Consider the following 71,482-nt stretch of genomic DNA (forward strand, 5'->3'; position numbering starts at 1 on the left):
GCTGGTACAGGCAGAGAAGAGAAGGGGGTCTTCACGTCTTCAGCACGGACTGGCCAGGAGATGGACTGCAGGGACAGACTGCAGGGTCAGGCTGGGGACCTACAGGTCCTGAGGCCGCTTCTTCCCCAGGCTGCTTCAGGGACCAGTTTTTACTACTCACCTGCTTGTGTAAGTTGCCTAACAACCAGTCCTTGTCCGGACACTGTTGGCTGAGGATTGTGGGCCCAGAAACAGTTTTACACTGAAGGGAGTCCCGCCAGGGGAGGCGGGTGAGGACAGCGGGGAGGGCTCAGCAGAGCAGCATGGGCCCTGCAGAGTGAAGGCGGCCTTGCTGCTCCCTCCGCAGCCCAGAGGGCATCAGCGTGAATTCCAAGGCCTCTCACAGGGTCTTGGAATTCACAGACTCAGGCCGAATCCTCAAAAGGGCAGGAATCCTGGCCAGGGCAAGCCTCGCAGGGCAGCAGCCATGTCTTCCTCTGCATGCCCCTTCCTGCTGCGCTGCCTGACCCATGTCAGCTGAGCACAGCTCTGCACCAGGAGCTGGCTTAGACATGGAATGGAGCCCTCCTCTTCTGTCCAGGCTGTGGGCCACACATTAGGCACAGTGGCCACCCGGCCTGTCCTCCAGAGTTGGGGTGCCAAGGGCAGGCTCCTGCACTCACAGAAAGCCTCCTCCCTCCCTCCCCCCGCTCCAGCCACCATGACCATGCCCAACACAGGGGTTGTCAGGCCTGCTCGGCACCTCTGTTCTTGGTGGCCCCTGCTGGGCACCCCTCAAGGGCCTGGGTGTTGACCTTGCCATTAGAACGTCTTCAGGGCCTCACTGTGTCTGGCACGTAGGCCTGTGCTCATCAGACACAGAATCTGCCAGGCCTTGATCTTAGACTTCTCAATTTCTAGAACTGTGACAAATAAATTACTGTTGTTTCTAAGCTGCCCAATCTATGGCGTTTTGTCATAGCAGTCTGAACAGACTAAGACATAACTTAACATTTCTTTTATTTATTTCCCAATTTTGTAAATAAATATAGCTGGATTTTTAATGTTATAAAAGCAGCATCTTCTGTAATATTTTCACGTTGGAACATATTAATGCTACAGAATTTATATTTTTATTATCACATCGTAATTTTTTTTTAAATGAAAGGCACAAAGTTTGGTGGTTGTGTTAGAAAGAAGAGTGATAATTAGAGGAACAAGAAAAGAGCTCCAGGAAGCTGTCTATTTTTAACATGAAGATCTCATGAGAGGATTATTTCTCATGGTGGATTGGAGGGAAGAGTATCTCTCCCACCTCTGTTGCATGAGACCCAAGACCACTAGCTCCTCCCACGGACCAGGTATGTGCAGCTCTAACTTTTCATCCCAAAGTCCTAGAGGTGTCTTCTTTCCTCTGCGTCAGTGTCACTGTTCGGGGACCAGTCAGCTGAAAGTTGCTGTGCCAGATACCCAGGTTAAACCACCTCTGAATGCTGACAGCCTACCCCTCAGCACTGTGAAGACAACAGGCCCCAGTGCCCTGTGGCTCTGACCCCTGGGTGTCAGGACCCAAGGCCTGAGGGCCCTTCCGGGCTCCACTTGATCACCGGGAGAGCCCCTCCTCCAACCACGGTTGTGCCTCCCCAGTGACTCCAGCACCTGGGTTGGTGTTACAGATTCTGAGACTGACCCTTCCAAGGCTGTGACCATGACGGGGACTGGGAGGCTGCAGGATGAGCCTCAGAGGAGCAGAAGCTGCCCACCATTGGGTGGCTCCAATTAAACACTTGGTGGAAGAATAGCAGCCATCACACATGGCTCCTCCCTGAATGCCCCTCCCACATCAGCTAATTTAGTGCCAGTTATTTAGTTTCTGAATGGTATAGATTTAGAATTACTTTTGGTGATTTTTTTTTTTTTTACATTTAATGTTGGAAGTTTTTATATGAAACAACATTACCAGTTGTTTAAAAAACGTTTTTACATGAAATAAAGCACATATGTAGAAAAGCGTTCAAAACAAAGATAGCTCTTCATAAATTATTATACAGCAATCACCTTCATGATCACCACCAAGGCCACCCCCACTCCCAGAACCCTCATTTACTCTTAGTTGAACAAAGTAAGTGGAAATTTAGTATTTACCACTGGGCTTTATGACAACGTCTTTCAGGACATTTCATCGTTGTAAGTTTGGTTAACCCTCTCTAAGGGATCATGGAAACAACAGCACTTGAGGTCTTGAATGTCAGTACTTTTTATATCTGTTAAGTCAGTTTTGCTGGGTATAAAATCCATGGCTCAGTGTCTTTCCTTGAGTTTCTTAAGTATGTTACTTCATTTTCTTCTGTCACAAAATATTGCTCTCAAAAATGTTGATGAGGCTCTAAACTTTTTTTCTAGATAGCCAAAGGATTTTTTAAATTTTCTTTAAAAGCCTAATAATTTTACTAGAATACATCTTGCAATTAGTCATTCTGAGTCAGTGTTCAGTGTGCTTGGTTAATACATGGTTTGAAAGCATATTTTATCTCCAGAAAACTTTTTTGCATCTCATATTTTAATTTCCAGAAAACTTTTCATATTTGTTTTTTGTCTTTTTCTCTTTCAGGCATTCCAGTCTTCTATGCTTATTTTCAAATGTTAACGATTTTCTCTCAAATTCATATAGTGCCTTGTTAAATTTCTTTTTTAGTATTTTCCTCTTTTTTCACCTTCCATTTCTCACAAGTCACTATTTGTCACTTTATTTCCTTTATTTTTTACTTAATTTACGTAGCAATTTTTCCATTTTTTTTCTTATTTTTTCCAGAGTTCTCTCACTTCATTTCTGGGTTTTTCTAATTCCAATTTACAATGTTCTTTAATATCTTATATCCTTTTCTTAATATCTTTTATCTCATTTTTTTTTTTTTTTTTTGAGATAGAGTCTCACTGTGTTGCCCGGGCTAGAGTGCCGTGGTGTCAGCCTAGCTCACAGCAACGTCAAATTCCTGGGTTGAAGTGATCCTCCTGCCTCAGCCTTCCGAGTAGCTGGGACTACAGGCATGTGCCACCATGCCCGGCTAATTTTTTCTATATATATTTTTTTAGTCGCCCAGATTATTTCTTTCTCTTTTTAGTAGAGACGGGGTCTCGCTCTAGCTCAGGCTGGTCTCGAACTCCTGACCTTGAGCGATCCACCCGCCTCAGCCTCCCAGAGTGCTAGGATTACAGGCGTGAGCCACCACGCCCGGCCCCGAATTTTTGAAAAGCATATTACAGTACATGAAGTACATTAAAAAGAAATGCTTTCACTTTTTGTAGTGGTGTTATTCCATAACTATTTCCTTTTTTCCCCTATAGTACCATTGTTTGGGATTCAATGTCAATATTTTTGTCACTACATTTTATATAAAATTTGTTTTCTTGAGTTTGTAGAAAGCAGTATGATTTAAATAGCTTTTTCAATCTTACAAAATGTGCTCTCTGTCTGTTTCTATGAAATGCTCAAAAATATGGCAGTTTGCCTGTGCAGATTTCTGTTCTTCTTCCCTTCTCTCCGAGGGGTCTTCACACTCACTCCCTTCACTGTAGCTGTGCTGCTCTGTTTTCACGCCGGTCCTCAATACCGGGAAACTTACAACAGCTTAGAGGGAACCACAGCTGCCATCTTCCCAAAATCTGCAGTTACTCCTTTTTAAATGGCATATATTTCCAGATTCATTTAATTTTAAAGGTACTTTCAATTATATAGGTATTTTTAAATTATTTCATTTTGGAGCTACTTTATTTTTATTTATTTTTAAGTATTTGATTCTTATAATCATTGATTTTTGATTTCTTACTGTTTATTTTTATCATGGATTATCTTTGTTTTTTATTATAGTCAGTCATTTGATTTTAGAGTTGTTAATTTTTATTTACTGATTTTTAGATTTATCTATTTTCAGAGGGATTTGATTTTAATTATGGCAGTTTAGTTTTCATTTTTAAGTGATTGTCTTTTATTTCTAGTTCTTTAGATTCCAGTCATGTCACGTCGTTGTCACGTCTAACTGGGCCTACAGCTCTACAGTAAGTGGCTTTTGCTCTTAGCAGACACAGACATTAGTCTCACCCACATGGCTTTGCACATGTCAAAGGGCCCCCAGGTATTGTTCTTAAATATTTGTCTGTGCTGCATGCAAAAGCAATGTTTTGGGAATAATTATAAAATAAAAGAACTCTTTTAATTTTCTTCATTTAAAAAAATATTTAAGTTCACAAAAACACAGTTGAGCTGGGTACAGTGGCTCATGCCTATAATCCCAGTGCTTTGGGGGGCCAAGGCAGGAGGACCACTTGAGCCCAGAAGTTTGGGGTTGCAGCAAGGTGTGATCATGGCACTGCACTCTGCACTCCTGCCTGGGTGACAGAGCAAGACCCTGCCTCTTAAGAAAAAAGAAACAAAGAAACTTTCACGTCTATTACTGAACATCTTGAAAACATACACCTAAACTAAGGATTATGTGGCTCAAAAACAATTGAATGTTGATTCCTGCAAATGAATGGGCTCACTTCAGGATTTCAGAAATGCACTCCAGTTTCCTGCCCCCGGCCTGTGGATTGCCAGTGCCGGAAGTTGTTGAACCAGATTCACAGCTGAATCTGAAACACCCTCCCTGGCGTCTCTCATACCAGAAGACAGGAACTACATCATGCAAGGCCCCTAAAGCCTCTGACTCCACAGGTTGCTTGTCCTGGCATCTTTCAGTAAAGGTGACTTATTGGTGGGTAACCAAGTGTGTGGTATTGCAGACAGGCATGGGGCCAGGAGTCCAGCTTCTCATCCAGCTCTGTCCCTGGCACAGGAGGACTCTGAACAGACTCTTCTCATCCCTGGGCCTGCACGGAACTCACTGATAAAGGCCCTGGCCTAAGTCACTTATGGACTGACCAAGTGCTGACTTCCACCTCAGGGCCCAGCAATCCCACCACGGAGCTCCATAACTGAGCTTACCATCAGGGGAGGGAATACTTTCTTCTCATTCCCAGACACTGCTGAGCTCATGAGGCCGGATGCCATGCCAGGCACAGGCATCTGGCTCAATGGCTCCTGCTTGGGAAGAAGGAAGGACAGGCCCTGTTTTGGAAAGGAAACCTGTACATTGGCATCAGAGGGCTTCAAGCCCTTGAGATTCTGCTGACTGTGCACGTGAGACTTCACTTGTTCCCACATGCTGGTGAGGGCCTGGGCTGTTTGAGTGACAACAGGATTAGAAAGAATTTGCACAGAACATCTGGATGGTACTTGGTGCACAGTGGTCCCACAATGACTGGGGGCTGCTTCCTTATTACCAAGAGTTCAGATTGCGGGATGGGCAGCTGTGGTGCAAGGTCCTTTGAGAGTCCCACTGACTAGTTAGGATACAAACCTGACCCAGACAGGTTTGCAGGGAATAGCTGAGATTCTGACTTATGGGCTCAGTACTCAGCCAGCAAGTCCCAGGTCAGCCAAGCCTCAACCACCCCAGGCTGGAGCAGCCCGCAGGGCTGAGGGCCAGGCCTCTGCAGGCAGGGAGAGGGCAGGGCTGTGGATACAGGGCCGGAGGCTGAGTGCTGACCCAAGCCCTCGGCCCTCAGCCTGGTGGTCAGGGCACCTCACAATCTACTTGCAACCTCTCACAGACAGCCCCTGGGGCCTGTGGGCCTGGGAGGCTTTTCTTCATCCCTGACCTGGTGTGACTCACCCAGCTCCAGGAGGACACGGGGTCTCCTCCATGTGGCGAGGCCTGGGCCCCACGTTTCCAGATGAGTGCATGCCCTCGAGGGCAGCAGTGGGGCCTGGGTCTGTGGAGCCCAGTTGCCTGAGGAGAGTGACTAAGTGCCCACACGACCTCCCTGGCCCCAGGAGCTGGAGTGCAGCGGGGCGTGGGGGTTGCGCGGACAGTCAGAGACAGGGGAAAGATGCTTCTTCGGTTGTTTTTATTTTGTCAGGCTTGGGCAGGGGCAGCCTCAGAGGGACAGGAGAGCCCAGAGGTGGAAACATGTCACAGGTTCCTGAGGAAACCCAGCAGCAGGAGCAAGGTCTGCGAAGACACCAGGGCTGTGCAGGTGCCGGGCCTGTGGACGGTGCCCCGAGAAGACGGGCTGCCCAGGACTGGGGGAGTCTCCTCAGGAGGAGCCGAGGCAAGGTCGGGCTCTGATGCACCCGCCTTCTTCTCTTGGATCCAGCTGGCGAAGTAGGTGAGCCTGGTGAAGACGCTGGGGCTGATGGGCGCGCGGCAGTCCAGGCTCCAGCTGGACAGCCCCACCAGGACCCAGGTGCTGTTCAGCCAGCAGACGAGGGGGCCCCCGGAATCTCCCTGCGGACAGAGAGACCACGCATTGTTCAGGGCATGGGAGGGAACCTTGTCCTTCTTCAGGACGGGGTGTGGGGAGCAAAGTGTGCGCCGGTGCCTGTGCTGCCTGAACAGGCAGACTCTCATCAGAGTCACCTGGGAGATTTTGAAGGTCCAGACAGCGGGGCTCCTCCTGGATCAAAATCTCAAGGATGGGGCCAGGAGCTCCACCCCATGAAGCTTCCTGGGGACCTCGCGCAGCCCTGTGGGCTGGCAGCCACAGACCCACAGGAACACACAGGGAACTCCAGGAGCTGCGCATCCACTCTCTGCCCTCTGAACCCCGGGGGGGTGAAGGCACCGCCTGCGGTCCCAGGGGTGGCGAGGTGCGGCCGAATCATCAGCCCAGCATGACACCCCCTGGCACCTTTGCTCTTGACTTATTAGGCTCTCTAGTGTCCCCTCCATTTCTTGGTTGAGCTTCTTTAGAAAAGGCCAACCTGTGGGATATGCTGAGGGGAAAACAGGCACTGCTTGTGCTGTGCCTGGCGGCGGTGGCGGGGGTGACCTAGGAGAGCCCTGGGGATTAAGAGTGTGGCAGGGCTCCAGGACGAGGAGGTGCTTGCCATCAGGGGCAGAACACCTGCCTTCCATAGGCTGAAAAGGAGGCCCCTCCTGCCATCTGTCGAATAAACATGACCAAGCACCTTCTGTGTACAGGCAGTACCCAGGCAGAAGATGTCAAGGTGACACGTCCACTTGAACACATCCACAGATATGGCATGTGGAGCAGGGACACGCAGCGGGTGGGAAGGGCCCTGGAAGGGATGCTCTCACTGGGCCACTGGAGAACAACTCTGAGCCAAAACTGGAGGGAGAAGCAAGGCCTGACTGTGGTCAGCCCACAGCCCTGTCAGCCTCAGGAGGGTGCATGGCAGGTGCCCAGCAGGCCAGCGAGGGCCCCGGTGCAGATTCTGACAGGATGGTTCTGGGACTGTGGGGGCAGGGCCAGTGGCAGGGCATGGAGACAGCCAGGACACGACTGCAGGGGAAGGGGTGGCAAAGGCCAGCAGGAAGTGGTCAGCACACAGGACCTGCCGCACCTGCCCCTTTCTCTCCATCTACACAAAAAATGGAGCAAGGCAAGAGAAGCAGGCTGAGTAGCCAGTGGTGAGCTCTTAGTGTGGGGTGGCAAGGAGGCCCCTAGAGGCAGAGAGCAGGAGATACCGGGATGCCGCACCATGGCCTGCCTGAGCAGTGGAGCAAGGACAGGGTCCTGGAGGCAAGGAGAGGGCACGTGCAGACACCTGGGGACAGCCCTGCTGGGAGGGGAGCCGGGAATCAGGGCGGGTGGGAGGCTGTGGGGAGCAGTGAGCGTGCCTTCCGGGCATTCTGCGATGGGAACTGGAGCAGAAGGTTTTGAGCTGTGGGGGATGGCCAAGGAGGAGAAACAGCAGGAGGGAAGGTACAAGAGTGGGAGAGAAGGCCATAGGAGGCCGCCAGGGGCTCAGCTGAGGAGGGCAGAGCCTCTCCACACTCCACTGTGGCCCTCTGGGCTGTCCATTTCCCCTCTGGGCCCCAGTGTTCCCACTGTGCACGGAAAGAGTACACAGAGTGAGAGAAAACATTCATGATAACATATATACATCCAATAATGGACTCACATCCACAATATATAAAGAGCTCCTATGATTCAATGTGAAAGGCAGAAAACTTCATAATTGGGTAAAAACTTGCATAGACACTTTACAAAAAAGGCAATAAACATGAAAAAGTGCTTATGAAGATAAGATTAGTCACCAGAGAGATGCAAATTAAAAATCACATGCAATGGTTAAAGTGAAAATGCCAGACAATTTGAAGGACGGGCGTGGAGCACGCTGAGCTCTCACCCGCTGCCAGGAGGAGTGTAAGTCGGCACAGCCAGGTTGGAGAGCTGCTCGGAGTACCCACGAGAGACAAACGTGCACACCTCGTGGCGAGGCGATTCCGCTGCCAGGGCAACCCCGACTAAAGTGTTCTCTAAACATGCGCACCAGGAGGTTCACAGCAACGCACAGCAATGGCCTCAACAGAAACTGCCGGATGCCACCAACACGAGAACGGTGAGTAAAGTTCATGTGCCCACGCAGTGGATACCAGACAGCAGTTAGAATGAACAAGACAAACTACAAACCAGATGGATAAATCTCACAAACATAATATTGACTGAAGAGATGAGGCAAAACCCTACATTCCATGTGATTCCATTCAGATAAAGTCCCCACAAGAAGTCACGGTAGAAGCCAGTTGGGGGAGCTGCAGTCAGGAAGGGAGTGTGGTGGGACCCTTTGGGTGCTGGACACATGAGTGTGTTGATCTTTAAAAACCCATCAAACAGTACGTTTATAAAGTATGCCCTTTTCTGTGTATGCTGGGCTTCTTTTTAAAAGACACGAAGCAAATGGGCGAGATGGACCCGTGCTCTCCAGGGGCCTCTGTCCTTTCGGTTCTGAAGCATCAGGCTAGGCTGGGCTCAGGAAGGGGGAGACACTGAGGGAGGACAGGGACAGCACAGGAGAAGAGAGGCAGCCAGCGAGGGAGGGACGGAGTGCACTTACGCGGCAGATGGACTTGCCGTTAATGAGGTCTGTAGCACACAGCATATCGTCTTGGACACTAAAGGCACGGCCGGGGTGGTCACTGGGGTCTGGAGGTTGAAAATAGTTTCCACAGAACTCGCTTCCTATGAGGCCAACCTCTGCTTCCTGCAGCTGCAAGGGCGCAGGCAGGGGGTCTGCGGGAAGAGGGGTCAGATGTGGGCTCAGCCTGGAGAGAAGCCTGCTCCCTCCCTAGCGCGCCATGGGAGGCGGCAAAGAGGAAGGGAAAGGCGTTCCAGAGCTCAAGGGTGAAGGGCCTGGGGAGGAGGGAGGGGTGGTATGGGAGCAAGGAAGGGAAGAACAGTTACCTCAGGGCCTAGAACAGGTGGGCCCCAGAGCCAGGGCCCGGTGTTGGGCTTTGTTTCGTAAACAAGCTCTCTGGGTTTGCTTTGGAGGCAGAGCAGAGGCAGGGAGGGTGGAAGCTGGGAGTGCTGGCCTGGGGGTGGGGAACAGCGGCGGCGCATACCTAGCAGGGCCTGGGTGGGTTTGGGCAGGATGACGAATCAGACATGGCCCTGCCTCAAGGAGCAACTGTGGACACCTAGGTTGTTTCCAGAGTTCACTCGCAGGTCTGGCCTGGGGTTCCCACTAGGAGTCGCGTTTGGATGATGGCTCACTCCTGCCCTGTAGGGCCCTCACATGTCTGCAGGGGCTGCTAGTGTAGGGCAGACCGCAGCCTGGGGCCAGGCCCAAGAGCTGTGGTCAGGTGAGGGCTCAGAGAGGGAAGGACGACTGGAGGCTGAGTCTCTCAGTGGTGTCTGTGGCTCTTGCTCTGTGGCTGGTGCTCCAGCCAGTGATGTTCCTCCAGGCTCCAGCGCCCCGCCTGCCACTGGTCCTGGAGAAGCCTCCTTGCCCAGGTTCTTAGAGAGTGACTGGGCATGCCAGGAGGCTGTCTTCAGAGGGCCAGCTATTCTAATAACTAGGGTCTTGTGACATTCAGTGGCCAGGAGCAGGGGGCTGGCTCTGGCCTGCAAGTGGAAGAAAGTCCTGTCCCCAGTGCCGCTGCTGAGGCACCTGCCACATCATGACTCTGCAAGTCAGGCCAAATCTCCATGCTACGTTTTTCCCCACTCACTGTTACATTTTCCTAAATCAGAAGTATTCATCCTCATGCAAAAATCTTTGCCCAACATTTCTCCTCTCTGAGTCTACAAACAGATAAGCCCAGCAAGCTGGCAGAATGGGCAAGTCTGAGTTAAGCGGTGAGAGCAAGGCTCCCAGAGGAAGACGTTCTCCAGCCATAAATACGCGTTGGAGTCGGGGTGGAATCAGTGCCGCTCAGGACCGAAGAGTGGCTCAGTGTCAGAGAGCCCACGCTCCTGATCCCAAAGTTGCAGATGCTCAGGCCTCTGAGCCACGACAGAAGGCAGTGTGAAGCTTGGGAGGGACTGGGGGGTAGCGCCTGCCCACTTGCCCTGTGCCGCTCACCGTCCTCGGTGATCATGCCCCAGCCAGTTATCCAGCAGGACGTCTGCTGGGGTATATCCATGTTGGACTCTGGGAGGCAGACAGGGCGGATGTGGGAGGAAAAATCCACCGACCGATGTAGCTGCAGCAGGGTGATGTCATCTGACATACGGTGGCGCTTGTCAAAGTCCGGGTGGATGAAGAGCTTGCTCACGGTCATCTGCCGGCTGTGGTCCGTGGGATGGCTTAGCTGGTTGTACCCCAGCAGGATCCGGTAGTCAGATGGGTTAGGGGACCTGTCAGGGAGGCTGCTCTGAGCTGGCTGAGCGCCGCCCCCACCGCCCGGCAGGCAACCAGACCCCACCTTCATTCCAGGGATCTCTCTCCTCCCTTCCCAGTACTGGTTAGCCTATCTCTTGAGATGGGCTTGACTGCTGCCCACACCTCATGACACTTGTCCTCAGAAGGTTTCCAATGGCTTTCCAGCATGCTCCAGTATCAAAGGAGCAGAGAATCTTCATGCTGGAAAGAAACACCAGGGACGTGTCAAACTGCACATCTTTGTTTTAGAGGAGAGGAGACTTGGCTCTTTCCCAGCTCTCACCAGAACACTCCTAACGCCCCGCAGCCTGCAGTGATTCTCAAAGACTCCATCTCTCGGTGCAGCTTGACCCATCTCCTCCTCCCTGGCCCTCACATGTGCGCTCCAAGGGCTGCCCTCCAACCGGCAACAGGTGCGCCACAGGGAATGGTGGAGCACATGGAGGAGCACCTGGAATTGAACTCCTTATTTCCAGAACATGAGTGACTTTCCAACCTACATCTCCTGCTTGTGCAGTCTCTCTCCCCAGAGCCCACATACCTGAATCTGTGTCCCCCAAGCCCCTCCAGCTCCAAGCCCCGCTCCAGTGAGCTCCATGGCAACTCCCTGACATGGTTTCAGGGTTTGCGATGGAAGTTGGGCTAGGGTCTCACTTTCCTGACAGGATGAAAAGCTTCCGGGTGGGTCTTGCATCTCTATGTCCCCCACAGTGGGCCTCATATGGGGCCTGGCACCCAGGGGTGCTGAATAAATGGATGGAACCCACAAGGGAGTCTCAAAGTCACAGCTCTGGTTGCCTGGCTTAGAGCATCATGTCCTCCCCACTCCCTCTGGGCACAGCAACCCAATCTTCTGCCCATCTGCAGGATGGCCCCAGGACAGAGGCCATTTGCTTCAACCCTCACTGTGGGTGCAGGGACAGTGGTGCCCACGGCTCTTCCTAGGCACATAATTCTCTAGAAAAGCTGATTAGACACAGAGTTCCAGGGCATCTCCAGAGAAGAACATACCAGAGTGTGTAGGAGCCAGGACCCAGGGGAGCCTCCAGCAAGCGCTCCCTGGGTGGCCTATGGAGAGCCCTTGCTGGAGGGGCAGGAAGCCTGTCCACACAGGTTCTGACCACTGCTCCCCTGGCCCTGGGAAACCTGCATTGAGTGTGTGGCCAGGGACACGACACGCTCACTACCATTTACACAAGGGGAAACTGAGGCCCACTGAGATTCCATGGGACCAGAGCTGGGGAAGATGCAGAAAGCAAAGCCCACCCTGTGTGGGAATAGGAATTTGATTCCTAAGGTTTATGGCAGATGACGAGTGGACTGGAGGTGGTCACTTTGGAACTAAAGTCTGTTTTTCTGTATTTATTAATAACCACAGCTAGAATGAATTAATTTCCATTCAGCTGTTGAAAAGTACATGCATGTAACTCAGACAACCACATCGAATGGGGGTGGAGGGGGGGACGGGGCATCCCAGAGTGAAGCGGGAGGTACAAGTGCTCTGCCTGGGAGGTGCGACTCGGTGTGGTCAGCAGAGTGGCACGCCACGAGCAGGGGCATCCAAGGTGGGGGCAGCAGCTATCCCAGAGCACAGAGCCCACAGAGAAAAGGCTGGGTACCCTCACCCCCTTCTCTCCTGCCCACCTTCACAGAGACTGGGGGCCCCCAGGGAGGGAAGACGCACTTTTGGAAGCAGTGGGCCGCAGAGGCGACCCAGTTGCTGTCGATGAGGGCGGCTCCACAGATGTGCATGCCTTTGTAGAGCAGACTGGCCTGCCATGGCCACCGTTCAGGCTCTGCCTTCTGGCCACCAAAGATCTTCCCCATGGATCCCCCGGTGGCTGCGCTCCTCCCGCATTCTGTGGAGACAACCCCAGCCCTTGGTGCTCCCAACTGTCAGCATCGACAGGACCCAGGGGCCACCTCCTCTCACTTCACAGCTGGGAATCTCCAAGGCCCGGTGACAAAGCCCCACTGGATGACAGGGAGAGAGCACACCACCCCGCAGCGCCTCCAGGGGGGATGGCTGAGGGGGCAGAGGGTCAGGCTCTTCCCAGCCTTATTTCACTTAAGGAGCACAGGCCTGTGTGAATACGCAGAGCCGGAAGGTTTCCAGAAGCCACGGGACAGCCCAGGACCACTGATGGTTTGTGCCCTCCCTCCTCAGCCCATCTCTCTGCCCAGCGCTCCGGGCGTGTGGGATCCGAGCAGGACAGGCCCCCGGGGAGAGGGACGCCGGGTCCCCTCCAGCCTCGGCCCTCCCAGCCCCCATGCCCACTGCCCTCAGGCCCTCAGGCCGGGCTTCCCACACCCCTCCCAGGGCCCCAGGAGAGGGCCTGGCTCCACGGAGGTCCTCTGGGCGGGCGGTGTCAGGGCAGGTGGGGGAGGACCCGAGAGAGGCGGGCGATCCCTCACCGGACGACGGGGAGGAGCCGGACTGGGCGTGCAGCGGCAGGAAGCGCAGCCAGACCAGGGCGGCCGCCAGCGCACCGGCCCCCCGCCAGCCTCGGCCTGAGCGCCCCGCCCAGCCGCGCCCCATCCTCCCGGGCGTAGCGGACAGCGCTGCGCGCGGCCCCTCGCGGCCGCCGGGAAACCGCCTCCATCCCGGGCGCCAGACAGCGGGCGGGGAGCCTCCACGCGGGAGCCCAGGTCTGCGGGGGCAGCCTCCGCGGGAGCCCCAGAGCCCCTCCCGCCAGGCCCCCGGGTTGATGTGGGAGACATTAGGGCGGCCAAGGAGTATGCCGGGAAACAGACAGTGATGGTCAGAGGGCAGGTGCTTAAGGAATGTCATCGAATATTTCCAGCTCGCTTTCCGGAGTCAATGCACTCATCTGCAACCCTGCCAGCTCACGTGCTTAGGTCAGGCCCGCCAAGGACTATATCGTATTTCTTTCTTAAACTCCAGCGTGCCACACAGCATGATGTAATCATGGGAGGATAGCTCATCGTATTCACAGGTCCCCCCACACTGGACAGGAGGGAATTATAATATATAAGGGCCTGGTGCCAGGAGTTCTGCCTACCACAGCCCAACCTTGGCCTCCAACAGCTCATGTCCTTCCCAAATGCAAAATGCATTCACTGCACCTAAGGTTTGCAAGAGTCTAATCCCATTACAGTATAGACTCAAACTTCAAAATCTCATCACCTAAATCTAAATATCTTTATCCCATCAGCTCAAAATCCACAATCTCATCATCTAAATCTTCTGCATCTGGTGTGCATGAGATTCCTAGCTGTAATCCATCAAGCACAGCTCTGACGCACACCGCTCCCCACCTGTGGACCCATGAAATGAACGACAGCTCCTATGGGGTAGGCACAGGATAACAGTTGTAGACATTCCTGTCCAAAAGAGGGTTGTGGGGAGGAGTGGCAGTAACAAGGAGCTCCTTGTCCTTGGCAGTTTTTATATCCTACTGGGCAAACTCCACTAGGTTTCAAGGCCTGGGGAAAAAATTCTCCGTGGCTCTCAGCTCTGTCCCTTGGAAATTCTTAACTATCCTTCCTTTTCTATGGCAAGTAGCACATGTTGGCGTCTGCGTAGGTCTGTCAGCTTGCTTTCTGCAAGTAGAATTTTGAAGGCCCGCTTTCCTTATGTACTTTCTACGTTCCTGTTAGTATGAGCTGGGAGTGTTTCTACTGACATGAACATCTCAAGAACCTCGTGGTCCTTGTGAGTGGGCCTCGCCAGGTTTCAATTCATTAGACAAAGCCACATGCACAGGTCTGAGGTAATCCCTCCTCTACCTTGGCCTCCTGCTGTGATGACAGCCTCCTAGCAGCCCTTTGTTGTGACTGAGGAGACCTGGGAGAAATACTCAATCTCTTTGGCTATTCTGATCTCTTGTTCTTTCTGGGGCCTTAGCAGAAAGCTGTAGTCTCAGCCTTTTCTCTGTGCCATGATTTCAGCAACGCTCTCTGACTTCTAGCATCTTCTGATATCTGGAGAGGCTGAGAATTTTCAAAACCATCCAATCCTGGTTCCTTTTTGTTTATCAGTTCTCCCCTCAATTTTTCTCTCTGGTCTCAAACTTTGCTATAAGCAGCAAGAAGAAACAAGGTAGCACCTCAAAAGCTTTGCCTAGAAATCTCCTTAGCCATATGTGCATGTATCCACTGACAGCTTGCTCTCCACACAGCAAAGGTACACAATTTCTGCCATGACATCCTTAGGACCTCACTCGCCTCCATTTCCAAAAACCTGCTCCTCACTTCCTTCTGGTCCCTCATCGACAGCACCCTAAAAGTCCAAATTTCTACTCATAGTCTGTCCAAGCAAATGTAGGCTTTCTCTAAGGCAATTTAAGTTTTCCTTATGACGTTCCTCAAAATTCTTCCAGCTTCCACTCACTGCCCAGTTCCAAAGCCATTGACACTTTTTTTGTTGTTGTTTTTGAGACACAGTCCCACTCTGTCACCCTGGCTAGAATACAGTGGCATCATTGTAGCTCACAGCAACCTCAAACTCCTGGGCTCAGCCTCCTAAGTAGCTGGGACTACAAGCACATACCACGAAGCCCAGCTAATTTTTCTATTTTTAGTAGAGATGGAGTCTTGCATTTGCTCAGGCTGATCTTAAACTCCTGAGCTCAAGAGATCCTCCTGCCTTGGCCTCCCAGAGTGCTAGGATTACAGGCGTGAGCCACTGCGCCTGGTCCATTGACGCATTTTTTTAGTGTTTCTTATGGCAGCACCCCATTCCTGGAAGCAAAATTCCTATTAGCTTTCTATTGCTGTGCAAGAAATTAGCACATATCTAGTGGCTTAAAACAACACAAATGCATTATCACAGTTTCCACTGTGAGGAGTGTGGCACAGCTCAGCTTGCTTCTCTGTTCAGGGTCTCACGCTCAAGGTGTTGACTGGCTGTATGTTTGCTGGAGGCTCTGGAAGAATCTGCTTTCAAGTTCATTTAGGTTGTTGGCCAAATTCACCTCCTTGCAGTTGAATGACTGACATGCCCATTTGCTTGTTGGGAGCCACTTTTAACTCCTGGAGGTCACTCACAGCTTCTTCCCACAGGCCTTCTTCCTCCCAGGGCTGGCAGCAGGATCCTATGTATCAAATCCTCCCTGGACTTTGAATCTCTGGCTTCTCTAGTCTGTGACTTCTGGAACCAGACATAAAGGAATCCAATGATTTGGTGGAGCCTACCAAGGACAATCATCCTTCCATGAACAATAATCTTCCTTTCTCAAAGTGCAGTATAACTAACTAACGTAATCATGAGAGTGACAGCCCGTCATATTCACAATCCCTCCCCATCCAGGGAGGAGTTAAACAGGACATGGGTCACTGAGGGCTGTCTTAGAATTCTACCTGCCACAGTTTCCCGGAAACAGATTCTGCTGATGCAGCATAACACTTTCATTCGAAAAGCTCAATTTCTAGCAGAAGAAGCAGAAAAGTAAATTAGCAATGTTAAAGTACTTTGAAAAGAACTAGAATAAACATAGGCACAAGACCCTCAAGGTCACACACATGGGACAATGCTTGTGTCTGTAAGTTATCTATTTTTACCTACCCTTCTAAAAATACTTGATCCTTTTATACTCTCTGAACTGTTTTTTGGTTTGTTTGCTTTTCTTTCCTTCCTTCCTTCTTTCCTCACTTTTTCTCACTCTTTAATGTTTTCTTAACCTTGACAGGAAATCTTCAAAATCCATAAAAGAACATTTATAGTGCTTCACAGACATATATGAAAGAAGTTCTAAATTTTTCTGTGAAGGTCATTTACTCCTAAATTAATTGATAATTATTATGAATTATAGCTGCAATCACAATTGCTATATTTTAGAGAAGAATTTAAAAACATTGTTCTGAATTCATCTGAAATAATGGAGACTTTCTATAAAAATATTGAAAAGAAATAATTATGCACACTTATCCTTACAAAATTTAAGCTTAAGACCACACAAAATTTGTGTGAAACTGGCTAAGCTATTGTCTCCTTTTCATGAATAGCAGAGAGAGACCAAAACGTGATCAAGGCAAATACAATCAATCCACACACAGTCATCTGAGCATCAGCAGCTGGTAGGGAGGCAGGTGCATCTGCCTGGCAGTGGGACAGCCCTCGGTCACTGACACCTCTGCTCGTGAGGCCAGGGCCGCGTCCTGGGTGTCCTCCATCCTTGGTTCTAATTCCCTTGCTCCATTGCATAGACACTCGTTAATTCAAATTTGCTTATATAACTCTTTTTGTCCATGTTCTCTGTTTTGCTTCTTATTTACTCACCAATATTGTTTTGGGAAGTCTACAGATGTTGCAATAATAATTAGATGCCTACTTCAATTAATTCTATGTTCTGCAGTTTATTGCCTATGCCCCTCTGTGTGGAATGTCTTTGTACATTTCTACCTGTGTTGCTACAGGAGAGGCTCTCTGGAGTGTATTTCCAGTAATGTGCTGATTTCACCATATATGTCTAACTTGTCTTCCAGATTCAGGGTGCCCATTTATCATCTGACTAGCACTGCCAGCCTGCTGGCTCCTCACCTCCTCATTAGTGTCTAATCTTACAGGACTGTTTATTTTTTGCCAATCAGGGGTATCATATGGTATCTCACTGTCATTTTCATATGCAATTTTTGATTACTAATGAAGCTAAGCATTTATTCTGGGTTTCTCACTCAGATTGCAGGATCACCCCTTCTGCAAATCACCTATCCCAATTTGTTTATTTTCCTTTGGGGCTTCCCATCCTTTTTTAAAAAATGAATATGTGAAAACTCCTTATATATCCTAGATTAGAAACATTCTCAGCTCTAAATAGAGTAGCAATTTCCTCTCAGTCTGACATTTTTAATGGCGTAACAGAATTTATATGGGGAGTGGATACATATTTCTCTACATGAAATCTTTACCTCACACCATATGCCAATCAAGAAGAAATAGAGATAAATGTAACTAAATAAGCCATAAACAATTTAAAAGGAATACAGTTGACTCTTGAACATTGAGAGGATTAGAGATGCTGGCCCTAGTATAGTCCAAAATCTGCGTATAACTTTGGCCTAAAACTTAATTATTAATACTAATAGCCTACTGTTGACTGGAAGCCTTGCCAATAACATAAACAGCCAATTAACATATTTTCTATGTAATATGTATTATATACTGCATCTTACAATAAAGTAAGCTAGAGAAAAGAAAATATTATTAAGAAAATCATAAGGAAGAGAAAATATATTTACTATTCATTGAGTGGAAATGGATTATCATAAAGGTCTTCCTCCTGATCATCTTCATGTTGAGTAGGCTGAGGAGGAGGAGGAAGAGGAGGGGTTGGTCTTGCTATTTCAGGGGTGGCAGAGGCAGAAAAAAATCCACATGAGTGGACCCCAACCCATGTCGTTCAAGTATCAACTGTATTTCTCAATCTTCATTACAATGAGGAAATTTCTTCCTTTCAAATAAGTTGTAGAAGTGCCAAAGGATAAAAGTATTTAGCTACAGTAAATTATAATCAGCAGTAAGTTACAAAAAGAATATGAACAAAGTCAATAGCAAAACACAAAGAGACTAAAAACAGTGGATAAGGGAACTCCAACTCTCTAATCCCTCCACTAAAACAGTGATTAACTGGCAAAATCTGTCAGAATCTACTTTTCTGGTACTTTGGAATCTAATAAAAAATTTGCAACAACCAGGGGAATAATTAATGAAGAAGGAAGCTGCTAAATTTTGGTTCTCATATGCTGTGGTCTGACATTCCCACCTGCCATCCCCATGCCCCAGCATGGTGCTGGCCATGGGACAGCAGCCTGCATTCTTGGTGCAGCTTGCTGGTGTCAGAATACGCACCTTGCTCTCAAAGAATTCCTTCGTGCTTGTGTGTTTTGACCTGTCTGGTTGCCCCTTGAGGGATCAGCTCAGATCTCTGTGTTACCCACTTTGAAACATTCTCAGGGCTAGAGTGGCCTCCTGGGTGGCAATTGTCAAAAGTACTAAAAGACAAATATACTAGCAGTAGCTGCCTACAGCAAGGGAAAAAAGATGAGGCAAGGAACAGACAGACCAAAAGGCCTCGGAAGGAAGAGGCTGGGGAAGAAAATATGCTATGATCTGAATATTTGTGTTCCCCCAAAATTCATACATTGAAACCTAATCACCAATGTGATGGTATTAGGAAGTGGGGCCTTTGGGAGGTGGTTAAATCATAAGAGTATAAAACAAACTATGCATAATTGGAGTTCTAGAAAGAGAGGAGAAAGTGCAGAAAGAATACTTGAAATAATGGTTGAAAACATTCCAAATTTGATAATAGAATCTACACAGACAAGAAACCCAACTTCAAGCAAGAGAAACTCGAGGTTCATACTGAGAAACATTATAATCAAACTGTCAAAGGATGAAGACAAACAGAGAATTTTGAAAGCAGCAAGAAAAAAGCAACTCATCATGTACAAAAGATCTGTAATAAGATTAACAATTTCTCATCAGAAACCGTGGAGGCCAAAAGGCAGTAGGATGACATATTTAAACTGTTGTAAGTAAAGAAATTTCTTGTCTACCAAGATTTCTATATCTGGAAAAACTATCCTTCAAAAATGAAGGAGAAAGTAAGACATTCCCAGACAAACAAAGGTTTTGAGAGTTCATCACAAACAGACATTCCCTACAAGAAATGCTAACGGGAGTCTTTCAGGTTGAAATGAAAAGACACGAGACAGAAACTCGAAGCCATACAAAGAAAGAAGGAACATGAGCAAAGGTTACTACATAAGTAAACTAAAAAGTCAGCATATGTATTTTTGGTTTGTATTTCTGCTCTTTTTTCCATATGAATTAAAAGACAAATGCATAAAGCAATAATGATAAATCGATTTTAATGGCACACAATATAAAAAGATATATGACAATAATACAATAATATAAAAGAAGAGAGCAGAGCTGTCTAGGAACAGAGTGTTGTATACTGTTGAAGGCACATTGGTATTAATCCAAACTGTATTGTATAACTTTAAGATGTCAATTGCAATCCTCAAGGTAACTACTAAGAAAATAAGCCTGGGCAACATAACAAGGCCCTGTCTCTACAAAAAATTTAAAACTTAACTGAGCATGATTGCTCATGCCTGTCGTCCTAGCTACTCAGAAGGCTGAGGCAGGAGGATCGCTTGAGCCCAGGAGTTCAAGGCTGCAGTGAGCTATGATGGTGCCAGTGCACTCTAGCCTGGAGGACAGAGTGAGACTTCATCTCTTTAAAAAAATGGCAATAACTAAAACATATACATAAGGAAATGAGAAGGGAATCAAAGTGGTATGATACAAAAAGTCAATTATGCATAAAAGAAGTCAGTAATAAAAAAATTGAGAAATAAAAAGGATATAGAAATAAAATAAATATAACAAAATGTCAGAAGTAAGTTCTTTCTTATCAGTAATTACTTTATATGTAAATGGATTAAATTTCTCAATTAAAAGGTAGAGATTGGCAGAATGGATAAGAAAAGATCTATCTATATGCTGCCTATAAGCGACTCACTTTAGACTGAGTCTCATCAATGACACAATGATGTTGAAAGTAAAAGGTTAGAAAAAGCTATGTCATGTAAATAGTAACCAAAAGAGAGTTCAGTGGCTATTCTAATATCAGAAAAACATAGACTTTGAGTCACAAATTGTTACAGAGACAAAGAAGACATTATATATTGATAAAAGTGTCAATTCATCACAAAGATATAACAATTATAAACATATGTGCATATAATAAGGGAGCCCCAAAATATATGAAGTAAAATGGACAGAATTGAAGTGACAAATAGAGACTTCATGTCCCCCTTTTAATAATGGATAGAACATCCACAAAGAGATCTGTGAAGAAACAGAGGACGTGAACAACAATATAAGCCAACTATACCTTACAGACACATACAAAGCATTGTACCCATCATCAATAGCAGAATAAACATTTTTTTCAAGTGCACATGGAACATTCTCTAGGATAGATATATGTTAGTTTATAAAACAAGTCTCAATAAATTTTTAAAAGATTGAAATAATACAAAGTATTCTGTCTGATCACAATTGAATAAAACTGGAAATCAATAACAGAAGTACTAGAAAATCCACAAATATGTGGAAATTAACATACTTTTAAATGATCAATGAATCAAAGAAGAAATCACAGGGAAATTCAAATTATCTTGACACAAAGGGAAATTACAATACAATATATCAAAACTTAATCAAGGAGGTGAAAAACATGTACATTGAAAATGATAAGACATTGTTGAAAGAACTTAAACAACACAGAAATAAATGGAAAGACATCCCATGTTTATGGATTGAAAGACAATATTGTTAAGATGTTAATACCACCTAAAGTGATGTAAAAATTAATGCAATCCTTATCAAAATCCTCACGGCATTTCTTGCAGAAATAGAAAAGTCAATCCTAAAATTCATATAGTATCTTAAGGGAGCCTGAATAGCCAAAACAATCTTGAAAAAAGAAAAACGAATTTAGAGATTTCACATTTCCAAATTTCAAAACTTACCACAAAGCTATAGTAATCAAAACAGTGTGGCAAAAACATATAAAGACAAACATATAGACCAATGGAATAGAAAAGAGAACCCAGAAATAAACCCTCACACATATGTTCAATGATTTTTGACACGAGTGTCAACAGTATTCAGTGGGGAAAGTACAGGCTTTCAACAAATGGTGTTGTGATATACACATGCAAAAGAATAAATTGGACCCTTACCTTACCCGATACACAGAAATTAACTCAAAATGGAATAAATACATAAATGTAAGATCTAAATCTATAAAACTCTTAGAAGAGAACGGAGAGAGAAAGCTTCATGACATTGGATTTGGCAATGATTTTCTTCATATGACACCAAAACTGCAGGCAACAAAATAAATAGAAAACAGATAAATTGGACTTCATAAAATTAAAAACTTTTGCATCAAAGGATACTATCAAGAGAGTGAAAAAGAAACCCACAGAATGGGAGAAAATAGTTGTAAACCATACATCTGATAAGGATGTATTTTTTAAAACTTCTACAACTGAACAACAAGAATCAAACAACTCAATTCAAAAATGAGCAAAGGACATAAATAGATATATCTCCAAAGAAGATATACAAATGGCCAATAAGCACATGAAAAGATGCTCAACATCACTAATCATTAAGGAAATGCAAATAAATATCACAATGAGATTCCACTTCACACTCATTGGGATGGCTACCATCATGAAACCAGAAAGTAACAATGGTTGGTGAGGATGGGGAGAAATTGGAATCCGGTGTTCTGTTGTTGAGAATCTAAAATGGTGTAGCTGCTGTGAATGGCAGTTCCTCAAAAAATTAAACATAGAGTTCAATAATTAGACATAAAATTTGCTCGATGCAGTGGCTCACGCCTGTAATTCCAGCACTTTGTGAGGCCTAGGCAGGAAGATCACTTGAGGCTAAGGTTCAAGACCAGCCTGGGCAATATAGTGAGACCCTGTCTCTACAGAAAGAAAGAAAGAAAGAAAGAAAGAAAGAAAGAAAGAAAGAAAGAAAGAAAGAAAGAAAGAAAGAAAGAAAGAAAGAAAGAAAAAGAAGAAAAATTAGCCGGGTGAAGTGTCATGCACCTATAGTCTTAGCTACTTGGGGGTCTGAGGCAGGAGAAATACTTGATCCCAGGAGTTTGAGGTTATAGTGAGCTATGATCAGGCCACTGCACTCAAGCCTGGGTGAGACCCTGTCTCTAAAAAAAAAAAAAATTAATTAAAAAAAACACAATTTAATTCAAAAATTAAACATAGAATTATGACAGTTCCTTAAAAAAGTGGCAACTCCTCAAAAAATTAACCATAGAATTACCACATGATCCAGCAATTCCACTTCTAGGTATATACCCAAAATAACTGAAAAGAGGGACATGAACAAATATTTGTATACTCATGTTCATAGCAGCATTATTCGTAACAATCAAGAGGTGGAAGCACCCCAAGCATGCATCAATTGATGAACGGCTACACAAAAGGTGGTATACACATATAATGAGGTATTATTCACTCTTGAATGGAATTCTGACACATGGTACGACATGGATTAACTAAGTAAAACAAGGCAGCCACAAAAGGACAAATACTGTATGACTCGACTTATATGAGGTCCTTTAGAGCAGTCAGATTCCTAGAGACAAAAAGTAGAATGGTGGTTGCCGGGGCTGGGGGAGGGGAATGGGGCATTCATGTTTAACAGGTACAGAGATTTAGTTTGGGAAGATGAAAAAGCTCTGGAGATGGAGGGTAGGGATGGACGCACAACAGTGTGAATGTACTTAATGCCACTGAACTGTACACTTAAAATTGGTTAAAATGATAAATTTTATTATGTATATTTTACTACAATTTAAAAAACCGAAAACAAAACAAGTAAGATGCCCTCCCCAATATGTCCAAAGATGTGGAGGGTAAGTTTGTGCGTTTTGTGGGGAAGCTTAGCGGGAATGAGCAGGGGGCGGCGAGGAGGCTGCGACGCCGCAGCGGGCTGTGAAGGCGCGGGCGGCACAGGAGGCGGGGTGACCCTGGGAGGGCCAGGGCACACCAGGCTGGTGGGTCTGAGGACAAAGGCGGCCTCACCCTGAGAGGCTGCAGGAAAATTCTCTTCTGGAAAGGCGGGGGGTGAAAATGGCTGTGGAGAGGCTGGACTGCAGGGAATTCGTTGCCCACCGTCTGGGCTGCTTCTGAGGGCGTCGGGTCCCGGGCAGACGCCCCACGCCTCCCACGGCGGCTCACGGCGATGAGCATCTCGGTGTGCAGCCGAGGCGCCTGGAGCCACGGAAAACCCGGCCGCACGCGGGAGCGCACGACTCGCCTCTCCGTGTCCAGGGCGCTGCTGCCCGCCCTGCTCCAAGACGCTCCCAGGAGCGCGCAGAGGGCAGGTCGCGCTCAGCCTGGACGTGGGACAGGTCGCCACGGTCCTGAGCTGGGGCGTCTGGAGGAGGCGGACGGCCGGGTGCCGTGAGCAGAGGCGGAGCCGGGCGGGCTGGGGCGCGGGCTCGGAGGGCCGCGCTCACCCCTCACGGGGAACGGCCTCGCCCGGCGCCACCGGGCCTGCGCGCAGGCAGGGCGGGCGGGCTCTGGTGGCCGCTGCGCACGCAGGCTCCGTCCGCCGGCCGGCTCAGGGCCTGCGCTCGGCCTTGCCGCTGTCCCTTCCCACCGCATTGTCGCCACCGGCTGCGGTTTCCCTTTGCCCTTCCAGGAGCCAAGAGCTCTGAGTCGTGCCGCGAGGGGCCCGCATCCTCCACGCCCCACTCAGGGCCTGAATTCACCGCTTCGGATCTTGGACTGGTACCAACTTTTCCCACCACCCCAGCCTCAGTTTACCTGGGGCTCCCACATCCTGCTCGCGATCTGCAGCGCCCCAGACCCCTCGGGGCTCCTCCTTTTTCCTCCTCCCCTAGTAAATGAAAACTCGCTCTCTGGGAACCCTCTTGGCCCTCTGTGGGGACTTTCGAACGACACTGTCCTCCCCTGTGCGGTCTGTGGGTGTGTCGTCCACCTTTCTCACGGCCCCAGCTGCCGAGCCAGCTCCCCCGGGGCCGAGGCTGGTCTCCCGAGTGTGTCGCCCCGGCTCCGCCCTCGTCCGGCTCCGCCCAGAAGTCTCCCTGGCTCCGCCCCCGGCTCGCCGGCTCCTGCCCTCGCTGTGTCTGTGACGCAGCCCCGTCGTAGAACAACGCGGCCAGGGACGGCCGGGGCGCTGGGATGTCGCTGCCCGAGGCCTCGGTGACTGCGAGCTCCTCCCCGGCCACGGCGGCCGCCCTGCATCCCAGCGCCGTGCTGTGCGGCTGGGGCGGGACAGAGGGCCAGGGCTGGGCGGAGCTCGCTCCCCGGCGCCCCTGTGCGCAGAGCGCTCTCCGGTTCGGTGTGGAGGGCCCTGGCTGTGGGCCTTGCTGCTGCCTTCAGGTCATCCCCCGGTGTGCAGGCTGCAGATGCGACTCGGTGCCCAGCGCTGCGTTCCATTCAAGAATGAAGGACGCCCCCACTCCGCTGTGTGTTGGACGAGAGAGGAAAAGCCCTTTGCTCTTCGAAGGTAGTTCCAGAGGACGCAGGTCACTGATGTTGAAAGCAAAGGATCCCTTCCCTGTCTCAGTTATATTGTTATGGAAGAAACCTTGAGCGCCTGCCTCGATGAGCATGTTCTCAAAAGTGGCAGGTGTGGATGACAGGAGAAGACGGGCTGCCCCCTCCTGCTGGCATCGAACGTGCTGGTGCCACAATAATGGATTCCACAAATGGCTGCCCTGCCATCCGGCTGGGCAGGGGAGACGCAGCTTCTTAGGGACCTGCATCCTCCTCAGTGTTGAGAGTCCCACTGGCCGCCACCCACCTCCAAGGTGGTGCCGGAACGAGCTTAGCAAACCTCACAGCATCTGCTGGAGACAGGCCCACCCTGGAGTCCCCAGGCTCCTCAGAGGCTGCCCGGTCGCTCCTGCCTGGCCCTCGCACACTGTGCTGGGAGCGCAGGGGGGACTCTGTGGAGGGCAGCTCCGGGCATCTCATGCTGCTGACAACGTGACTCCTTGTGAGGAAACAATTGATGTCTAGAGAAACATCACAGGTCACCACGCGGCTTGTCAGACTGGAAACAGCACCAACGTCCACCAGGAAGCAGAGCGTAAGTAAGTGGTGGGTGGCCAGAGAACGGAAAGCTGTGGAGCATTTCCATAGAAGGAACTAGATCTGTGAATGGCAACAGCACTGGCCTGGAAGGTAGGGCACTGAGTGAAAAATGCAAGCGTCAGAATGAAGTGAGCACACCAAACATAGAAATCAACGCTGTATATAGTTCAGAAGCCTGTGTTTTCAGTGAAAGTTCAAAACCAGGAGCAGGAGGAATATACAACAATTCAGGGTGGACGCTGCCCCTGGGGAGGGAGGCAGGGAGGGAGGGAATAGGCCAGAGGATGGTGACAAAGAGAACTGTAACTGTATGTGCAATGCTTTGCTGTATTAAAAAATATGTATATATAATATATTTATATGTAAAATATGCTATATTTAGTTACATATAATATAAAGATGTTATATAAGAATAATTGGCAAAATGTCAACATTTGTTAGTTCTGGATAGTGGGTCTATGAGAATCTGTTAATCCCTCTGTGTTTTTCAGTATTTCAAATAGTTCACAGTGCTAATAGAAGAACAAATTGCTGTAAATTAATTTTTAAAATTAAATAAATGAACAAAACAAACTCCAAGTGTGACAATAAAAGACAATAAAGGCAATAAAGGACAGAGGAGGGGATGCCATGCACTGAGAGGAGGGCGAGCCTGCAGAAGAGGGTGGGGGAGTCGCCCAGAGCAGCAGCAGGAGCAGCTGAAGGGAAGGGTGTCCAGGCAGAGCCCAGCTAGGGGGCAGGCAGGGCCTGCTGGGCAGAGGCGGCGAACAGGGCAGCTGCCACAGAGGATGGCCACAGGATTTGCAGACCAGGACAGCATCTGGGATTATTTCAATCATTATCCAGACTTTACTAACCTTCGGAAAGCTTCAGGAGGAAGATGGACACAGTAGTGGTCAGAAGAGAAATACAGGCATAGACTAAAGAGGCTTTTCAAAGGCTTTACCTGTATGTTAAAGTCTAATAAAATAAACTTTACTGAAAAAGTAAGTGAATAAATAAAAAAATCCCTCTGACTGCCTTGAGGAGAAAGGGTGCTAGAGATGTTAGTGCGTGTGTGGGAGAGTGGGCTGCCAAGAAGCAGGAAGGTCTTCCTAGCCAGCGGCCCCAGCCCACCTCCTCGTAGTATCCTTCACTATTCAGCCATCCCAGGACTGCCTGGGCAGCATGCTGAGCCAGCAGCCACCACATGAGGTGGGACTGGACCATGGAGACCAACCCAGCAGGAAAGGAGCTCAGCTTGGGGTCAGGACAGCCACGGAGAAAGGGGGTGGAGGAGGGAGATTGTAGGGGCTATGGGAGCTTTCAGAATTAATTTATCTTTAGCAATACGTATGACTCAATTAGTTTTAAAAAAGAAACCTGTTTAAACAGGAGATGTAGCCAACTTTCCAATATTCTTTCATATGGATTGAAAATCTGCTAATTCTAAAGATTTCAATATGCTCAAGATCTCTGGGATCTCAAGGACTGTCCTGGAAAAGCATCATATCTCTGATATTCCTAATCAGTTTGGCACTTGCCTTTGGAGGAGCATTCCTCTTCCCTGCATCTGGCCCATCACAAAAGGCACCTCCCTCTGCCTCCAGGCCTCCTGCAGCCCCCTGTCCTTGCAGATGCTGGGTTTGGCCTTGTCACTCCGTAGTTTAAATTGCCTCCCACCCACCTTCCTGCCATAGCCAGCATAGCCCCCATGCAGTGTCAGGCCCTTAAGAACTCCATCTCCGCTCAAACTGAATCCTTGGTTTGGAAAATTTCAAAATATTACTGTTTATTGACAATGAACCTAGTCACCCAAGAGCTCCAATGGAGATGTACAAGGAGATGAATGTTGTTTTCATGGCTGCTAACATCCATCCTGCAGCCCATGGATCAAAAAGTAATTTTGTCTTTCAAGTCTTATTATTTAAGAAATACATTTCATAAGGCTATGGCTGTGACAGACAGTGACTCCTCTGGTGGTTCTGGGCAAAGTAAATTGAAAACCTTCTGGAAAGGAGTCACCATTCTAGGTGCCGTTAAGAACATTCATGATTCGTGGGAAGAGGTCAAATAACATTCACAGGGTTTGGAAGAAGTTGATTCCGACCCTCATGGATGACTTTGAGAAGTTCAAGACTTCACTGAAGGAAGTCACTGCAGATGTGGTGGGAACGGCAAGAGAACCAGAATTAGGAGCGGAGCCTGAAGATGTGGCTGAATCGCTGCACTCTCATGACAAAGCTTGGATGGATGAGGAATTCCTTCTTATGGATGAGCAAAGAAAGTGGTTTCTTAAGATGCAATCTACTGGTGAAGATGCTGTGCACACTGTTGAAATGACAGCAACGGATTTAGACTATTCCATAAACTTAGTTGATAAAGCAGTGGCAGGGTTTGAGAGGATTGGCTCCAATTTTGTAAGAAGTTCTACTGTGGACAAAATGTTATCAAACGGCATCACATGCTTCAGAGAAATCTTTCATGAAAGGAAGAGGCAATCAATGTGGCAAACAACAAGGTTGTCTTATTTTCAGAAATGGCACAGCCACCTCAACCTTGAGCAACCACCCCACTGACTGGTCAGTACCACCAACATGCAGGCAGGACCCTCCACTCGCAAAAATATTAAGACTCACTGAAGATTCAGATGATTGTCAGCATTTTTTAGCAACGATTTTCAAATTAAGGTATGTTACATGTGTTCAGTGTCATGCTATTGCACACTTATTAGGGTAGACACAACTTTTATGTGCACTGAGAAACCAAAAATTCGCATGACTCACTTTATTGAGATATTCATTTTGCCGCAGTGGTCTGCAGCCAAACCCACGATATCTCTGAGGTGTGCCTGTATAAAGCAGGGAGCTGAGGCCTATTCTAAGAGTCAGAAGACATTTTGCATAGGAAGAGTCTTTCAAACTGAGATCTGGCTGAGCTGAAGTGAAGGATGTGAAGAGGGTGGCAATGTCCCCAGGCAACAATGGTTGTTTATTCTTTTTTTTTTTTTTTTTTTGAGAAAGAGTCTCACTCTGTTGCCCAGGCTAGCTAGAGTGCCGTGGCGTCAGCCTAGCTCACAGCAACCTCAAACTCCTGGGCTCAAGCGATCCTCCTGCCTCAGCCTCCCAAGTAGCTGGGACTACAGGCATGCGCCACCATGCCCGGCTAATTTTTTCTATATATTTTTAGTTGTCCAAGTAATTTCTTTCTATTTTTAGTAGAGACGGGGTCTCTCTCTTGCTCAGGCTGGTCTCGAACACCTGAGCTCAAACAATCTGCCCGCCTCGGCCTCCCAGAGAGCTAGGATTACAGGCGTGAGCCACCACGCCCAGCCGGTTGTTTATTCTTTAAGGAGTAGAAGGGAAGTAAGAGAGTTGGAGCACAGAGGATTGAAAAGGGAGCGAGGGGTAAGGGATAGGCTACACTAGGTCTTGTGCGTTGGGACCAAGATCTTGGTTTTTATTATAAGAGCAATGAGAAACAATGGGGAGTTTTGTTTAACATAGGAGCAACATATTGTTGACATGATGGTGATGATGATGGTAGTGAAAAGGATGAGGATGATGATGATGGTGATGATGGTGAGAATGGTGAGGATGATTGATGGTGAGGATGGTAGTGATGATGGTGATGATGGTGATGGGGATGATGATGGCTATGGTTATGACAGTAATCATGATGATGATGATGAGGAGGAGGAGGAGGATAATGGGGTGAGGGTGATGAAGCTGAAAATTCCAGCCAGGAAGGCAGAAGCAGGAAGACCATCCAAGAAACTGCTGGAGTGGAAATGGAAATAACCCAGGATTTGGAGTGAGAACTGCCTGTGCTCTGCCACTTATTTGCTAGGTGGTCCCGGGAAAATTACTTGACCTCACATTCTCTATTTCCTCATCCTCTGAAGGGTGCCCAAGGATGGAACAAAATGTATAAAAGCACCTGGCACGCAGCAGCTGCCGTGTTATTTCTCTGTGCTTCACCTCTGCCACACATGCAGGCACTCAGACATGCAGTGAGGAGGGCCCGGGGGGGAGAGGGCCTCCACTCCTGCAGCCTGGTCAGGTGACGTGGCCAGTTGCTGAGGGACATTATATTGCTACCAGGAGACCAAGAGCCCCTGTTTCAATCATCCTCTTCAACCTGGTAGTCCTGGTTGCTGGCTGCCTGTGGGGACAGCTGTGTGAGGTGAGGGTCCGCCTGCGGGAGTCTCAGCCGCCTCTGCCATTGCCCACACCCTGACCCCCAGCCTCCTTGTGATATCACAGTAAGTAACTCCTGTCCTTCTGCCAACTCTGGGGACACAGCAACAGGGACCCTGTGTGTCTCAGGAAGGATGGCTGCTTACTGATACTGAACTCTCTTGAAACATGACCTTAGGCAAGGTGCTTAGCCTCCTAGGGCCTCAGTTTCCCACCTGCAACCTGTCATGCCAGCTTTACAGAGCAGTATGGCATTTCTGTGAGACAGTGTGCCCAGTGCTTGCATGCAGAAGGTTATTCATGACAGGGCCAAGCATGGTCACCGTCACCTCACCTGGGGAGGACCTGTAGGCCTGCCTGTTCTGGGCCTTGAACTTGTTTGCATTGGGCCCCCCACAGCTTCAGTTTATCTCTGGCTTCCTGGAGGGCAGGGATGCTGCAGCATCCTCAGGCTTTCGAAGTACCACGCACGGCCAGGGTTCGACTTCCGAAGTGAGGTTCAGGTTCACTGTCCCTGCTGTCTCCCACCCACTGCCAGCACCCACAATGCCGGCAGGGCTGTCCCGACCGTAGTGAGTACAGGGGATGGGGTGGAGCAGTTAAAGACTGCAGGATCACTAGCCAGGAAGGGCTAGTGCCATGGTGGCCACTCTGTGACCCTGGGGCTGGCCACGTGTGACCCCACATCTGTGCCAGTCTGCATTTCTCCCAGGAAGGGCAGCCTTGCTGGGGCACCCAGGCAAGTGAGATCAAACTGATGTTCCCTCCAGGGCAGCACCTTCATGGTGCCAGAGATTGTTTTATGTCCTTTGAAAGTAATAAAATAATTGTCAACGGAGGACAGGCTCTTTATTACACTCCGCACCTCTCCCATTACGGGAGTTACGCCCTTCCCGTTTCCATGGAGCTGTTGCCTGTCACCTGTCACTGGCCACAAGGATTTAGCTCCCAGGTAATTTGTGCTAAGGGGTTATTTAACGAGTTTCTTTCTCCCAAAGAATCTGCATTCTAAGGCGGCCAGACAGGGCAAGACTGACAGCCAGGGGCCAGTGAGGGTCACTCTGCTGGGCTGGACAGCAGGGAGCCTCCAGCCCCCAGCTCTGCAGCATCCAGGGCGCCTGCTCAGAGTGCTTGTGCTGGGAAGGGCTCTACTCCCTCTCCCGGGGCCAGTTCGACCCGTAAGGGAATCGCAGAGGTGCTAGGGACGCCCTAGGGAGGGCAGGCCCGGGCAGAGTGGGTAGGGGCATCGTGGTTTCTCCGGAAGGCGAGGTGTGCTTTCTCAGAACCCGCCTTGGAGTCTCTACCGTAATCTGCCATCTGGGCACCAGCGCTCTTGCTCTGGCAGATGCTGTAACAGACCCTCAGAGGAAGACGCGGTCTCGGGACTGTGGTCGGCGTGGTCTCGGAGCTATGCTGGACTACTCGGGGGGACCCTCCTGGGCAGCAGGGGCCTTTGGCCAGCTCTGAAGGAGGAAAGACGCTCATGTGAGAAAGGGCCTCGTAGGTGAGAGGAATGAGTCTGGGGCCAAACGTCCTGGGTCCCATGATGCCCCTGGCCTGGCTCTCCCAGTGTGTGAGCTCAGGGGTCGCTCAGCTCCCTGCTCTGTCACCTCCACTGTGTCCCAGATGTGTGGAGCAGAGAGTCAGTCTATGGAGCACATTTAGTAAAAAGGCCGCCAGGCTCTGAGCATCAGCACCTAAGGATGACCCGCAAGTCCTCCAAGACAGGGGTACTGTCATCACGGCCCTCAGTGGGCACCGGGAGGCCCAGAGGGATAAAGTAATTGGCCCAAGACCACACGGCTGGGATGAGTCCACTGATGAGGACACCACAGCACACTGAGAAGGGAGGTGGCAGGTGTACACCCAAGTGGTCCAGGGGCCCATGGCCGATGGAGGAAGCCAGTTCTGGTGTATCACGTGCTGGTCTGGTCCAAGTGGCATTTGTGTTATGAGGCAACTCCTCTCACACCCAGTGTCTGACATTCCTGCCTCTCTCTGACCCTGAAAATACCTTGTCTGGTCTTAGGAAGGTTCCCATCTGGCTCCTACCTCATGGAGCAGTCAGCCTGCCGGGGCCAGTGGTGGGTGTCAGAGCAGCCCATTCTGCAATGATGACAAGGGGGACTGTGGGCAGAGGGGACCTGAAGCCACATAGGATGGTGTCAGTCGGGTGGAGGGCTAACATTCCCTCAGATTATGCACCGTGCTAAGTCCTGTACCACTGGGATTTTGCAACATTTCCTTGAGGTCATATGGACAGTATCCATGTGTCACAAATAAGGAAACTGGAGTGTAGGAAGGTGAGCAAAACTTCTCAAGGCCACCAGTCTGCACCTGGAGAGGGGGAGACTGCTCACCCGAGACAGAGCCCCCCACCCTGCTGTGGGCGCCACCTGAGCACACCCTACCATCTGCACCCCCTCCAACTTCGTGGTGGTGCCTGCCTGCTGCTCCCCTCTTCCTGCTTCTGCTCCTCACCGCTAGCTCCTGTGCGCTGTCTGCCTGCCAGGCCTCCTCCTCCCCACCACACAGGGAATCCACGATTCAGCTAAGACTTTGTGGCCACAGAGTGCTCTCCCATGTGGACTGCTATGTGGAAGGGGCGTAGGAGACACACGCAGTGTCACCCCCGGCCTGGAAGCTACACCCAGGGCTTTGTGATGAAGAGTATGAGCATGCGCAGGCAGCTCCAGCCTGGCCCCATTTCATGAGCCCCCAGCCAATCAGAGGCCAGGCTGGGTCCACAGCCAGGCAATGCTAGTCCCCGGTGGCTGCTCCCTCCCTTCGGGCAGGGCAACCTTGAATTCCATCCAATGTGGTGAGCATTCATCACACACTCCCTGTGAGCCAGCCAGGCAGGTCTGGGGGACATTGAGATGGGGGACACTTCTGCAGAGGTCAGTGACTCCCAAATGGTGGCAATGGGCTGATCCGTTACGTGTGCCCAGACATGGGCAGCAGCACAGCTGCAGAGACATGTGTGCACACAGGAAGCTAGGTGTAGGCTGAATTTCACATTGTTGGTTTTATCTTTGTTAAACAGTCTTTCATGAGGCTTGCCCTAGCCTGACATCTCTGCAGAAGAGTAGCACCCTCAGAACTGCTGTGAAAGGGATCAATATTCTGGGCAGGTACGGAACCAACAAACTTTGACAAAGCTGACCACTCCTGCCAGGACAAATGGAGGCAAGCTGGCAGGGTGCTGGCATCGATGTGGTGGTACTTGGTCAGCATGAAAGCCAGGGAGAACAAGCTGGCACCCTGCTTTCTGGGCACTACATCCTGGCCAGCCCTGACCCATCTTGCCAGCAATACACCCTGCATGCCCCAGGCAGCCAACAACACCTCCCTGGACCTCAGGGACCTCAGAGTGCCCAGCTCCGTGCTGTGCTGGCTCTGCCTTCCCTCGAGCCTGCTGGCTGTGGCCACACTGGCCCTGAGCCCCCTGCTGCTGGTGACCATCCTGCGGAGCCAGCAGCTGCGGCAAAAACCCCACTACCTGCTGCTGGCCAACGTCCTGCTCTCGGACCTGGCCTATCTACTCTTCCACACGCTCATCCCCTACAGCAGCCTGAGCTGCTGGGATCTGGGTCGCATCACCTGCAGCATGGTCACAGATGCTGTCTTCACCGCCTCCAACAGCACCATCCTGTCCCTCATGGCCTGCACATCTACCTGGCAGTTGCTCATCCTCTACACTACCTCTCCTTCGTGTCCCGTGGGGCTGTCTCGAAGGCAGTGGCCGTCATCTGGCTGGTGGCCTTTTTCTTTCCCACATTTCTCCTTTGGTTCAGCAAGCAGCAGGATGCCCAGCAGGAGAAGCGTGGGGCCTCGTGCATCCTGCCGCTGAGCCTGGGCACCCAGGGCCGTGCCCCCCTCATCACCATCACTCACATTTCCATCCTGTGCCTTCTCTTCCTCTGCACGGCTCTCATTGCCTACTGCTTCCGGAGGATCTACGCAGAGGCCAGGACATCGGACATCTGCATGAAGGGCTACTCCCGGGCCAAGGGCACCCTGCTTATGCACTCAGTGCTGATCGCACTGTACATGAGCACAGGGGTGATGTTCTCCCTGGCTTTCATGCTGACCAAGTACCACCACATCGGTGCCAGCACTCACACGTGGCTCCTGGCGGCCAACAGCGAGGTGCTCATGATGCTTCCCGGAGCCATGCTCCCGTACCTGTACCTGCTCCGCTACTGGCAGCTGCGTGTTCAGGGGCCTCTTCCCATCCAGGAGGCGCAAGGCAATCTTTACCACGTCCCAGAGCTGTCAAGTGCATGATTTGGCAGGCTGAGGTTAAAAATTATACTTTGAATGTATCAGCATCCAATTATGGCTGACTCTTCAGAATGTGAAATACAACTGTGGAACAGACTCTTTAAGAGAATCTCAACTGATTGTTTTCACCATTTCAACAGCTTTGAAGTAGAGAAAGCTCTCTTCTAGTGACACTGAGATTCTACTTGGAAATGGAGGCAAGTAAAGGCGACCCAGAAGGCCTCTGGTGGAAGTGGGGTGAAGCTCTGGTCTGCACCTCCCAGTGTCTCCCTCCACACCTTCCACCACCACTGTGGGAGCAGCACTGCTGACAGCCACACAGGCGGCAAACTGTTCCTGGCAGCTGGGACCTGGGAGCTGAGCGAGGAGACCATGAGCCCCTATTTGGGCAGCTGCTCAGGATGTGGGAGGGAGGAGAGGAAGCTGGGACCCACCTACAGTGGGGGGTGTCATGGAGGTGCCACTACAAAGCCGAATCCCCAAAGGTTACATTTTCAGAATAAAGATAAATGATAACCAACCTTTACAGTAGGGAGTAGCAAGGGAACTTGCTTGCCTTGACATTGGTGCTGTGCAGAAGAGGAAGAAAGTTCCTCGAGAATTCTTAAGTAAAAGCCACCCTTCAGACAGGATTACAGCTAGCTTTCAAACTATTTTAATGGTCCAAAACCTCACTCCAATTGGTCTGGGTCTCCTGGAGTATCTGAGCTTTAACTCCGGCCTCAGAGAATTTCCACAATAAAGACCTCAGAGAAACGAGTTGAACACGGTCACAACTCACAGAACCACACAGGGAAATAAGGCACCATGAATGAGAGCAAGAAGGAACAAGAAGACAGCAGCATCAGACCACACTCCTTGAAGGACCTGACACTGGCTTAATATAAAAAGGTTCAATATTTTTTAAGATATGAAAAATGACATGAAAATGTGAGCAGGGAACTTTTTTTTAAATAACTAAGAATATTTGGAAAAGAACCAAATAAAACTTCTAGAAATAAAAAATATTAGAATTATAAAAGATAAGTTGAATTTAGTATGAATTATACAGCATGTTAGACAGATTTGGATAGAGAATTTGCAAAGTATGAGATAGGCCCAGATAAATTACCTCTTAATAAAATGCAGCCCAGAGGGACAAAGAGATGAAGAATATAGAAGAAGGATTAAGAGTCACCAAGGTTACCATGGAAGAGACTAAACACACATCTAATTTGGAAATATTAATACAGGAAATGTGGAAGGGGAAATATATGAAGCTGATATTTTTTCAGAAATTTTGAACAATAGAATGTCAGATCCAAGAAACCCAACCAGTCACAAATATGACAAACGACAAATAATCCACCTGAGCCACATCTTGTGAAACTGCAAAAAAACAGCCAAATACAAAGACAAGCTGTTTAAAGCAGGCATAGATGAACGCCAGAGGAACAGCAGTCACGCTGACAGCTGACTTCTCAGAAAACAGGAAGCCTGAGCAACCGGGACAATGCTGGCCACGTGCCGAGAGAAAAGAGCCATCAGCCCGGGTTTTATGCACAGTGATACAGTCTCTCCAGAGAGCAAAATAAAGACCCTGATTGATAAAACACAAAAGCTGAAAGGCAATATTCTTAACAATACACATTAAGGAAACTTTAAAGGATGTATTTGTGGCAGAAGGAAAATTCTATTAGATGGAAGGTTCGAGATGTATGAAGAAATAGTGAGAGAAACACTGGAAACTATGTGTGTAAATGGAAATAATCACTATCTACATGTTTATATAAAAGCAATAAAAATGTCTGATTTGGGGGTTTAGAAAGAAAGTATTAGAAATAGTAGCATATGTGTTGGAAGGGTGTAATTGTACTTAAATCATTTTGAAGTTACTGTAAAAACCTAAGACTTTGTCAGAAATGAGTATTAAATGTCTGAGGCAACCACTAACGGACAAGAAGATAATAACTCTAAGTAATCTAGGGAGCAAATTAAATGAGTAAGAGAAAAAATAAATCATCCAAAAGAAGGCAAGAAAGGAAAAAATATATAGAAAAGTCAGGACACATAGAAAGCATAAAATAATATGATAGAATCCAAACAGCAAATTTAAATGTACTAAAGTAATAAATTTAAATGGACTAAAATTTGATGGTGGGAAAACAAATATTGTCAGTTTTCTTTTAAATCATATAGATGTCATTCATAAAAGATTAGCCTAAACAAACGACAGGGAACAGTTACAAGTAAAAAAATCAGAAGTAGAGAAAAAGATACAGAAAGCAAATACTCCCTAGGTGAAGGCAGCCAATAGGAGAGGCAAAGTAGACTTCAAAGCACAAAAGCATCCTGGAGTTCAGAGTCACTGCACAGTGACATAAGGTCTACCTTATCAAAGGAGAGGAAATTAACACACATAATTAGAGAATGAACATTTATAAAGCAAAAAATGACAAAATTTTGAAGAGAAATGAACAAATCAACCTTCATAGAAAAGAATTTTAAGACCCCTCTCTTCCTAATTGATAGATCAAGCACATAAAATAAATAAGGATATAAAATTTTGAATCATACAATTGACGAGCTTGACTTAGCGGACAAATTTAAAATACGGTGCTTGACAATGAAAGAATACAAAATATAGGTGACCCTCAACAATACAGGTTTAAGCTGCGTGGGTCCACTTATACATGGACCTCTCCACCTCTGCCAGCCCTGAGACAGCAAGACCAACCCTCTTCCTCCTCCTCCTCCTCCTCCTCCTCAGCCTACTCAATGTGAAGATGGCCAGGAAAAGGCCTTTATGATGATCCACCTTCACTTAATGAACAGTAAACATATTTCTCTTCCTTATTATTTTCTTAATAATGTTTTTTTCTCTAGCTTACTTTATTGTATGAATACAGTATATAATATCATGTACAAAATATGTGTTAATGGACTGTTTATGTTATTGGTAAGGCTCTGGTCAACAGTAATTAAGATTTTGGGGGAGTTAAAAGTTATACTCAGGGCCAGGCGCGGTGGCTCACGCCTGTAATCCTAGCACTCTGGGAGGCCGAGACAGGCGGATCGTTTGAGCTCAGGAGTTCGAAACCAGCCTGAGCAAGAGCGAGGCCCTGTCTCTACTAAAAATAGAAAGAAATTAATCGGACAACTAAAAATATATAGAAAAAATTAGCCGGGCATGGTGGCGCATGCCTGTGGTCCCAGCTACTTGGGAGGCTGAGGCAGGAGGATCACTTGAGCCTAGGAGTTTGAGGTTGCTGTGAGCTAGGATGATGCCACGGCACTCTAGCCCAGGCAAAAGAGTGAGACTCTGTCTCAAAGAAAAAAAAAAGTTATACTCAGATTATTGTGCAGAGGGTCAGCACCTCTAACCCCTGCATTGTTCAAGGGTCAACTGTAGGTTTAAGCATGCCTGAAATTATTAAGAAAATTGGCCACATTTCATTCCATGAAGCAAATCTAAGTAAATTTCAGAGAAGTGTTTTCTATGCAGACCACATTACCTGAGTTCAGTGAAATTAAGTTAGAAATAAATCACAAAAAGATAATTTTTAAAAAATACTTGGAAATTTAAAAACCACACTTCTAGGAAACTCATAGATCAAAGACTTATTAAAAGTGGACATCAGAAAATGTTTAGAACTGAATGATAATAAAAATAGTACGCATTTTCGTCATCACGCCCTAGGGCCTTTGCAGATGCAATGGAATCAAGGACCCTGTAAAAGGAGGGCTGCCGGACTATTGGGCGGAGCCAAAGCAACCACAGGCACCCTCCCAAGGGCAAGAAGGGGGTGGGGAGGAGGGAGATGTGACGAGGACCCAGGACGGAGCCGGGTTGGAGACGGAGAGACGGGAAGATGCTGTGCCGAGGGAGGGATGGAGAAGGGCCCACACAGCCCGGGACCGCCAGCAGCCTCTAGAAGCTGGAAAACGCAAGGAGATGGGTCGTCCTGTCCAGCCACCAGAAGAAACATAGTTCTGCCAATATGCTGAGTTTTACTCAGTAAGACCCAGTTTTTACTTCTGATCTTCAGAACTACAAGATAATAAATTTGTGTTATTTTAAACCACTAAGTTTTTGGTAATTTGTTACAGCAGCAACAAGAAACTAATCCGTTGGCCTTGGTTTGGACTTTCTTCTCTGCTGCCCACAGGGAGTCACTGCTCCCAGCAGGTTAACCCAGGCTCACAAGCAACGGCAGGTTTCCAAGACAGCAGACGTGCCCTGCGGCTCAGAACTGGCACACCGTTACTTCTGCCGCGTGCTGCCAAAGCAGGGCATGGCACCAGGGCTACGAGAAATAAACTTCGTTTTAGCTTCCCAGTGTGTGGTATTTGTTATGGCAGCCTAAGCTGACTAATATGGTGGGGAAAATGTAAAAAAGAAGAAGAGAGAGAGAATGATTAACACAACATTCAGTAAAATGGTTATTAACATGCAGGAGGAAGGAAGATGTGACGGGGAGTTCTGAACTATGGTTCCTCTGTGTCTTGAGCAGGACGGTGGGTGCACAGTGTTTGTTTGATTTGTTATATTAAGAACTGCATAAAGAGTTTACATACACTGTTCACTGTATGTGTTCCCAATGAGAGAATGACTAAATGACCTCCCCTCTGCCCAGTGCGCAGAAGGTGGGACCTCGGAGGGAAGGACGCGCCCAGGGTCCCACAGCTGTTTACCGACAGCCCAGCCTTCTGGTTCCTGACCACGCACCCTGCTGGTTTTAGGGGCCAGCAGCCAGCTCTTGGGGGTGGAGTGGGGGGACTGCTCTCACCTCTCCACTCGCCCCCTTAATCCTAGTGAGGAGCCAGCCCAGGCCACTTTCGAGAGCATTTCTCCGGTGGCCACCATTGGTGCACAGGTAGCACGTACCTAAGTCGTCCATCCAGGGACGGAGAAGCTTGGGTGCTGGTGCCAGTCTCCTCTCTCATGCAGGGACTCATGGCAGCCAGCTGTGGCCACCGGGAGAGCGAGCAGTGGGCTCTCCTAATAACGTTTTGGAGCTGAAGCGACCAGACCCTGCCCTCCCCTCCTTTGCAGCTGGTCCTGCTGGCAGTGGGCGCACGACTCGCGAGTGGCCGGTGAGAGGCCCCACCTGGACCTGGAATCAGGAGCCAGTGACACCAGAGCGGAGCACCACGGTGGTCTCTGCAACGCCGCCTCCTGGGGACCCCTGTCCAGGCACTCGGTCCACTTTCTCTCCAGTTAAACCAGCCAGGGGAGGATTCCGTTGCTGTGACGAAGGACATGGATTTACACAAAACTTGGCACCAGGAAGCAGGGTCCTTACAAGTTACGGATTTAAATAATATTATAGCAAAAGGAGCCTCGAACTCATGGGAAGCCCTGTCCCCAAGGTTCTACGTTATAAACAGAACAATGCTCCCCAGCAACTTATAAATTTAACACAATCACAATCAATACTTGCAACAATTTTGCTCTTACAAAGAATTAAATGAACAAGGACAAGCAGGAATATTACAAAAAAGATGAGTCATGAGTAGGCACCGGCCCTACCAGATCCAAAGCAGCGTGGTGCTGGCACAGGAACAGTCAGACGCACAGAACAAGAAATAGTTCCAAGACACGTGGCACACAGGTACAAAGCCACTGTCCCTTGGCAAAACCCAGCCTCTACAGGACTCTTCGCCGTGCGGAGCTGGGACTCTGCAGACTCTCCTTGGCTAGCTGCTCTCCTGTTAAGCTCTGAGGGATGCTGAGATACTGATCCTTCCGTTTTGTTCCCTGTTCTTGTCTCATCGCCTGGCAACAGCCCTTCCCCCAGCAGGAATGGCTGGCTCCAGTTTCCACCCTTCCAGATTCTCCCGCTGTGGCAGCATCAGCCCACAGCCCCCCACCCCCCAGGTCAGGGCTTCAGTGACACAAAGTCCTTCTGTGAGCCCCTGCGTTCTGGTAACTCCAACCTCTTCCCTTGTCCACAGTCCTTGGGGAAGAGCTGCTCACTGTGTTACTCTCAGGGCCCCTTCCACAGGTTTAAACGTTCAAACAATCCCCTGTGTTCAATTCTTCCTATTAAAATAATTAGTGTGGCTTTGTTCTTCTGACTGGTCCCTGAGTGCTGTAATTAGAGAGATGCTAGATAGATACACAGATGATACATAGATAATAACAGCACCTCCCATCTCAGTGGGGAATGTTGGATTATTCAATCAAACATAGCACCTGGGAGGCCATCCAGATAAAGACAAATTCCAGATTAATCAAATATTTAAACATAAAAAGGTAGAATGTATTATACTCTCACATCGTGGAAGTCCTTTCTGAATGGAACCCAGAAGTGTTACAAGGAAATATTAATTGATTTATCTGTATAAAACTATAGAATTATGTAGAAGGGAAAAATACCATAAGTGAAGTAAAAAGACAAATCAAAAATTGTGACGCAATATTTGCTACTGATATCCAAAAGGGCTAATTTCCTTAAAATATAAAGTCAATAAGTTTAAGACTAATAACCCAATTAAAAATTGTCAAAGAACATATGCACAGTCCACATAAAAGGAAATAGTCATGGCTCATATGAAAAGGTGATTGATCTCATACAACAGAGATGTAAGATAAAACTACAATGATATGCCATTTCTCACTTCTTGGTTTGGTAAAAATTCAGTAAATTAATAACACCTTCTGTTGGCAAGAGTATGATAAACCTGCCTTGTGAGAATATAAATTGTTCAAACCTCCAGGGAGGGCAATTTGCAATAACTAACAACATTTTAAATATATACAATAAAAATCCTACGTGATAGATACCATACCATCTTGCCCATTTTGCAGATTAGGAAACTGAGGCACACAGAGGTTAAGTACCTTCCCTAGAGCCACAGATATAATAAATAGTAGAATTGGGATTCAAATTCAGACAGTGTGGCACTAAATACCATGCTCAGAAATACACACTGTGTGAGTATTTGACTCACACACACGACTCAGGGATTCCATTCCTGCCTCTTCAACCTACGGGTATAATCACACATGTCCAAATTAAATATGATCAAGGATATTCATTGTACCAGAATACTGGAAAATAACCCATTTCCCTCCAAAAGAGAAATGCTTAAATAAGTCACATTACATCCATAAAATGGAATATAATAAAGCCATTAAAAATAACTGAGGTTTTTACACAAAAATCACCAAAGCAGATTGTTGAGTGCAAAAAACAAGATGCAGAGGATTTGGTTCTGGTAGTGATGGAGCAGATTATGTAGGTCTATCCCTCATGCCATAAAATTGATACAAGCTGGACAAATCCTATAAAACAACCATAGAATGCATTGGCAAGAGCAACCAAAGCAAGCAGAAATTAAGGGGCTGCAAATCCTTGAAAAAAGAAAACTCATGAGGTGTGTTCCACATTTAGTGCAGCTCATCCCCTGTGGGTTCTTCCATGGCCCCCAGGGAACAGCACTCAAGCACAAAAGAACAGCCTAAAGACCCACATCACAGACAGAAGGGAATTGCAAAGAAGGGAGCCCCAAAGTCTACATACACAGGCTCTTCAAGATGTGGTCTAACTCATAAGCTATGCAAGGGGCAGGGCTAGATTCTAAGAAACTAAGCAAAAAATCAACCGCTGGAAGGAAAAGAGCTGATCAGAAGTTGCTGCAGCCACAGTGCTGGAGAAACAGAGTTGGCGTCAAGTCCTCCCAAGGGGGAGGTGACTTGCTGACCATCCCAGGCTCTCAGCTGAGACCACAGGCAGGGCAGGAGGGCAGCAGGGCATACTCAAAGGGCAAGCGAAAGTTACAATGGCCTGCCCCAGTGGGCAGCAAAACATCCAGGTTGAAGCACAGTGAGAGAAAAAAATGAAAAGTATTGAAAGGGTATGGGAGATACGTGGGACATAGCAAAAAAAAAAAAAAAAAAAAAAATCTAATATATCTGTATCTGGAATTCCAGAAGCAGAAGTAGGAGATTTGGAAAGAAGCATTATCTAAAGAAATACTAGGTAAGAATTTTCAAAATCCGTGAAAGATGTCCAACCACAGACTAAGAAACCCTGTGAATACCAAAGGCGACAGAGACAAACCAGACCATACACTATACTAAAACTGCAGAGAATGGAAGACAGACAAAACATTGAAAGTAATTGGAGGAAAAAAGACACGTTACCCTAAAAGGAGCAAAAATAAGACGTGAGAAATAACGGAGGCCAGGCGAAGATAAAGTGATATCACAAAGCTCTGGCAGAAGGAAAAGGCAAACCTAGAGCTTTACACCTAGTGAAAACATGCTTTAAAAACAAAAGTGAAATAAAGCAGATTTTATTTTTAGGAAATTAACAGAGGTGTTCATTGAGAAACCTGAACAATCAGTGAAAAAAATGTAGCCTTGAAGAAAGGGGCTCCCAGGATGCATGAAGCACAGAAAGAAAGAGAGGAAACCAGAAAGACAAGTGGTAAATACAAACATTGTCGACCTAAAACACTGTCTTTAGGCTTAAAATATACAGAGAGATAAATTAGTAGTAAATACATTAAATGAAAATGAACTAAACACTCCAATAAAAAACAAATATTTTCAGACTGGATTTAAAAAGTAAAGTCCAACTCCATGTGGTTTACAAAGCACAGCATGAAATACAGGGACGCAGAGAGATGGGGCAGCTGGGACCAGTCAAGGGTCCCTCCCCGCCTGGCAAGCGGAGGGTCCGGATGCCTTGGGCGGAGGGAGGTGCTTTATGTCGCCTGCAGCCCTGGGACCAGATACAACAGTAGGGATTGCAGTTTTTGTTTTGTTTTGTTTTTGTAAGCACCCTCTTGCCTCAGTTCTCTTCGGAGACCGTGCATTCCCACTGTCTTTCCGGGGCTGAGTGGCTTGCTGGCTTCGCCTCCTCGCCCTCAGGTAGGAAGTGAGGACCGTGGTTCCCACCTCAACGCAAACGTGTAGCCGCCGGGACGACTGGACGGGATCGGGGGCGTGGCCAGCCGGGTGGTTCCAGGGTGGGCTGCGTAGACACGACTTAGCTGTCCCCAGAGGCCCCAGCCACCTGCTAGTCCCCAGCCACAGGACGGTTTCCTGGGAGACTGGGGCCCCATCAGCACAGTCCGGAAACAGGGAGGCGTTAATGCTCTTTGGGGTGAATGCACGTTCAGCCAGCAGATCAGTCCTTCTCCCGTGAGATGTGCGGGCTCCGGTCTTTCAGCGGACGGAATGGCGAGGCGCAACGGAGCCGCACTCCCGTCCACCGGCGGCCCGGGAGGCGCGTGCTCCTGCCCTGGCTGTTCGCACGCTCTGCGTCTTGGGCTCTGCTCTCTGAGGAACCCCAGGGGAGCACAGGTGAAAAGAGGAAAATCCAGGCCATGTCCCGAGAGTACAAATATCCAAATGTCTGACCTCTCGAGTAGAAAACATCTGAGGAGAAACTGAAAGGGTCTCTGAAAATGTAACTGCATGCACCAATAGCAACGCTTGTCTGCAGTGGGCTGTGTGAGAAGACACTCTAGGAGAGAGGCCACGCCGCGCAGCCCCAGGTAAAACGCCAGTTCTATCCTGTCCCCTGTCTTTGCTTCTGCCCTCTCTCAAGCCCAGCCTCTCCAGATCTTCCCACAGCCCCTGGCAGACATTGCCCTGAGCCCTGCAGCCAGCCCCACGCCCAGTGCCCCCAGGGCAACCAGCTCTGTCTCTTGACAGATAAGCTTGTCTCCAGAACTAGCTGAGCCCCTTGGAAGGGCACTGTGCCTCTCACCTGTGAGCAACATCAGCACAGAGTTTACCCGGTTCATCCCCTCATCCCCGGGGGGGCTTCTGAACGTGTCCACTCCAGGGTCCCAGCTGGGAGCCGCAAGGAGCAAAGTCCAACCCCTCAGACCTGGTAGGCAACCCTGCCGGTAGGACACTTGCATGTGCCACCTGCTGACCTCTCAGCACAGGTGGCAGGGGCCCAGGACTCCTTCCCAGGCAAAGGTCTTTCCCGGTAAGGAGCAGAGATGGGAGAAAGGATGGCTCCCTTGGCGTGCTCCCGCCAAGTCCTTCCCTGACAACCAGCCAGGACTCTGCCTGTCGCCAGCACCCCACAGGGCAACAGACAGATGGTGGGTTTGTCCAAACACAGGCGGAAAGATAAGAGGCAAGAGGCCTCGGGGACTGTCTCAGAGGTGCCGAAGCTGGCAGGGGTCAGAGGACACTTGAAGACAGTCATCTGCTCTTGCAGGATCTATGGACCTGAATGGTCTGTCTTTCCCCCCAGCAGGAGCTGAGAGGAATGGGTCTCCTGCCTAGGAGGCTGTAATGCTGCGTGTCCTGCAGATTCCGCGAGCTCACTTCCAACTCACAGGGGCCTCCGCTTGAGCTGTCGGACCCACATTTTACAGGCTGGACCCTGATGCCTGAAGTCAGGTTGTGGGGACACAGAGCCTTGGCCACAGTGACCCAGCCTTCTGCCTGTCGGCCGGTGCTAGCTCCTCACCTCCGAGTGGGGACAAAAGACCCTGGCTGGGTGGCCAGGGAGCTCCTGCGGCCCGTTCTCCTGGGCAAAGGGGGCTCCTCCCCTCCTGCACAGTCACACAGGACGTGGCAGGCGATGCCAGCTGGGGACCCCAGGACAAGCCCAAGTCCCTTGACACCTGAGGCCTTGACCCCAGCCCTTACCCATAAGGCAGCAGGATGTGCCCAGGGGCAGGTAGGTGGTTTCAGCCTCTCTTGGTGGACACCTCTGTCATGGGAACAGAGATGGCGAGAGGCAAGATGTTCTCCAAGGGGAAGGAAGAGACACACTCGTAATTAAAGTAGCAGATTGAACACTCACATTTACCTCTGTGCCCTTCAAAAACCCCACAAAATGCAATGGTGGACTTTAAAAAGGCACAAACCCACAGGGAAAAAGAGAACGGGAGCGAGGACAACACAGGGGGAGACAGCGCAGTGTGCTGGTGGCAGAGGACTGACTCAGCAGACCCGCCTCCCCTGAGGAGACAGAGCCGCGCCTGCTCCCTCCAGCAGGCCGCCCGGAGCCAGAGGGCAGAGCCGGAGTTCCGCGCAGAGACAGAGACAGCTGTGCAGACGTGGAGGCTGCTGCACGATCCCTGCAGGGACACCGCCAGCACGCAGGCCTCACCCTTAAATAAAACAACAGCCTGGTGGAGACTCCAGTGTGAAATACAGAGATCAAATGAAATATTTTGGAGAAAACAAGAACCCAGAAAGGAAATAGACAACGTTGGGGCAAAAGGAAACCCGAAGGCACAGAACCCGTGACGCGAGGAGGAGGCACCACAAGAAAAGAAACCAGCTGTGCCCTGAACGCTCCAAACGTCTCTTTGGAGCGCTTAGAAAAAAAAATTAGGACAAGAGATATTAAAAGTTCAAATAGAATAGGAAGATAAATTTGAGAAAATTTATCAAGGAGTAGAGAAAATAATAAAATTAAGGGATCAATTCAGGAAGTCCAACTTATAAATACTAGAAGTTCCAGAAGGAGAGAGGAGGAAAGGAACTTATTAAAAGCAATAAAATTTCCCAAATTTTAGCATTCAGATTTAAAGAACCCACTGTTCAGTAAAGTGTTCAGTAAATTAAACAAAAACAAACCCCACAGTTATGTTATCAGCACATTTCAGAACAGCTAAAAGCTTCCAGAAAGAAACAAAGTCGATAGGTGACACGACAAAGGATCTGGAAGTGGAAGAAACAGGAGCAGTGTCTTCATCACTGTGGGAGGACATTATCCCCAGCCTAGCGTTGAGTTCTCAGTCACACTGTCAGTCAGCTCTAAGAGTAGAACAGAATTATCCTAGACATTGAAGGGCTCCAGAAATTTACCTAAGGAAGCTGCTAGAATAGAGTGAATTAATCAAGAAAGAGGAAAATGACCCAACACAGGAGAGAAGCCAACAGAATTCCCCAGATGATGAGGAGAAACCCCAGGCCTCGGGCTGCCCAGCTGGCCCAAGGCCAAGCCAGCCCCATGGGAGCAGGAGAGGAGGGAGTGGGGGGGAGATATGCAAAAAGAAAAAAGGACAGAAATTGACAGATTAAGAATGCATTTGACCACATGGAAAATATACGGAGAGTTTATTCACATATTCCTTGAAGAATCTGAGTAGTGACAGATACATAGAAAATTAAACAAACAAAAAAGGAAGGAATGATTAACTCCAGGAAAAATGAAAAGTTGTACAAGGAAGGAAACATGATCGTTGTACACTATTGAGCTCATCGGTGGATAATAATGACATCATCATAATGTGAAAGCAGTATTAATTCAACAAAATAAAAATGATAGAAGAGATCTCATTCCTCATACCCAAAGGCATCTGGAGGTGTCTTTACTGGGGAAGGGATGGATTTGCCCAGAGTCCACACTCACTGACTCTCCTTCCTTATGAACTAATGCCGGCGGGTCAATCTCTCACCAGGGTGGGCAGCTCAGTCTGGCTCTATTAAAATCATCTGCAAATACAGTTACAATGCTGACCAATGGTCCAGGCCTAAGTGGCCAGAATCTGAGTTCTGGAGGCACAACCAAGGCTGTCTGCATATCCTCACGAACAGCCTGCTCAGTGCTCAGGGAGTGGTAAAGTGGAAATACATAAGTTTGGGGTGCAGTGGTAGAAGATTTGGGTTCTGGCTTCTGCTCCGCTAAGAACAAGCTGTGTTACTTTGGGCAAGTCATTCAACTCTGGGACTCAGTTTCTGTGTCTCTCAATTGAAGACGATGATGTTAGATCATGTATCTCACAAGGCCGTTGTGAAGGCAATTAACCGTAACACTAGGTGACACTGACTGAGCACTTACTGCGTGCCAGATTCTACACACACGCACCTCATCCAGTTCTCGCAACGAGCCTGAGCATGAGATGCCATTGTTTCCCTGTCCCACACGTGAAAACATGGAAGCAACTGTAATCCCTTCTCCCTGATTCTTCCTTCCAACCTCAGGCAGAAAGGCCTACCCAGCAGTACCCCGGTCTCAGCAGTATCTCCTGTTCAAAAGCCTTCATAAAACCTCTAATTTTAAAATGCCAGAGTATTTCCCACTTCTCTAAGAAAGCACCCACAAGTAACCAGGAAAAAGAGATGCAGGGACAGAGCTGCTACCTTTGATAAATTGAAGAGACATCTAAAATTCCACGCCACAAAACAGAAAGGAGGCCCAGCAGGTGGGCGCGCTGACCTGGAGATGGGGGCACTTGGAGGATGAGCCCGAAGCTTCAGGCTTGAAGACAGCCAGCAGGACACATTTTCTAGCGTGAAGGCACGTCTTGAATGGCAAAACTGATGAGGCCTGTCAGTGCTAACAGAAACCCAGGGCTCAGCATGGTGGCAGGGCTTCCTGGTTTTGTGTGGTTGGGGGAAAGAGTGGTGGGCTATGCTGAAGTCTGCAGAGAAGCCACATTTGTGAGGAAAAGACTGTGGGTGGTGGTGGGGGAGGACAGAGCTGCCTTTGAGTGTAGGTCTGAAGCCCAGAGGGAGCAAAAAGCCTGAGGAAGTGACAGCTCACAAGTCGCTGGAGACCCCCACCCCCAGCCCAAAAGCCTGGAGGACAGCCCAGGCCTCTCTCCATAGCGCCTCCTGCCAGCAGCTGCTCCTGGGAGAGCTGAGTCGGGAGGAAGCCAGCAGAGGAGTCATGGGAAGAAGTTACTGCGAAAGGGGATAGGGGAAGAAGAGGACAAACAGGAACAGAAAAATGGTAAGTATGCGAAGTAACGCTTATGCTAATTATCTCGATTTAGCCATTCCATCATGATGTACATACATATTTCAGAATGACATGTCGTACACAATAAATCTATGCATTTATGTGTATGTCAATAATAAATAAATAAATAAAATGTTATTTTTAAGAAGTTCTGCCAAACATAAACAAGTTACAAATCATCTGCAAACTAACCCAAACTCTATACCATTCCAATTTCAGATTCGAAGCAATGAATTCAAAGGTGAGTTTGCAGCCAAGGTATATTTCCTTGAGGGGAATCTACTCTCCCGTAGGTCAGGCGGGTAGTTGCTGGACTAGGTGACCTCACAATTGTCCCTTCCAACTCTCCAAAGGACTCCATGGTCTGGGAGCACAACCTGCAACGGTGGACCTCTGGGGCCCTTTCTGCACATCCTCCAGGGAAGTTCTGATCCATTTCTCTATAAGCCGCCCACACTGTTTGAGAAAATTGGTACAAGCTACAAGACAGGTCTAAAGGAATCTTGACCATGCACAGGCAGGAAGGTGTGTAAAACAGGCATTTGAGCCCCGATTGCCCAGGAAGCCGAGCCGGTAAGGCCTGGGCTTAGAAGGTAGGGGTGGGGGCGGGAAAGGGGAGCGGTGGGTCTGGTTCGTCTCTTGCACTATACTGCAAGTCCTCCCTGCAGAAGTGCAGTCCACGGGCCAGCCACAGCCTTGTGAAAAAACAAAAGAAGAACAGGAGGACAAATAAGTAGCAGATAAGATCTTGTATCAGAAAAATACGGCCCTGGATCAGAGGCAAATTGTGGTCAAACATTTCAATGTCAACTTAAAACAAGCAAAAACAAAAACAACCAAAAAGTGTTAAGTGAAGCAATAATTTCCGCGAAACAATAGCAAAAACAGAAAAACATGAGCTCATGGAAATTATGGCGAAATAACAAAAGGAGGAGTATGAACTAGCAGAGCTTAAGAAACATAGAAGATTTAAATAATCATTAAAAAAATTAAATAGGAGGCTGCACAGATAGACTCTGCCATTCCTGGTAAGGAAGGAAGAGGGTGGGGGATGACGGAGGCAAGGCAGGAGGAAACTGCAGGGGCACAAGAACACCCAGGCATCCAGACAGATCATGTTTTAATGAAATATTCTTTAAAATAAAAATTAATGCAAAAGTCCATGATTAACAAAATATCAACCAGCCTGAGCAAGAGCAAGACCCTGTCTCTACCAAAAATAGAAAAAAATTAGCCTCTACTAAAAATAGAAAAATTAACCAGGCATGGTGGCATAGCCTGCAGTCCCAGCTACTCGGGAGGCTGAGGCAGGAGGGTCACCTGAGCCCAGCAGTTGGAGGCTGCAGTGAGCTGTGATGACACCACTGCCCTCCAGCCAGGATGACAGAGCAAGACTCTGTCTAAAAAAAAAAAAAAAAAGAAAAGAAAAGAAAAGAAGAAAATGGAAAGAAAAACGAACAACAAAATATCAAAATTTTAAATAAGGATAAGATTAGTATTACTGATTTTTTCCTTTTACCTCAGGCTTCAAAACGATTCCACACAGCACTGGGGGAGAACATTGAAAGAAAAACGAGCAGGAAGTGGAAATGCTGGGCGTGGTGACGCACACCTGTAATGCCACCTACCAGGGCAGCTGAGGTGGGAGGATCGCTTGAGCCCAGGAGTTGGATGCCAGCCTGGGCAACGTCGTGAGACCCCGTCTCAGAACAAAACACCAAAAAATAAAAAGAAGTGGAAATAAACAAAGGTTTTAAAAGAAATAAAGAGAAAATTATGGAAATTGAAGACCGATGGTTATCGTATTTCAAAGACAAAGAAGGAATCCTTGAGCAGCCAGGCCAAAAACCAAAACAACAGCAAGAAGCCTCAGTCTTTCTAATAGGTATGTAGCGGCGTCTATTAACAGGGCATAGAGGTATTTATCTCACGTGTTTCTAATTTACGTTTCCCTAGTGATGTGAGAGAGCTGTCTCCACACACCTATTAAAAAGACAAGTTTTTCTTGTCGTTGCTGTTTTCTGGCTGGCAGCTCAGGGGTTCTGCCCTCTTTAATCTTAAAGAGCTGCTGAGCCACAGAAGGCTCCCCTGGATTGTAGCTCAGCTGAGCCCAAACTGCATTTTCCGATAACCCGGGCGGGGGGCGGCTCTGAGCAGAGAGAGTGTGCCTTCGCGCCTCCACCCTCCTTCTGAAAACAATTTAAACAGCAAGCTCCAGCATTACAAAAACATTTTAAATGAGTCGCACAGGGTGAGAGCACAACCAAGGACATCAGGGCTCCACTCAGCCCGCAGGGCTTGGGGTCTGCGGGGAGGGGTCCGCCGCTCTTCTCGGCGGGCTGCGGCGGGTCCGCTACCGTGAGAGAACGCGCATGCGCACGCCGCGGCCCTCGCAGGAGTGTGCGTCCCTCGTGCGTGAGCCAGTGTTCGCTAAGCGCCCGCGACGCACGCAGCGCTGTGACAAAGGGGGAAGAGCAAGGTCGCTGGACCCACGGCATAGACAGACGACAATGATCACAGCAATGTGTGTGGGGGTAAAATCAAGCTGTAATTAAAATCATAGGTAAAAATAACGCGGAAGACATCGGGAAAGGAAGGGAAAGAAGTTCGTGCATGCGACCGCATTTGCCCTTTCAGGAAGGAGAGGAGAGCATACGCTGTGTCACCAGGCGACAGGAATTTGTCGGCTGCATTCCCGTCTGCTGGGTCCACTGTCATACATGCGGTCTGTCGTTGACAGAAATATCGCTACTCAACTCATGACTCTCTGTGCATGTGTGTGTATTTATATATGTGTGTGTGTGTGTATGTTTGTGTGTGTGCAGGTTTTTTTATATCAGCCAAGTTTTGATTTGTACAAACTTACAAAAAAGATCACAAAGCCTCTCATAATTCCACCACCCAAATACAATCATTTTAACATTTTCATATACATTCATCAAGTCATTTTACTGAATATATTTATTTTAAAGAATTAAAACCAGATTTGTATGTACTTTTTCTAGACTGCTTTTTTTTTTTTTTTTTTTGAGACAGAGTCTCACTCTTTTGCCGAGGCTAGAGTGAGTGCGGTGGCGTCAGCCTAGCTCACAGCAACCCCAAACTCCTGGGCTCAAGCAATCCTCCTGCCTCTGCCTCCCGAGTAGCTGAGACTACAGGCATGCGCCACCATGCCCGGCTAATTTTTTCTATATATTTTTAGTTGTCCAATTAATTTCTTTCTATTTTTAGTAGAGACGGGGTCTTGCTCTTGCTCAGGCTGGTTTCGAACTCCTGAGCTCAAACATAGACTGCTTTTCCTTTAGAAACATTTTATGAATATCATTTCATTTCCCAAGTTAAAAAATATGGTGTCCAACCATATTTTCAATGGCTGCATAATTCTCCACTGTATGAATGTACCAAAATTTATTTAACCATTACCGATTTGGGGGCCAGAAAGATATATTCTATTTTAGAATGCATTATAAGCAATGCCATTATACACACCCTGGGTTTTGCTGTACATCTGATGGTTTCCTAGCCCCTTAGCCCACTTTATTTTTCTCCATAACCAACCAACCAACTTACTGTATATTTATTTTACTTATTGCCTATCTCCCCCAATCAAAATATAAGCTCCTTGAAGGCAAAGTTTTTATCTGGTTTATTTCCAAGGTCAAGAACAGTGCCTGGGATGTAATAGTCACCAAATAAACATTTTCTGAGTGAGTGGATGGATGGGTGGGTGGATGGATGCCATGGCAGAAATACTGCTGTGAAGAAGATAACGAAATCCTGAAAAAATGGGACCAACAGAGCCAAGTGCTTTAATAGAAGGAGGAGGGAGTGGCAAGAGGTTGTGTGAGTTGTCCTGGTGATCAGAAAACAGTTTTGTGCATGTGGACGCAGAGTGTGAGGGGTCGGGGTCCTATGCTCACCATCCAAGGTCCCCATCAGAAGAAACTCCCCCTTGTTGCAGCAGGTGACCCCAGGACCCAATCAGTTTTAGACCGTATCATTTTGATCCCCAGGCCCTTTTATAGCTTAAATGAGATTGTGCCAAAGAAACCATATTTCAATATTTATTTCCCAATGTTTAAGAGCGTGTTTGTTAAGAGTGACAAAAACAAGAATTACAGCTCAGCCAGAGAGCCTTGACATAAAATTTTAAAATAAAAAGATTTATATGCTTACAAAAGTAGACCAGGACAAAGCTACAGTAATCAAAACAGACAGACATAGACCAAGAGAGAGTCCAGAAATAAACCCTCACATCTATGGTCAAATGATGACACAACGGTGCCAAGATCATTCAATGGGGAAAGGACAGTTTTTTCAACAAATCGTGCTGGCGAAACTGAGTGTCCACATGCAAAAGAATGAAACGGGGCTCTCACACCATATACAAAAATTAACTCAAAATTGATCAAAGATGTAAAAGTAAGTGCTAAAACTATAAAACCTTTATTAGAAAATATAAGGGGAAATCTTCACAGCATTGGATTTTGCAAGGATTTCTTTGACATGACACTAAAAACTCAGGTAACAGTACAAAAGATAGACAACTTGCACTTCATCAAAATTAAAAACTTTTGCACATCAAAGGACATTATCGAGACAGTGAAAAGGCAAGCCAGAGAATGGGAGAAAATATTTGCCCATCATATATCTGATAAGGGAGTAATATCCAGAATACATGAATAAGCTGATTAAAAATGGACAAATGACTTGAACAGACATTTCTGTAAAGAAGATATACAAATGGCCAATAAGTACACAAAAAGATGCTCAAAATCACAATCATTAGGAAAATGCAAATCAAAACCACAATGATATAATATTTCACACCCATTAGAATGGCTACTGTTTAAAAAAACAAAACAACAACAAAACAGAAAATAACAAGTGTTGGTAAGGATGTGAAAAAAATGGAACCCTTGTACATTGCTGGTGGGAATGTAAAACTGTGCAGCCACAGTGGAAAACAGCACCAGGGTTCCTCAGATAATTAAACATAGAATTGCCATATGACCCAGCAACTGCATTTCCAGTTTTATACCCCAAAGAACTGAAAGCAGGAACTTGAACAGATATTTGTACATCACTGTTTATAACAGCATTATTTACAATAGCTAAAAGGTGGAAACAACACAAAATACGGTCTATATATACAATGGAGTATTAATATTATTCAGTCTTAAGGAGGAAGGACATTCTGACATATGCTGGACAATGTGGATGTACCTTGAAAACATTACACTAAGTGAAATAAGTCACAAAAGGACAAATGCTGTACGATTCCACTTACACGCGGCCCCTAGAGTAGTCAGGATTCATAGAGAAAGAAAGTAGAATAGTGGTTACCAGCGGCAAGCAGGAGAGGAGAATGAGGAGTTATTGCTTAATGGGTACAGAGTTTGTTTGGGGTCATGAAAATGTTCTGGAAATAGATTGTGGTGAAGGCACACAACAATGTGCATGTACTCAATGCTACTGAATTGTATTCTTAAAAACTGGTAAAATGGTAAACTTTATATTATGTATATTTGACCACAATAAAAAAGAAAAAGAAACAAACTATTCATTGTTTAAAAAAATATGAAAGAAAGAAGAATTTAAAACACTGATAACTTTAAAAGAAAGAGAAGCCACTCATAGCATAGGTCACTCCGTCGACAGCACCCCGGCCTTAGTTTGGGATTGGGGAAACGTCTCCCCGCAGAGGCCTGGCCTGAGCCACAGTGCCCCGCCCTCTCTGCCTAGTCACCCACTCCAAGCTGCAGCCCTGGAGGCCTGCTCTTCTCCAAGCGGGACGGTCCCCACGCTGCCAGCATTCCTCGGAGGTGTGAGGTCCTGCTCCTTCACCCCCAAGTCCCCTCAGATGTGGGGTCCCCAGGGAAGTCAGTTCTCAGGCTATAAACCTGGACCTGACTAGCCGTGGACGGCCAGCTCCTCGTGCTCACAGTCAGTTCTTTGGATCTGTTGAGAAAGCAAAGGCCGTGGCCAGAAAGTCTGAGACCCTGGGGACTGGCAAGTGACCAGGAAGCTAGTGCCCAGGAGAAGGAGGGTTACAGCCACACCTCAAAAATATAGACGAGAAATCTAAGTCAGCATATTATAAAAATAGCAGTTTAATTAGAAAAGTATTTTTAAAAAATCATTCAGTAATATCAGAACTGGATCGTCCTGGTAGGAAAGATTTTTCCAGGGGTCCTGGGAGAAGAAGTAATCCCAGGTCGTGAGGAAAGAAAATATTTTAAATATATCTTTTCTTGTGACCCAAAAGTAAGGATGTTCCTAAACTCTCTGAAATGACAAAGTAGATGGCTTAGAATGGCTCTCATTGGCCAAAGGGTGACCGATTTAGCATAAAATGAGCAATTATCACTCATTGGAAGAAGTTGACCCTGTAGTTATCCTCACAATTATATTATTGTATAAGAAATATAAAAAGTTCGTTAAATGCAAACAGAAAGGCGATCGTGATAAGAAAGGCTAACGTTTATTAAAGAAGAGGGACACTGGATTCGGTGGCAGTCCTGTCTCTGATTAGAGGCATTGACAAGGAGGCACAGACCTGCTTTCATTTCTCCCTCAGAGGGGAACCTCGATGCGGGGAACCCTGACGGCCAAAGTCAGCCAGAAAAGGTCAGGACGGAACCAACGATGCGGCGGCGGGGACCTGGGGTCACGCTGAGCTAACCACTAGGTAGAAAGAAGGGTCTACTGCAAGAAAGTGGCTCAACCTAGGGTGGCAGGTCACCTTTGCTAAAGAGGCCGCGGTGGAGTCACCTCTTGACTCTGGGGAGGGGCAATCTCAAGGTGACTAATTATAGGGAAGGTTCACGGTTACGACAAACCAAACCAGTCCACATCAAGGGGGACAACCTTGTGTCTGGGGCTTTCTGGACGAGCGCCCTTTGGTGCTTCCCTGGGCCGCAAGGCCCCGTGGGGATCAGGAGCGCCGCCGGCTGAGCCGCCCTGGAGTTACCTAGTCCATGTTTTATCCCTGCTGCTCCCCCAGTCCTGGGAACTGCACCCAGCGTGTAGACCCTTCGTCCTCAGCTCCTCGGAGAGGGGTCCCACGGCTTCTCTGCAGCAGGGCACAGCACAAGCAGACCCCACGCAGTAAGCGCCAGCGGCCTAAGTGCCCCTTTCGTTCCCATTAACAATGCAATGGGGTCCAAGAAAGGCATGTAAAGAAGGTTCTGGAAGACCCTGCCTTGCATCCCCAGACTGGCCTGCACCTTCCTCCAAGTCTGCTTCCCAATCCTCGGTAGGACTGGTGACGAGGCTCCGTGTGAGCCTCCGAAAAGGTTGGGGTCGGCGGGGCAGGGCGCTCGGGGCCGCCGGGGAGGGGCGCCCACACCTGTGCGCTCCAAGGAGTTGGGACCGCGGTGGGGGCGCAGCGTGGACGGGGGCGAGGGGAGACGACTGGGCCTGAAGGCTGCAAAACCACAGCGCTGTGGAGAGACGGAACACGCAGAAACAGGGACGGGGGAGAAACACAAACAAAGCATGCCGCGCGCGGCGAGGTCCGGGCGGCGGCGGCGCACGGAGGCGGCGGTCTTCGCGTCGCAGCCCCCCGCCGGGCCCGCGCGCGTCACCTCGCCCACGCGGCGCGGCAGCGCCTGCGTCCGCCTGGCTCCCGGCCCGGCCCCGCCCTCCCGTCGCCCTCCGGCGGCTTAACCCTCGCCTGCCCGCCCCCGCGCGGCCCCGAGGCCAGACAGCCGCGGCAGGTGGGCGCGGGCGCCCGGCCTCCCCGCACCCGGCCGCGCCGCGTGGCGCTGGGAGCTGACCGTGGTGCTGAGCGCGCGGCGCGGGCGCGGATGCGGCGCCAGACGCTGCACGGCCGCGCCCTGCGACACTCCCGGACCCCGGCGGTAAGTGGCCAGGCCCGGGGACGCTGCGTCGGTCTCTGCCCCTCGGATGTGGACTTCACGGGCAGGGGCGAAGGGGCATTTTCGTGCATTCTCTTGCGCGGTGGGCGGTCCGGGTGGAGGTAACAGGGTGGGCACTCTTCGCCCCGCGGTGCCCAGCGCAGACAATGCGGGATCTGCGCTCTGGGGGCGGTGACTGTTCTCGGTCTGAGCTAGGGAAGGGGAGAAACCCTCCGCCCGCGGACGCAGGGGCTGGGGAAGAAGGGATAAGGCTGGGAGGCCAGGAATGCCCAGAGGCTTCCTCAGAGGAGGTGGGCCAGGACCTTCCTCCCCAAAGGCCCTTTGTCTCCTGCAGCGTGGGGGTTGGGTGGCTTGCTGATGGTAGCTGCAGATCCTATTTCTGCTTTATTCCCCACCCCACCCCCACGCCCCACAGTGGCCTTCACTCCATCCCTCAGGTGGCAGTGGTGAGGAGAGGCGGCGGCCGCCTACCTCATAGCTACAGTACTGCCCCACAGCCCCACCCGACGCGGGGTCCTAGCAAGCCCCTGGGCCTGGCTTTCTTATCACCATACACCTCTTTGTATGTCACTGCTGTGACTTTCCTGAATATTGGGGGTGGGACCGGGGAAGGCATAACCAATACCCTAACTATTAGAAAAACGTTTTATGTCTCAAGACATTTCTGTTGCATGTGTGTTCCTCGAGCATTTTTATTTTGCTCCATGAAATCACACACCCAGTCACATTCATGTTAAAAAAAAAAAAGGAAAGAAAGGCACGAAATTATCTTCTCAACAGGGAAAGAAAATCCCGGCAGTTACGCCCAAGTTAGTCGTCATGTAGAAAAGCAGTCAGTAGAATGACTTCAGTTGCTCAGTTTGCAATAAATCCATGTCCTTGTGTGCTGTCTGAGGCACTGGTATGGAAGATACATAGACACAGTGTCTCTGTGACCACTTTCTGTCCCCTGGACCCTGCTCTGGCTCCCTCACCTCTTGGCCTCCACCCTTGCCCCCGCTATCCATTTGCACCTGCAGCTGGAGTCATCTGTGAAAGCTGAAAGTTGGCCCCCGCCACTTGCCCTTGAAGGCTGGCTCCCCGGGGCCCCTAGATGAAGGGCAAGGCCCTTCCTAAGGCCTCAGGCCAGGTGTGGTCTGCCGAGCCGGCCTCCCACCCTCTGGCTTGCTGCTCTGGCCACTTGGGTCGCTTTTGGATCTGGAAAAAATTCTCCTTCACTTGCTCCTGGGACCTTTTCTCAGTGTGTGCCCTCTGCCTGGAATATGCATCCCACATCTTTTGCCTGACTGTTTTCTGCTGTCTTTTAGGTTTTGGGTTATATATCACATCCCTGAAACAGAATGATTCAAATAAATACACTGTGTGGTCCTTGTTTCCATGGAATTTTCAAGTTCATTTTAGAGATGGGAGACTCAGCCTGGGGCCTTGGTGTCATTGAAACCTGTCTTAGAAAACGGTGCATATTAACTGTGTTGGTAGAATTAAAAATCCCAGACTCAGCATCCTATTTAGGAAACTTAGATGTAAATGTATGGCTAAGATGTCTCAGACACATAAAGGTCTTCATTTAAATAAGTAATAGCCCACTATCTATTACAGCTGGAGTCCTGGACCTTAAAGAATTTTCAGGCTCTTTGTCGAGCAAGACCAAGCACCGTGTGAACAATGGGTGGGTGGCCACCAAGCACTGCAGAGGAGAAGGAGCCAGGAGGGAGAGGGACAGGTCTGCTCCCTCCTTAGGGGGGGGATGTGCCACATGGTGGGGGAGGACCTGTCGTACTTCCTGCCAGGGTTTGGGATCCCTAGCTACAGGGTTACAAAGCAGAGTGTGCATTTTTGCAACTGAGAACCTGGATGCATCTGGCCTCCACCCTCAGGCAATGACAGTGCCAGCATCTGGCTGTCCACATAAATCCCACTCTGCCCCTGAGAACTGTCGCAGGAGGTAACTGCTCAGCTCGCCTCCAGCCAGGCAGTGGGCCCTCCAGCCACTCAAGGAGTTGCCACTCATGCCTCACACAGGCCATGACTTTCCAAAGAGACAGATTCAGATACAGTATTTTAGTGTGGAAACTGAGTGGACTGAACACAGACTAGCTTTTGTGTGATTGCTCTAGTATTGACAATTCTCTGGTGCATCATTCTGTATTCTCCTGCTTATTGTCCTGTCTGTGTGCAAAGTGCTAAATAAACTCATTGGCAATATTAGTGACACTGAGTGTAGCCATCTAAAGCAATGACAGCTATTTTAAAGGATCATTTTTCAAGTTCAGAGTGGAGTGAAATTTCCAACTGTTCATGATTTTAAATCAGTTGATTGTTCCAAGAACTGAGAAACTGGTAGTTGTATTTATAGAGCTATATATCAAATAAGCCATTTTAGTTCTTGCAGTTGCAAAATTCTGCACACAGTGAAATAATCTTTGCTGTGCCTAGCTGAAATTATTTCCAAGAGAATGATAATCAAAAGATTTTTCCAAAACATAGAAAAGGATAAGTGGAATAGAGATCTCATAATGAGTATCTCCAAATTTCCTGCCATAGAAATTATATTAACCTTCAATTATAATTTTTTCTAAATATGTGCGAGCTACCCTTGTTACTTTTAATCTCCACTTTCGTTGTGCTTTCCAAAATTCCTCACAGAAAGACATTCATTATTCTATTTTTAGATTTCCGACAAAAGAGATTCTGCCCTGATGGTTCATAGACTGTCAGGTTTGGATTCAGATAGCCTGGGTTCAAATCCCAGCTCTGCCACTTACCACCTGTGTGTGCTCTGGGCCAGCCCATGGACATCTTGGGTCTGAATTTATTCTTTGTAAATTGGGAGCTACAACTCATAAGGTTGTGAGCCACGCTTCCTGCCTGGTAAGGCGGGTGTAACCAAGACTCAAGTCAGGGTCACGCGTGCTACAGCCCGGCTGGTAAGCACTGTGCTGTTGCAGCAACACCCAGCAGAGCTGCAGGGGACTGTGTGGCGTGGGAAGGGCGTCCGCAGGTGCGAGATGGGAAAGGCTTGATGAGTACACGCCATCTGGCAGGAGGCAGAAAAGCCAGTGTGGCTGCTCAAGCTGCCGTCCTTCTATTCAGGGTACCGTGACCAAGGGCTGAGCTCCAGCCAGAACCCAGCCCGGGCTCTGCAGCTCTCCCTGACTCTGCGCTTGTCCTCTCACCCTCCAGCCAAAAGTCTGAGGTGCCCCTCTGAGGGGAGGAAGTGCTGCCGGTGGGCGGGAGCAGGTGGAGACCAGTCAGCGTGCCCCATGCGCCCCCAGGAGCCCCTGCAATGCCGGCTTTTCCAGCGCTTCTCATCCTCTTCACTTCCATGTGCCCACTGGGCTGTCCCCGTGCAGAAACATTTCAGGGACTCTGGCACTGACTGTCAGCTGGTCGTGTAGCCGTGTGCAGGTAGCTGCGAGCCTTTCTTGGGGTTGGGTCTGAGAGGCACCGGCTGGAGGCCCCAGTGACGCCCGCTGCAGCCCCTCACAGGCCAAGAGGGGGAGAGAGCAGGGCCTACGGAGCAGCCTTTACGGAGAGGCAGAGGCCAGCCCGGCAGAGAACCGCTCACAGGCAGCTGACCGCCAAGGAGGGGGACACTGGCAGACGGGGGCGTTTTGGGCCTGAACCCAGGGCCGTGGCATGGGAGAGAACTCAGGGAAGGTTCTCACATCTGCCCTCTCTTGCTGGGGTATCGGGGGTCTCCAAAATTACTCCAGGGGTAGCATGTTTAAAACTAGACCCTGCTCCCCTTTCCGCACCTCGCTCAGCTCCTGCCCTCCTCCCTTCCCACCCCCACTGTCCCTCTCTTGGCCTGAATCCGGGTCTTGGAGGCTAGGACTCCCTGCCCCCTTCTCTGTCTTCCTGCCTTTGTGGACTCCTGGCGTTCCTTCCTTTGGAAGCCCCAACAGCGTGCCCTGTAGCCTCTGCCTGCCTCTGTCCCCAGCCAGGCCGTCAGGAATGCCTCTCGCTCCAGACTCTTGCTGGAGTCCTCTCTGCAAGACTCCCTCCCCGCGCTCTGTCCTAGAGCACCACCTTCACTAAAGGCGTGCTGCCACCCATGCGGAAGATGGTGCAGCTCCCCACTGATCAGGGTGAGGCCTGACGCCCCAGCTGTGCCAGGACGGTCAGGGGTCAGCACTCCTGACCTGACCCTGCCCGCCCCCGCCCGGGCAGACCCCTGCACCCTTTCCCACTGAACTCAGAACGAGGACCAGGACGCTTCTCTGGACGGCACTGCAGCTGTCGATATCTGTCAGTGCTGTGTGCACAAAAGATGACATCTGCTGCCCTGCGTCCACTCCATGCCCACCTCCACCGTACCGTTCCTTCTCCTCTCCGTCCATACTCTGTGGGGTGCTCGGCTGTGTCTTGCCTCCCCAGTGGATGCACAGTCCTGGAGTTTGCAATGGGAGGCAGGTGGGCCTGGGTGTCCCATTCAGCTGTCTCTGACCAGATGGCAAAGGAACCTTACCTAACGGGATCCTCCGCTCCACCCACTCGGCGGGGCCGTGATGCCTCCCTCGTGCTGGGGTGGTGAGGGTGCCCTGAGTTGCTGCTGCTAGAAGCCTGGGCCTGGAAACGGGAGTCTGGGTTGGCCAGATGAGCTGAGAGGGTGCTTGGGTGCAGCAGTCACCAGGCAGCTCTCATTTTGTGCCTACTGTGTACCTGTAGGTATGTTGTCTATACAGGCAGAAGCCGTCAGTATGGTGGGGCTGTTCCTGTCTCCCTCTCCCCTCCCTTCAAGGGGGCTCCCAGGGACACAGGCCCTGCAGCCAAGTGAACCTTGGGAGCAGTAGGCAGAGGTTCTAGAGCCCATGGGCCTCCAGTCTTGAATACTAAGTGCTTCCTGCTTTCCTCCACAGAGGCTGGGGTGCTGGCAGCATGGAACTGAAGAGAGGAAAGACCTTCATCAAATCCAGCCTGCAGATTTCCCACGAGAAACCCACAGACCCGGCAGCCACTGTCCCCACCAGGGAGGATGTAGGCCCCCGGTCAGTCCCGCTGGGGGGGCAGCAGAGGTCCCACGGTGAAAAAGACCCACAGGCCAGTCCCAGAGGCCAAAAGTATGAGAGATGCCCCGACCAGGGTGCACAGCCAGACCCTGACGGGAGTCTGGCAGCCCCCTGTGAGGCCACCTTTAAGCTGATACGAAAAAGCAAGACTCACAACAGTGTGCCAGGGGCTGGCAGGGCAGCAGCCACCACTGGGCAGCTGGTAGGCAGTGCTAGCTTCCCGGGGCCCTCGGGCAGCCAGCGAATGATCGACTACCGCCACTTTGTGCCCCAGATGCCCTTCGTGCCGGCTGTGGCCAAGAGCATCCCAAGGAAGAGAATTTCCCTGAAACGGCCTAAGAAGTGCTTTCGGAACCTCTTCCACATTCGCAGAAACAAGACTGAGAACTTGGCCTCACTGGAAGCCAAGGGGAAGAGCTCACTCTCCCCTGGGGGCCCATCGGATGCTGGAGGGCGGCAAGGCAAAGCCTTCCTCCCCCTGGGTGAAGCGCCAGGGCCAGACAGCCTGTGTCAGGACCTGTCAGACAGTGAGCTCCTGACGGACTCGCCCTTCGACCTCTGCAGGGCCCTGTGCGAGGACGTGGCCTCGCTCCAGAGCTTCGACTCGCTCACGGGCTGTGGGGAGATCTTTGCCGACGAGAGCTCAGTGCCATCCCTGGAGCTGAACGAAGGCCTGGGGAGCCCAGCTGGGGCTCCCCAGGACCTGGAGGGCAAGGTCCCCAGGGGCCCCTTCCAGGGCAGTGTGGAGCAGCTGGCCTCGCCTGCCCAGAGCGAGGCGGCTGACTTCGCCAAGTTCTGGGACAGTGTGAATCGCTCAGTGAGGCAGCAGCGTGGCCTGCTGGGCCCATGGCTTGCGGCCCCCCTGGGCACAGACACAGACCAGCACAGGCTGGATGTGGCTGGGCTCGCCCAGCTGCCCTTGTGCCCCTGCAGGGATCCCCGGAGCGGCTCCAAAGCTAGCTCTGTTGACACAGGTACCCCCAAGAGTGAGCAGCCGGAATCTGTGTCCACGAGTGACGAGGGCTACTATGACTCCTTCTCGCCGGGCCTGGAGGAGGACAGGAAGGAGGCCACAAGCCCAGGTACACCCGCAGCCCCCTTTCCACGGGACAGCTACAGTGGGGATGCCCTCTACGAGCTCTTCCACGACCCCCGTGAGGGCCCTGTCGGCCCGAGCCCGGATGACGACCTGTGTGTGTCTGAGAGTCTGTCTGGGCCAGCCCTGGGGACGCCGCTGTCTATGTGCAGCTTCCACGTGGGGGCCGAGGAGAACCTGGCCCCAGCACCAGCCCCCGACCTGCTCAGCCAGGGCTTCCTGCAGAGCTCCTGGAAGGGCAAGGAGTGCCTGCTGAAGCTCTGCGACACCGAGCTGGCCATCACCATGGGCATTGTCAGCTGGCTCCGCCGTGGCCCTGCACCCCGAGCCCCGCCTGCCCCCGAGGAGCCCACAGCCCCACCTGGCCCCCAGAGGGCCCCAAGGGCACGGGCAGAAAAGCTGGAGGGCAGGGGAGGCCAGGCCTCAGACACAGGGGTGCCCACGGTGTGCTCGGCAACCGGCAGGCAGGAGCGGGGGGGACACTCGGGCGCCAGATTCCTGCTTGCTGGGGAGAGCAAGGTCCCCATGGGCACTGCGCAGGGGCCCAGCACTCTGTCCAGACACCCCTCTTTGGAGAAAGGGACACGAGGCCGCCCTGAAGGCATGTTCTCCTCTGTGGTGTCTGCGGCTGCTGCGACAGCAGACACTTCCAGTAAAAACAAGGCCCCGACCCCCTCTGCCTGGCCCAGCTCCCAGAAGGAGCCTGGGCCACCTGGGGACCTGGGGTGTTTCCAAGGTCCCCAGAGACCAGGTCACGGGGGAAGTACTCTGGACACAGAGCCCATGCTCATGGGCTGTGTCGCCCATGTGGCAGCCCTGCAGATACACCAGGGTGGCCAGCCCCCACCCGGGCAGCCTCTAAGGCAGGACGCAGGCAGAGGGTTCTTCGGGCAGCCCCAGGCCAAGGACCCTGACATTCTGTGGCAGAAACAGCCCAGCAGCTCCCCCAGTGTGGCCGCCGCCCGCGACCTGCCCTCTCCGGCCAGTGCACAGGACCAGAGGTGTCGAGACCACATCTCGGACCTGAGTAGGCTCAGGGTGGAGCCTGCTGGGCTGAGTGTCCAGGGTGGTGCCTCCATGGAGGGCCAGTCCCCACAGCTCAGCAGGGGGGCTGTGGAACAGGTGGCACATGGCAGTCTGCTGGACTCTGAGGCCCCCTCGGCTCCTGCTGCCTGGTGCAGCCCCCAGTGCCATCACCCAGAAACCCCGGGCCTCACTTTGGACAGCCAGCGGGAGAGGGGGCCCCCGGCAAGTGCCCCCGAATGCCTCAGCAGCCTCCTCACCCGAGAGGGCCTCCTCTATGGCTAGCCAGGAGTGGGGGCCCCAAGGCTAGCTGTGGCCGAGCCCCACCTGCGGGACAGGCGTGCCCTCGCCAGAAGCAGCATTCTTATGGCCACATTCAGAAGACCCTGGGACCCAAATCTCCATCTTTTTTCCCTGACATGAGGACTAGCCCTAACCCTAACCCTAATGCTAATCCTAACACAGAGAATCATGGGTGGGCGCTTTCGTGTGGGGACATCTTGCCTGAACCCACCAGGGCAGGTGGCCCAAGGCCAAGGACAACTTGAAGCTGCGAACATCTTGCTGCTCGTCAAACAGCATGTCCAAGAGAGGAGCTCAGGCTCGACGCTGATGGGAGGGAAGGGTGCACAGTGCAGGGGGGAGGAAAGGGAAGTGGGGAGCCAGCACATCTTCATGGCATGTGGGAGGAGGGATCCGATCATGATCTGCAAAGACACTCTCCTGAACACCATAATCCCGAATGCTGAAATCCTGAAAAGTCAAAATCCCTAAAGTCTAAAATCCCAAAATCACAATTCTGGAAGATAAAAATGCCAGAAATATAATTCTGGAAAAAATAATAAAAAATTCTTTAAAAGGTATTTAGTCACATTTTTAAAAGGGGATTTAACTGAGGAACATAAAAACACAACAGAACACTTCATAGGCCACTTTACACAATAAAATATCCAGTAATAACACATGTATTTTGCAAGCATAAACACTCAGGCATGCTAACGTCAGTCTCACGTGTTTAGCAGTTAGGAACAGACAAACTGTATTCATAAAGCAGTAGATCAGAAATGGAAATATAGAAACACATATCACTTTGGTTGGTAACTGCGCACCTAGCTTTGTAAATACCGTCATATTGTGATGGACAACCGAAGTCTTTTTTTATGAGATCGATCAAAAACCATAGTGGGTCACCGCCACACATGCAATCGCCCAGAGGGCTGAGATCTCAAGAAATTTTATCTTTCACAAATGCATATGTACAAAAAGGACATCTCTTCATTTATTGAGGACGTTTCAGTGTTTTTACATACGTGCACAATGCTCACACAAAAAGTCGAAGCTGTGATAATGCACTTTTATACAAATCAGAGCTCTCTCAAATCTCTACACAGTTCACACCTCCAATTCATACCTGATGCCAGTAGCATGCTCAGGCCAAACGCATCCAGGCCACTGGTGCAAGTCCTGGAGTCCAAAGGCCATCGAACCTGGAGTTCTGATGTCCAAGACAGCAAAGAAAACCCGTCCCAGCTCTCAGAGAAAGACCAGCTGGACTTCCATATTTGTTCTCTCCAGGCCCTGGCCGATGGGATGGCACCCGCCAACGTTGAGGGCACATCCTCCCACCTAGTTCACTCAGACTCTAGAAACACCCCCACAGATACACCCAAAATAACGCCTTGTCAGGTTTCTAGGTAGTCCTTAATCCAATCAAGCCAATGCCTAAAATAAGTCCACAAGTCTACCCCTTGTCTATGTGGCACCCATAGGCATCTCCTTGAACCATACTTAATTCCAAATAAAGACAGTAACAATGTAGTAATTCTGCCTAACAGATGCAACTATCCTGTGATTGTGATTTTCAGGATTTTAGATGTCAGGGATTTGATCTTTCAAGATTTCAACATTGGGGATTACGGCATTTGGAATTGTGCATTTCAGGATCATGATCCAAACCTGTGCGATTGTGGGGTCTGAGGCTTGGTGGGGGCAGATGGGGGGTAAGCTAGGGAGGACCCACCAGCCCCAGGACAGGCGGCCACACATGCTGAGGCCTGGAGGGCTTCTCCTCGGGTATCCAAAGCAGGACCAGCCCCGCCTCAGCGGGAGGCTTGAGCCCGGCCCTGCCATGCGTCGCTGTGCCACCCTGCCAGGGCTGGCCGGACCTGCCCACCCTGCTGATGGGTGCTGCTGGATTCTCTGTCACAATCATCCCAGACAAACAATGATTTCCTTCCACTCGCACTCTGTAACTGAAGCCATGGATGGCGAAATGCTCTTTGGCAAGAAGGCAGTTGATTCTTCCCAATCTGTTCCACCTGCGAGTGGCAAAGGCCTTTGACTCCCACCCTCTGCATTGTCAGCCTCTCTCCCTCCTTCAGGACAACTCGCCTTCGAATGGGGCTGTGCTCCCCTGCCCCCTGAAAACCGCAGCACTCCGCAGCGCCCAGACATTTGGAGCTTGGAGGAGAAGGCGCTGGCGTCTTTCCTGGCCCAGTGTCAAGCCAGCAGGTGCGGGGGCCACGAACATTCTCTGGGATTAGATTCTACCTCAGCCGGCACGCTGCAGTGAGACGCTGAAAGGGACAGGGCAGGCAGCTATGAAATGGGTTTCTAGAGGAAAGGCCAGCATAGGAGAAGGGGTTGGTCAGGTCAGGGGCAAACTTCGAGGAAGTCCTATCTCATACAGAGCTTCCGCCGGGGAGGAGAATGGGGGGTGCCTGCTCTAACACGGGAAGAAGGCAGCGCAGGACTTGCAGGTGTGAGGGCTGCAGCCTGAGGAGGAGATGCCGGCTCAGTGCCTCTCCTGATTGCCTAACGCTTGGTTTCAAGCTAGAAAATGCTCCTGTGGCCCTTGTTCGCTGAGGCCTGCTCTGTGCAGGATGCAGGCTGTGTGTTGTAGGTTCAGAAAGGTGCAGCAGGGCTCCTGACGGGTGCACCTGGACCTGTGAGGCCACATCTGACCCCTCCTTCCACCTCGGGCAGCTCACCTGATCCCAGCATCACCCTCGCTGCAGGTGTTAGCCTCACTGTTCAGACCTGGAAACTGAGGCACAGAGCGCTGGTGTGATGTGCCCACAGACATGCACAGCTAGTGTGTGGGGTGCCTGGTTTGGATCCCACTCCTGGCTCTAAAGCCTCCTTGGCACATTCCAGGACCTCTTGCTGAGCTCGCCCAGCGAGCGCCCTGCTCAGAGCCCTCACCCCTCCTCCTTCTAGGCCCCGGGTATCTGAGCACCCTCGGTGCCAGCCATGTGCCCCCTGTTAGCAGACTGAGAGCCCCGAGGGGAGGCTGCCCTGACTCAGCCTCAGCCCAGGGGCTTTGTCCTGCACCAGATGGAGCAGATGCTCAGTAAATGCTTGTTGAAAAGAATGAAGTGTCAGAAGGCTGTGCATGGATTCTGATTGACTGTTGACCATGAGCTTTGTGTCTAAAGAGAAACGGAGTCAAGGTTTACAAACGACTCTGGCTTGAGGGCCAGAGGCCCTCCCTGGCAGGGGATGGACATTCCCTTATTGTGCCTCGTTGCGACGCAGTGACTCATGGTGATGGAGAGCCCGGCCAGGCTGAGAGAGCTGCAGAAGGCAGGAGCCAAGGTGGTCCCGGTGCGATCAGGAACAGGGGAAACAGGGTGCCCAAGACCCAGGGGCCATGTCCAGGCATGGTCTACAGTGGCCTGATAGCAGGCACAGGGAAACAGGGCCGTGCCTCCTGGGAGGACCCGCTGGCTGCCTGCTCTTCACTGGGAGCCCGTTAGACAGCCCCAGCACCCACCTTCCACCATGTGGGTGGGGGTACCAGGAATGGCCTGCCGAGTGCCCTGCTGGGGTAATGGAGGAGGGCTACATGACCCCCGCAGAGGTGACCTTGCTCTGGCACCCCACCCTCAAGCTGCCCTCCCCGGTGGGAGGGGTCCAGGCAGTGGTAGCCTGGCGGGGCTCCGCAGGCCTCAGGGTGACCCATGGAGGAGAAAGAGGGGACTTCAGGGCCAGCTCCTGGGACAAGTGCCTGGCCCAGTGCTGGGAGGGGAAGAGGCTGGTTGGGCACTTTCAGAACTCTGGTCATTTCCAACCCTCTTGTTCACACATGGCTGCAGAGGTGACGGCAGTGTTTCCCATGGGAAATAAAATCCTGAGAAGTATGCCCAGCTGTGCCCAGCTCACAGCTGTCCCACAGAGCCCAAGGGGCTGGCCAGGGTCCCATCATGGTGGCAGGGTGGGGCGTCACCCTGGCCGGCCGTGCGCCGTGCCTTTCAGCCGTCCCGCTTGTGCCGGGCAGCTGGGGGCTCTGGGAGCGTGGGCAGGAGAGAGGCGCTGAGAAGAAGGGGTGAAGCCCAGCACAGGCCACGGGGGCCTGCGGACTACATCAGTGTAGCTTCGTGTCTTTCCTTGTTTCCTATTTTGTTATTTTATTTTATTTCCTGGAACAAGAATAAATACATGGGATACAAAACTCAAAAGACACAGAAGGGAAAACAGTGGAAATTGAGTACTCCATCCTTCCTCCTCATCCTTCTGTTATTGATACAAAATTCATTCACATTGTCAAAGGACAAAATTGGAACAGATTTCATTATAGATCTGATTGGCTTTTATTTGCAATTCATGAATAGAGCAGCCTCCATTCTACAAAATAGAATGAGGGCCCCACTGGACGATGGCAGGACAGTGGGTTTCGTGAGGTGGGAAAAAGGAAACAGAGTAACAGGAAAACGCTGACCAGTCACCATCAGGTCACTCCAGGTGACTGTTTCGTGAGGGTTGAAGCAGAGGGGACACCCTTATTATGACTCAGGTAGACCGTACTCTCCGTTCTCAGGAAAAGCTGGTCTGTTTGGGGATCTACCTGCTTCCTTGCAGTTTCGGCTTGAGGATGTGGCGTTTAGCACACGTGAGTCCACTCTGGCTGGGTCTGGTCTGCGGGGCCCAGGGCACGAGCCGAGTTGTTGAACAACACTCACTGTCCCCAATCCCAACAGCGCCAAGAGCACAGCCCCTTGCCCTCTCCTCCGCGAACCAGTGTGAGTCCTCAGACCCTTCCTCTTCCGTGACGTGCGCACGTGAGCTTTACCCCGTCTCGCTGTGCTCCTGGGCCCGGCGCCCGCGGGGCGGCGCACCCCGTTCTCCCGAGCAGCTGCGCAGCAGTCTGCCCTGGCGGCAGCCCGTCCGCGCGCTCCGTCTGCAGGACGCGCACGTGGTCTCCCATCTTGCCGTGGCAGACAGTGCTGCCCTCCTTTATTCTCCCAAGCGTTCACTATTAAAGTCCTCTTCACAATTGTAAATGGGAAAATTAATCGACAAGAAAAAGATGTGTTTTTTTAACGAAAAGCACCTCTTGCCTCCACTGCCCCCCTCTACCGGCTGCCCTGACGGTGACCTGGACTCCACACTCATGCAAACGAGGCGCACATCTGCCTCCGGGAGGGAGAGGCGGTTTTTTATTATTACATGTAAAGACTTTGGAAGCTGCCATTCCCATCCTTCAACAAGAAAAAGCCAAGCAAACAAAAAATCAATGACTTTTCTGGACCCATCTGAGAACTGAGCTCACAGGGCAAATGACTTTCTCAAAACCCGGAGAGACAGATGCATCCAGAGAAATTCAGCAACCTATGGCCTGGAGCAGGTGTCTCCAGATGCCAAAAACTGGTAAAAACACTTAGATAAAAGTTGACAGGTTGTTGCAGGCTGAGTAGGAAGTGGAGGGCTGAGCACTAAAGGGACCACAGTATCAGAGGCCGTGCCTCCAGGAACCACTCCGTGTTTTCAGGGTGAGGATCAGAGAAAGAAGCCCCTGACCCTGGCAGAGGAAGGGGGGCGGCTGAACCCTCCTGACCCTTCTCCCTCACATAGGCCTCGCTCACAGGGGAGCGGCTTCCCCAGGGCTATTCTGACGCCTTTCCAGGCCGAAGGGAGGGCTCCACCCCACTGCCGTTCTCCCCAGCCTTCCTGTCTCACCTAAGGGAAATGTACGGTGAGGGGAGCCATCGTGGAAGCAGCCTGGAGACACCGGTGGGGAGGGACCCAGGCTCTGAAGGCTTCACCCTACCCAGAGGCACAGGGACTAAAGGACTGAGGAAATCAGAAGACATGGGCCCCCCTCTCTGCATAGGACCCCCGACACTAACAGCCGAGTAATAACAGCAGTGGATTATAGTCGAAAGAGCTACCAGACAGACTCTCTGAGGACCAGAATAAAGGGAAGCCACGAAGAGAAGAGAGGGGGAAAAGTAAGCCCATTAGAGTGACTCGAAGCGTCTGGTGCCCAGAGCTAGGACAAATATTACAGCAGCCAGATGACTAAATCCTGCCATGGAAAGCCTGTTGCCTCAGCACCTGTGACCCTACACGTACAACGTGTCTGACTTTTGACCAAAAATTGCAAAGCCTGCTAAAGGCAAGAAAAAGCAAAGTCTGAAGAGAAAAGCCATCACCAGAACAGACTCACATATGACACAGAGATTGGAATGAGCAGACAGCGAGTGTAAGCAACTGGATTGATGTGTTACAAGCTCTTATGGGAAAAGAGCAGGTGAGTAATGTAAGCCTAAAAGAAGAGTTCCAAAAAAAAGTCCAAAGGAAATTCTAGAAATCAAAAATTCTATCTTAGAAATGAAGAATCACTTTGAAGGGCTCATCAGGAGACTCAACAAGGTGAGTAAGGGATCAGGGAGCTTTATCAGAAAATCCCTTCAGATGAATGAAAATGAAAATGCCACATACCAAAACTTATGGGACGCAGAGAAAGCAGTGCGAAGAGGGGAATTTATAGCTGTAACGTACACATTAAAAAAAGGAAACCTCGGCCAGGCGCGGTGGCTCACGCCTGTAATCCTAGCTCTCTGGGAGGCCGAGGCGGGCGGATTGTTTGAGCTCAGGAGTTCGAAACCAGCCTGAGCAAGAGCGAGACCCCGTCTCTACTAAAAATAGAAAGAAATTAATTGGACAACTAAAAATACATAGAAAAAATTAGCCGGGCATGGTGGCACATGCCTGTAGTCCCAGCTACTTGGGAGGCTGAGGCAGGAGGATCGCTTGAGCCCAGGAGTTTGAGGTTGCTGTGAGATAGGATGATGCCACAGCACTCTAGCCTGGGCGACACAGTGAGACTCTGTCTCAAAAAAAAAAAAAAAAAAGGAAACCTCAAACCAATAACCTAAGTTTACACCTTAAAGAACTAGAAAAAGAATCAAAAATTAACCCAAAGGCAGCAGAAGGAAAAAAAAATAAAGATTAGAGGATAAATAAAATAAATAACAGAAAAACAATAAAGAAAATCAACAAAACCAAAATCTGGTACTTTAAAAAGATAGACTACATTAATAAACCTTTAGCTACATTGATTGAGAATAAAAGAGGGAAGACTCAAGTTACTAAAATTAGAAATGAAAGTTGGGGTATTAATACCAATTTTACTGAAATAAAATGGATTATAAAAGAATTTTGGCCCAGCACAGTGGCTCATACCTATAATCCTAGCACTGTGGGAGGCCAAGGTCAGAGGATTGCTTGAGGTCAGGAGTTTGTTACCAGCCTAAGCAAGAATGAGATCCCCGTCTCTACCAAAAACAGAAAAATTAGCTGGGCATGGTGGCGCGCACCTGTAGTCCCAGCTATTTGAGAGGCTGAGGCAGGAGGATCACTTGAGCCCAGGAGTTTGAGGTTGCTGTGAGCTATTCTGATGACTCTAGCTGGGATGACAGAGTGAGACTGTCTCCAAGAAAAAAAAAAAAGAATGTTCTGAACATTTTTATGCCAACAAGTCGGATAACCTAGACGAAATGGACAAATTCTTAGAACATACATTGACTAAAACTGAATCATGATGAAATAGAAAATCTGAATAGACCTATAACTGCTAAGGAGACTGGATCAGTAATCTAGTCTCCCAACAAAGAAAATCCCAGGACAAGATGGCTTCACTGGTGAATTCCACCAAACATTTAAAGCAGATTTAACAGAAATCCTTCTCAAACTCTTCCAAAAAATGTTAAAGAGGAAGGAACACTTCCTAATTGTTTCATGTGGCCAGCATTATGCTGATACCAAAGCCAGACAAAAATACTACAAAAAAACTACACACCAATATCCCTTATGGATATGTGTAATAGTTGCAAAACCCTCAACAAAATACTAGTAAGCCAAACTCAGCAGTATATTAAAAGAATTACACACCAAGACCAAGTGAATTTTATTCCTGAAGTACAGGATGGTTCAACGTTCAAAAATCAAATTATATAATACACTACTTTAATAGGATGAAGGAGAAAAAACACATGACCACCTAATATGGTGTAGAAAAAAAATTGACAAAATCTAACACTCTTGCATGATAAAAAAAAATACTCAATAGACTAGGAATGGAAGTAAACTTCTTCAACTTGATAAAGGTAATTTATGAAAAGTTCACAAATAACATCATCTTCAGTGGTAAAAGACTGAAATCTTTTCCCCTAAGATAAGGAACAAGATAAGGATGCCCACTTTCACCACTTCTACTCAACATAGTACTGGAAGTTTTGGCCAGAGCAATTAGGCAAGAAAAATAAATTAAAATGCATCTACATTTTAAAGGAAAAAGCAAAATTATTTAAGTTCCCAGGTGACATGATATAATATATAGAAACCCCTAAATATTCCACAAAAAACTGTAGAGTTAATAAATTAATTAGCAGAATTGCAAGATACAAAATCAACACACAAAAATCATTTGCCTTTCTATACACTAGCAATGAATAATCTAAAGGAAAATTAACAAAGAAATTCCATTTACAATAGCATTAAAAATAGGAAAAAAATTTAACCAAAAAGATGAAATAACTGTACACTAAAAACTATAACATACTGCTGAAAAAAATTTAAAAGATGTAAATAAGTGGAAAGACATCTCATGTTCATAGATTGGAAGACTTAATATTGTTAAATGGCAATGCTACCTAAAGCTATTAAATGCAATCCCTGTGAAAATCCCAATGGATTTTTTTTTATTCAGAAATAGACAAGCTCATCCCAAAATTCATATGGAATCTGAAAGGACCCAGAACAGCCCAA

General features: G+C 49.3%; 3 protein-coding genes across 3 annotated transcripts; all 3 read left to right on the forward strand.

Annotated features, from left to right (window-relative positions):
• Positions 1-32,686: 32,686 nt before the first annotated feature.
• Positions 32,687-33,775, forward strand: GPR148 (G protein-coupled receptor 148). The gene is given in 3 exon segments (XM_012649911.1): positions 32,687-33,134; positions 33,137-33,686; positions 33,688-33,775. Coding segments are annotated over 3 exon segments (1,086 nt in total).
• A 26,406-nt stretch (positions 33,776-60,181) lies between these two features.
• Positions 60,182-62,716, forward strand: AMER3 (APC membrane recruitment protein 3). Its single transcript, XM_012649921.1, has one exon. The coding sequence runs from the start codon at positions 60,182-60,184 to the stop codon at positions 62,714-62,716; it is 2,535 nt and encodes an 844-aa protein (XP_012505375.1).
• A 6,537-nt stretch (positions 62,717-69,253) lies between these two features.
• Positions 69,254-69,477, forward strand: LOC105814815 (putative uncharacterized protein PRO2829; the record flags this gene model as incomplete). The annotated part of the gene is made up of 2 exons (XM_012649912.1): positions 69,254-69,319; positions 69,403-69,477. Coding segments are annotated over 2 exons (141 nt in total), but the record flags the coding sequence as incomplete, so codon positions are not given.
• Positions 69,478-71,482: the final 2,005 nt, after the last annotated feature.

The sequence above is a fragment of the Propithecus coquereli genome, unplaced genomic scaffold, assembly GCF_000956105.1.
Source record: "Propithecus coquereli isolate 6110/MARCELLA unplaced genomic scaffold, Pcoq_1.0 Scaffold307, whole genome shotgun sequence".
NCBI classification, from domain to species: Eukaryota; Metazoa; Chordata; class Mammalia; order Primates; family Indriidae; genus Propithecus; species Propithecus coquereli.

Excerpts from the sequence above, each read along its gene's own strand:
- AMER3 (XM_012649921.1), top strand. The coding sequence starts at position 60,182 with ATGGAACTGAAGAGAGGAAAGACCTTCATCAAATCCAGCCTGCAGATT.